Genomic DNA, 72,089 nt, shown 5'->3' with positions numbered 1-72,089 from the left:
CATTTAGAGCAGCGGCAATTACTCCCTCGGCTATCCACATTGCTTCCCACTTTTTGCGAAATTTATGTAACTCTGTCCAACGTCCTCGAACTGCACACCACAAAGATAATGACATTTCGTTTATTGATACGTAAGGGAACGAAGAGTCATCTGGGCAAAAGTAACACCGAAAATGACAGCTGCGCATAAAGTCGTGCTATGAACAACTGCTGCATAGCTATCATGGGCGAGCGTATTTTATAACGGCGCAGTATCGCACCAGCTTTAACAAGGTATGCACGCATGTCGAACACCATAATGTATTCTAAAACAATTTTGATGATGATGGTTTTTTAACAATCATCAGTCTTCACGATGCGTGCTACGTCCTCATCGGCGTACAGTAATGCCGGCTGTGCCCTCTCACATACATGTAAGGACGTCAACACTCTCAAGTCTACTACATTCACAAAATTTCCGCATAAACTGCAGGAAAACAGCGCTCAGGGATAATTATTTTACTTGGAAAGGAAAGCCAACAACGATTCCCAATGAACGAATATGACAGCATCTGCACAAACTGAGTGCGATTACATCGACTGTGTTCAAATTTTCTCAGGCGTAGGTAAGAGGCTCTCAGCCTTTCCACGACGTCGAATTGATAATTAAATATAATGTAGGATTTTACTTACGCAAATAAGGCATGTCGCAGTGGGAGACTCCAGAATAATTTAGACTGCCTGAAAGTCTCTAACGTCCACCTAAATCTATGTACTGGAGCGTTCCTGCATTTCGCTCTCAACGAAAGGCGAATGGTGTGGCCGCGATAGAACCTGGTACCTAGAGATCAACACCGCAACGCCCTAGCCACTTGGCCACTGAGGCGGGTACATTCTTGATTTCAGAAAAAGGCGCAGACGCAGAAAAAATTAATCTTGCAGGTAGACCTGGGAATATTAATCCCTACAATGGTAGCTTTAAGGCATGGATATAAGAGCGAGCTCATGAATGACACGTGCCACCTTCTTCGAATAGGAAGATCCAAAATATTTAAGGACTGATACATGGAGCTAACGATACGTTTCTGCTGCAGCTCACTGCTTCCGTAATAAATACGCCCCTTGTGTTCTGCATTTATAATGTCATGTAATCCCTTAGGTTTAAGAGGAACTTTGTGCGTGTGTGCGTGTGCGTGTGTGCGTGTGCGTGTGTGTGCGTGCGTGCGTGCGTGCGTGCGTGCGTGCGTGTGTGTGTGTGTGTTTGTGTGCGTGTGTGCGTGTGTGCGTGCGTGCGTGCGTGCGTGCGTGCGTGCGTGTGTGTGTGTGTGTGTGTGTGTGTGTGTGTGTGTGTGTGTGTGTGTGTGTGTGTGTGTGTGTGTGTGTGTGTGTGTGTGTGTGTGTGTGTGTGTGTGTGTGTGTGTGTGTGTGTGTGTGTGTGTGTGTGTGTGTGTGTGTGTGTGTGTGTGTGTGTGTGTGTGTGTGTGTGTGTGTGTGTGTGTGTGTGTGTGTGTGTGTGTGTGTGTGTGTGTGTGTGTGTGTGTGTGTGTGTGTGTGTGTGTGTGTGTGTGTGTGTGTGTGTGTGTGTGTGTGTGTGTGTGTGTGTGTGTGTGTGTGTGTGTGTGTGTGTGTGTGTGTGTGTGTGTGTGTGTGTGTGTGTGTGTGTGTGTGTGTGTGTGTGTGTGTGTGTGTGTGTGTGTGTGTGTGTGTGTGTGTGTGTGTGTGTGTGTGTGTGTGTGTGTGTGTGTGTGTGTGTGTGTGTGTGTGTGTGTGTGTGTGTGTGTGTGTGTGTGTGTGTGTGTGTGTGTGTGTGTGTGTGTGTGTGTGTGTGTGTGTGTGTGTGTGTGTGTGTGTGTGTGTGTGTGTGTGTGTGTGTGTGTGTGTGTGTGTGTGTGTGTGTGTGTGTGTGTGTGTGTGTGTGTGTGTGTGTGTGTGTGTGTGTGTGTGTGTGTGTGTGTGTGTGTGTGTGTGTGTGTGTGTGTGTGTGTGTGTGTGTGTGTGTGTGTGTGTGTGTGTGTGTGTGTGTGTGTGTGTGTGTGTGTGTGTGTGTGTGTGTGTGTGTGTGTGTGTGTGTGTGTGTGTGTGTGTGTGTGTGTGTGTGTGTGTGTGTGTGTGTGTGTGTGTGTGTGTGTGTGTGTGTGTGTGTGTGTGTGTGTGTGTGTGTGTGTGTGTGTGTGTGTGTGTGTGTGTGTGTGTGTGTGTGTGTGTGTGTGTGTGTGTGTGTGTGACTGCGTATGATCATGTGAAATTGTGGATGCCTGTCCATGCCATTTGGTAAATAGTGTAGCTCCGTCAGACCTCGGTGAAAGTGTCGTAATCATGGGTGGACTAAATATGCAGGTAATATTCACTACATCACTTTCAAATAATTACATTCGGTCACGTGCTCCAACTAGGAAATCGAAACGAGCCAGTGCTCGAAGCGTGTTCACTTAGTAAGTGTCCTCAACTTTTGCCATATTGTGCACTGGTGTTACGCTTACTCCTTTCCTGCTTTGCGTTACGGACGCTTATTGCAAAAGCATTACTTGGAGCGCCATCGCTATTCTGCCAACATTTGGGGAGTAATGCCGCATGACTGGTGGTATTCTCGAAATGTTTAAGTGTACATGCCTTACGCGTACAGACCACTTCAAATGTGCATTTGCAACAACTCCGTAAACTAAACAATTGAAAACTTAGTAGACAGCTTTGTTAATTCTCTAGTTAATCTCTGATTATTACACATTTGGATCTCTACCCGGGTGCTAGTCAATTGATGGTATATAAAAGAGAACATATTCTCCACTGCACCGTTTTCAAAAGGTATCGCTCTTCCAATTTCAAGTACGCCTCATGTCCGTGACGTTCTCAGTAGTTCTAAAGTTTCTGATAAGTGAATAACAACTTTATTGGAGACGTGTTAACTGACTTTTCGGCTTTGGGTGCCCGTCGAAAAAGTCAGAGGATAGCATTCTGCTGACTTCAAGCACCGGTCAGCTGCTCAGCCAGAGTGAAAACCATCTTGTGCTGCTCGCTTAAATAGACAAGAAAAAGGTGTCCTATGTTGGTTGAACCATTTACAAAATCAACGTTGCAGATGCGCTTTGACATCTCTAAAATACTTCACAATCGGCCATTGAAAGGTGATTAGTATACGTGTCGGTGGACTGACACTGCGTACGCCGCGCATTTGGTACTGTGCCAAACTAAAGATTTGAAATGTAGAGGTCTTTCAAAAAACCGCCTCTTAATAACGTTGTCTTTTTTTATTCTTTTAGTTGCTCTCTCAGCAGGTGAATATAAATGCTGAAGAACTGGTCAGATACCTTCAACTTTAAGAGAATCATCTTTTTAATGGTCTCCAAACAGTGGTATTAGTTCCTCCACATGCTTCCCCAAAAACGTCAGTGATCCTACGTCACACATGGCTGCCACATGACGCACCGTGCCCGCAGGACACTATTCTGTTGCTGCGACACATGCTGCTCACATAATCTCTCCTCCTCCGCTAGCGCCAAAACATGAATTATGTACTGCTTACCACGTCTGAATAAATGGTGAAAGTTTTGTGAAGTGTTTTTCAACACCCACATTGCCTAAAATGTACTTAATCAATACCAAGCTTAAGTCTTCATTTCCTTGTTCAGACTGATAGCTCATAAATTGATTCACCCCTATGTAGCAGAAAGTTGGAGAAATAACATTTGTTAGTATTATAGGAACTAATGCCCCAGTCTAGGCCTCTTTGATAGAATCATGCATTCTGGCCCAGTAAATTCTTGGTCTGCGGCACTAAAAGCAGCCAATATATGTTTTTTTTTTTTCTTGGTTCGTGTTGGAGTGGTACACCTTTCCCAGTTTGCAGTGCGCTTGTTTGCAGCTGACTCTCATAACGTAATATTATGTTTTTGAAAGTGGAGGTGGCAGTGCAATCCCACTAGGCAATTTAATTCTAGGGAAAGTTCTATGCAGTTTTACATGTTGAGTAGATTGGACCCGCGTTAAAGTAATGGGTATAATGCGGTACCAGAAATGTTTGTATTCGTTTTTCTTTCCTATCGGTGAGACATGCTCTATTGAGTGCCTGTGAGGTCGTACATATAGAAGTATGGAAGCTGCCCTTAGCGACTTTAATACCCGCTGACTGGCTTTGCGTGTATCTTGCTCTCTTTTCTGGCGTTGTAACAGTCTTGGACAGGCCAAAGGATAGGAGGTCAGCAACTCTGTGCACGTGGGAGTTCGTGCACTCTTTGATTTTCTCACAATCATTTGTAGCCTGGAATCCGTTGCATGCGTAGTGTCGATTATTAATTAGCACGCATGTACGCAGACTTCGTGCGCATGGCGGGCCGTTATTTTGAATGCCTCAGCAGGAGCCTTGGCTTGCTGTTCAAATGATAATCGCGTCACGTGCATATATTCTTTCTTTTAAATACAAGCATTATGGTGGCAGCACTCTGGCGTCTTGAGGCATTGTGACTCTGAAGAAGCCTTTCACAAGTGTTGAATACCGCCCCACTACTGCTGCTTTGCTGATTTAGGAGCGATCGCTGCCAGTTTCATAGCGTGTAGGTTCTGCTGTTTGTTGCAACATATTATTAATCATGGGGTGGAGCAGTATTTCATGAAACCCTTGTGCATTCGTAATTGATTGTGTATAAGCAGCAACGAGCACCAAGCGCGAAAAAAAACGACCGAAAGTCTGCTTTCTGTCAAAAACGAGCGCGAAGAAACACATGTCTGTGGTTCACCTGCTGTTCAAAGTGAGTCACGTTGGCCATGCGTCTAAATCAAAATGTTTTCCATAAGTATGGAGGATACGCGACCCAGGGTGACTTCGTGTAAGTCCAAATGACGTCTGATCCCTCGTGCTTCTTGAATGCACGAGACTACAAGCGAGGCACAGCTTGCGCGATCGAGAGTGCCAGAGTGAGGACACATAGGTAAAATACTTACGGGTATCAAATTGTGCCTACATATCTGAAACGCAAGCCTGTACAGCGAGTCTGCCAGCACAGTTTTTTTTTTCTAGAATCTGGACTTTACAGAACGTGTATCCGGCTTTTAGACTGTTCGGCGTTCAATGCGTTCTCCTCACCTAATAGAGTGTAATGGTTTCTCGGTGGCGTCGTTACCAGCCACGCACACTTACGCGCATTCATGTGCATGGCGTTTATGGCAGGAATTAGTCAACTCTTTAAAGCGCGCAACGCGCTTTTGGCTGAAAATCACAAAGAAATATTAGCTTCATTGCAGGATCGTTGGGCTTCCGCCATATTTGACATGCGTGCACTGCACGGAAAAGTTTTTAAAATATATTTCGCCCGTTCGAACACGCAGTGCACTGTGACCTTCATCATGGCATAAGTAGCTGTACCATCCAGAGGGCGTGGCCATCAGAGCTTCAGACACTATCAAAAATACGCGAGTCATTTTGCAAAATTTAGAGGAACCATCGCACTGCGATTGCGAGTTTATAAATGTAGCAGTATATTATGCCAGCAATGTCCTCGACAACTGCGGGTACATACGACCTTAAAATGTGCTTTGTACGCTCGTACAGGATAAGGGGAAAAATTCACCGAATACAATTTCAATTACATCTTTCGAAATTATACCTGATTTAAGTCATCAGCTGCAGCCTCAAGAAAAAAATATTCATGAGAAGTAATTGATTACATTCCCGTTATTTTCATTTCTTTGTTAGAAAAGTAGAACTGCAATGTTTAAGTGGTCATTCCAAGCCACGTGTGCCAGGTATGTCGCTCAACCGTCCCGGATAATGCTTTAAAAATTATGACTATTTACTAGATTGTCCAGAGAGATATTCGAAAACATTATTGCTGAAAAAAAACTTTCCTATAACGTTACGAGCATTCAACGTTGGCTCAAGTGCGCGAAACATGATATTCCAAGAAAATAGGTGTAACAGTTGTTGACTGCCTTACGCTTCGCGGCTTCGCTCATGGAGCCCATACTTATATGCATTTATTACCTAAATGTGCTCATTGACAACTGCGGATGGAAAATATATTTTAGAAGATGCGAATAATTCTTTCGATTTGACTATTTTTTCCGACAGAGGTACTACCGATTTCTTTACATTAAATATTTACTTAATCTTTTTGCAGCTTTAAATTTCACTAAAATTATGTAAGCGCCAATACACAGCAGGAATTTTCTGTAATGACACACAAAACCTGCAAAACATTTTCGTTTTACAGTTCCCGCGGTCAGCTGCTACTCCTCGACATATAATGCATTAGACAGGCCTGCTTATTCACGTTTTATTTCCGCCATTATCTTATTGTGAATTTTGTTTTAGGTGAGTCGTGATTTTTTCTCTCTTTTTTTTTATTTGGCGCCTATGATGCGCTCCGCAAGGTTCCATGCCACCACTTCGCCGCGTAGCGCAGTGGCTGTCTTGCTTGAGACAGTCGTCGCACCCACTTTTCCCGTGCAGCACGACCTTCATCAGCCCGTGAGAGCCCGACTGTGTGGCCTAGTTTATTACTTATCGTAAAATTTCTCTTTGTGCCGCCTTTTCGTAGCACTTCCCAGAGTGCACAAGTAGCTCAGAGGCCGGGCAAGACATCCCAGGGTTCACATCTTTTGTCCCACCCTGTCCTCCATTCCCCTCCACATTCCTGTCTCAAGTACTTCGAAACACAGCACCGTGCGCATGCGTGTGAGGCCCGTGCACATGAGTTATTCGTCCTGTATATACCAATAGAAAGAAGCGCCAGCTTTTGCACGCCGCTGTAATCAAAAGCTGATTAGAAGACGTGCTAATAACTAGGAAAGTACCTGACCTCTTTGTCGTGAGCCGCGTTGAAGTGCGGCTAACGAGCAATGAAACAGTGGAGTATATGAAGGAAGAACAAGTATGCATGAATACGTACATATGCTCGTGAACATGCGGCACGATCTACACAAACTTTTCCCTTTACGTTCTCTTCAACCAAAAATGGTGTAACCATATGGCCAGCCTCAAAGTTGCAGCTTGTATCGCTTAAAGATCTGGCAGTTGCAGATGTTTACCAATGAGCACACCAATAAATGTCAAAAGACAAAGAACGTTTTGCTAGTCGCAGCTTTCCTAAAGCTTGCTTGCTGAAAACATGGTATGGGACTTTGCTGCTGCAAATAGCACGGTGGCAGTCTTTTTTTCTTGGCAACTATGGCAACGGCCGCATGGCCCTAGCTGTAGCGAGCGCTGAAACTAGATTGATAGCCAGTGGCACAGTTCCAACGGATTGCTCTCAGATTGGAGAAGAATCTGCCATAGCACTTGCAATTGCAAGTACTTCAGCCAAAATTATAGTCAGCGACTCTAAGGTTGCGGTGATGAACTTTGCCAGAGGCAGAATTTCTCCCGAGGCGAACAGAATCCTGCAGACCTGCAGAGATAGCAGGAAAATTGAAATAATCTGGGCACCTGCGCACGCCTCCCTCGCTGGGAACGAGGCGGCCCACGAATTAGCTCGAGGACTTACATTCCGAGCTGATGGGCTAGCCGAAGGCTTCACGGGGCGAGACCGCTTAGTGTGCTACAGAGAGATCACACAACACTACAGACTAGGGCGGGCTAAATATCCTCCGGCTCATGCATCCTTAAACAAGAGCCAGGCCATCACTTGGCATCGCCTGCAAACCAACTCGTTTCCAAGCCCGGTGTCGTGCAGCCTCTACTACCCGGGTCAGTACTCCAGCCAGTGTAAGCTATGTAAAGCCAGGGCTAATCTTAATCACATTCTGTGGGAATGCCTACAGGCTCCCTCTTAGGGAAGAATAAAGTCTTTAGAACAATGGGGGACCTTATTACTCAGCTCCGGTCCGGAGATTCAACTGAAGACCGTCCAACTGGCCGAAACCGCCGCTAGAGTCCAAGGACTCCTGGCCGTCGTCTAGGTGGGAAGGCTTAAAGCCTTCCCTACATCTGTTGGACAAATAAAGTTTTAAAATCCAAAAAAAATCTTAACCGCAACAGAGAGATGTCTCTAAATCACATGGGAATAGTAATCTGTGTAATAGGAGAATCGACGAAGCTTCACCATTAGAAACAGCCGTTGCCTATCTCGTGGTCTTTACAGAACAACGATAAAAATTTTGTGAAACGCTCAGAAGCGTTGGAACATTTATTCATTGCATTTCACTTACATATGCTAAACTCGCCAAACAAAATTGCGTAAGGCTTTACAAAAGCAATTCAAACTACTTTTGTGACACAAACAACAAAACTCAAAATTAGATCATGTTATTTTACGTCTTAACAGGCACAGAATTTTTTTCTGAGAACTGTTTCAAAGGACCTTCAAGAACATCTAAACTTCGGGGAGCAACGAGACGGGGAAATGTCCGAAGTGTTCAGAACAGATAACAATTACAACGGCACTTAATTAACATCAGATGATTATATGTCCGACTGTGCCGCAAGCGAAAACACAAGAGCTTTCACTGTGATGCCGTAAAAAACAGCAGCCTTCAGTTATTCCTTCCACTGTGAACTCATTTACTGCAACTGCAGCATTCTCTCACATTGAAGACCAGCATATTATTTTCGGTTGGCTATCCTTTCTTCAAATAACTGTTTTACCTGCTACGGCAAAGTGGACAAGAAGCCAACTGTTTTAGGGTGGTTGTCTTGGGGGAAGGCTACGGTCGTATGGAAATATTTAAATTTAAATTTAAAGCAAAACACAAAAGAAATTCTAATATTAGTTAAAAGGTAATATTCATTGTTGCAGTACAGAAATAAAAGTGTGGACTAAATAAATAAGTTGACCTTTTTGGTTATGTACGCAGCTTTCTTTCTGTATGACATAGTAAGCATGTTGTGGAACTCTAACTATGTAAATGGGCAGGTTTTATCATTCTCAGGCTCCCCTCCAAGTAAGCTAGATTTATTTACTTAAAATATATAGTCTTTGAAACATTTTATTCGCAGCTGTTCGGCCAATGCTTCTGGTAATTCATTTCTTTTTCGAGCCGGTTCAACATTTTACAATTTGAACATATTTCACATGATCTCGGGGCATTAGGTTTACGTTTGTTTCTTTTCCGCGCAAACAAGGTGAGGTGGCGTTCTGGTCAGTGTGACAAGTTTCTAAAACTTGTGCAAAACTACCCGTTTTTTTTTTTTTGTTACATCACTCAGCAGGACCACTTTCAAGAACCTACCTGAGCGACGTGACTGCATTGTGGCATTTGAGTTGAGCTTCTAATTTGAAGCTTCTTTACATTCAATTTCTGTGTAAATCAGCACTGAGATGACCGGTGAGGAGGCAATTGTTGTGTTAAGGGAACACTGACACGAAAATTTAGTGTACCCCTTTTCTGCCCGTTTAAGGTAGCTGGCGACTCCATAGTTATCGTATGAAGTCTTAATTCCTCGAAACCACCGCTAATGAATAATTACAGGACCTTTTGGACGGCCTGCCCATAACGCACCCCAAACGCAGCGGCACCTCTGACGTAAGAAAGTACTTCACGCGTCACTGAAAGCGGAGGTGGCGGGGTGTGGCTGTGGAAGGGCATATAAAGACTGTGTTGCAGAAAGCTGCTAAAGTGGCCCCTCCGATTGTTTCGCTTCTCTTGAAAACCCAGAGGGGCGCTCTCTCCCCTATTGTCCCGTCGAGTACTGCGTGGGCTCAGCTTTTTAACTATAACAGTGTGTGCGTACGCGTCAGTGGTATCTGGTACCACGAGAGCGTCGCAACAGGGTTCTGTGACGAAATAGGCAACACTTTCACGTTCGAAGCCGCGCTGCTCTTGGTGCGCGTTTTGAAGTAAGTGGTCGTATTAAAAAACTGCCGCAATTGAATATTTGCTGTGCTCTCGGGTAACGGAGACTCCACAACGTAAATGCTGGGTCCAGGGCTATCCAATAAAGCACTAAAAACAGGGAAAAAAGTGCTGCCAGTCCTCCTTTTAAGGCATCTTCAGTTTCCGGCTCAATGACACTTTCCGAAGGGTCTCGCCTGGGAATTCATCATCTCTGGAGCCAAAACATCTACTGCACTGGTCACGAGCGAAAGGACACAGTGCCACCAACGAGGTTTGAGCGATTTCATTGTTCCCGTACATTTGCAGTGCAGCCTATACCGGGCACTTGGCGGCTGTGAATCTTGTGAGCTACTGTGCAAGTTGTGAGCCACTCTCGCTTCCACCTCGTTGTTCGCATGGACGTTGTCAACGCTTTCGGCATTGTTATTTACCAAGCACCTGGTTTTCGGCGCGTCCTCTATTTTGGGTACGTCTCATCTTTGAGGCTTGTCATCACTGATGTCATAGACGCTGTTTGATGCCATCGACACAGTTTTCACTAAAATGACAACGAACATATAACTTCGAGCGAACTCACAACCATCTTTTCAATAAACATGTTTATGCGATGTGCACAATGTAATTCTCGTCCACTACCGTATTGCTCGTTCTGGCTTACGAAATGCATGCCCGGACGCCACTGTTTTCAAAATCTGTGTTAAGTGCAAAGCCTTGCACTAATTGCTAAGGACTGTCGTTGCGCGATAGCTTAGTAATTAGCGAGCTCGACCCCCAAATGCACCGTGCTTCGTTGACATACGCTTAAATCCTGGTAAGGGCGGTTGTGGAGAATATTTGGTTTCTTCGCGCCGTAAAGTGGCAAGCTGGGGATGACGAGGTGGTTTAACGACGACAAAGACTTGTCGTTGTAGATCTTCCATATCGACACCTGTCGTCCTCAGCGGCAGGCCCAATTTTGACTGTACTGATCTCGAAGCAAAAGTGCGTTCGCCTTCGAATGAAAATTACTTTCATGGTAGCAAAACTTTATTAAGTGACTTTTTAACGCCGTTTTCACCCTCTAAATGGGGCATTGTTAACCATGAATGGTAGCAATAATGAAAATTGGATTTTTAAATATTTTTATTAGCCAGGCTAGGTTCCAGGCATTAGGAAAGAAACGTCAAGTTCTTGTCCATTTGTTCTCACTTTTCAGACGTCTGTTTTGCTTCTTCAGTGACAGCAACACACACCAGAATGCGTTTTAGCGTAGCTGTAAAATTCAGGACATAGCTTAAGGCATTACAGGGCTACACAATCTAATAATTTTCTAAAAATAAATATCTAAGCAGAAAACCGAAATGCACCAGCATCTGTCTAGATATTTCGGCCACCTTAATATTAAATTTAGCAATTCGCACTTTCTTTGAATTTTTTTCTTGAAAGTTCCTAAATGCATAAGATATCCTTAGATATCATTATTTGCTCTTCTTTAAGACACGATATTAAGCGTAAATTCGATTATCTCCGGGAAAGATATGAACTCTTCATGACGCGTAGCGAGCACGACGCGTAAAGATAAATAATAATAAATAACTTATTTGCTGCTGAAAGGAAACACCATGTTTTACTTAGCAAAGCCACTTGCTAGCATTTCGGACAATAATTCGAATCTGTGGATGGACGACGTTTTATTAAAGAGAACACAGGAACGGTCGACCTTAGGAGCGTGGCTCTCACCGGCTACTCCGTACCCAGATAAGCATTTTCGGAATTATATAATTTTTGCGAATGACATTTTGGTTCTTTCTGACAAAATAGAATGGCTGGATAAATAACTTGGTCGTCAGAAATGCTCAGGCGAACTCTTTTGATCTTAAATGCTCATCTCTAAATTCTATCAATTACATCTTAACGACAGAGGAAATAATTGGTCGTTAGAACCGAAGTAGCCCGAATTTCAAAAAATCCGCTATGTGACCTCATTATAGTAAACACGCAAATAAATCTCTATTTTGCACGATACAAAGACTAAGCCAGGAAGCATGACAACCGCGATTGAAACAGAAACAGTTGTGTGGTAAAGAAGGTTGGCTATCGACGGTTGAAATGCGCATTATTCGAAGGCTTAAAAAATACATTACCTCTATGTCTTCTGGCAGCACACAAAGTCAGGAACAACGGTATAATTGACACTTACAGCGTTAATGTCAAACAGTACTGGTTTTATGATGCGTTTCTAAAAGGAAGACTGGGAGCGTTGGCGAAGACCTACATGCTTTGCACATTAGCATGAAAATGGAGATAAAACTGCAGAAATCACGAAATGAGCACATAACATCATTACGATAACTCTATTTTAAAATTGAGGTGTCACATAGGCGTTGAGTGCCAAACCGGTTTATACGTGGGATGCACCGAATTCGATAAAAGACAAGGCTGCCTTTCTAGGGTGTGGACAAATATGAAGCTCAATGAAAATTAGTTTAGAATCATACGTAAAGACGCATTCTACTTGTGTGTCATTTAGAACGCTCCGGTTGAGACTCATTCAGATTGTGTGTGTGTATATATATATATATATATATATATATATATATATATATATAAAGCGAGAGTCTGCCGGGATACGGTAGTGGAGTTGATTATTCAAAACTGAAGGCAACTAGAAAGAATAACAAAATCTAGTGCAGTGGCCCCAATGTGACAATTACTTCCGCCTAATTATTTCTATTATCCGTTTCCCATGTCCTTCCCAGTATGCAATTCAAGTGGAAAAGCCTCCTGTATTTGTAAAAACTGCTCATTCAAGTGTGGAGAATATGTCGGAGCCCTGGAACCACTGACACAGTACCTAATACTATAGCTTCTTCGAAATCCTCTCACATGAGCATGTAAGTGTCGCATGACTGTGTGCAGTGACACATACATGCAGTGCAAAACGTTGGTATATATAACCACCACACTCGCAAGGTTAGCATCCCGCGATTTTCTTTCATTCGAAAGTGGAGTGGTAAAACGGTATTGATATCAGGCATTCATATGACGTTATCAACCTTATGAAGCGATCGCAATGGAAGCATTTTTCTTGAGCCATATGATGATGCCAACTTTATGTGGTTTTTCCAGCCGAAGCATTGCCCGTCACGACTTCACCTCCGGATCACGCGCGCCTGGCGAAGCACTCGGCCCAATTTTAATACAACTTTCCAAACTCAATACGACAACGACTGTATACTGTGTCGAACAGTAAGAATATGGCAATGCGAAAAACACTGACCTTGACGTGGTAGGTCACTGAATAAACACAAAAGGTCGCCTCGTAGACCTTAAGAAAGAGCTTCGCATTTGATGTGTCCATGTTTGTTCTTCCAATTTTTCTATCCTGCAGCAAGTAAAAGCACACGACTTTGCCTGCGCTATCTACACGATAGCTGGAAACATCGTCTCTCCGCACAGCGGGCTCACCGATACAGGCTGGAGGATGGCTGTTATACGCCCATGGCTGGGGCTGCTCGTTGTCGCGGTCTGTATAAGGTAAACTTATATTTTTGTTTGATTTATGTTTATTATCCGTAATGTTAACGTTACAAACCTGATTTATGGTATAGCCCTAACGACAGTTATCTCTTCGTTTTCGGGGAAATTTGTTGCAGCTCTCGTAAAACTTTGACTCTCAGCTATTTACAGTGACGATAGTTAGTTAGACATCTGAACAAATGTTATCCAAAGCTATCTAATGAACATTACATTTAGCCAACAGTATAAGCCACAATTCTCATTCTTACGCGAACTTCTAAGCTACCGAAATGAAGCTCAGCGCAGCGATTTGGACAGTTTTGACCGCAAGTATGCCATATGAGAAAAGTAAACGATTGGCTGCAATTGGAAGAGTTGTATTAATTCTTAGTTGCACGATGATTCAAGATTGCCAGCAACAAACTGGTGCAGCTCATAATACAGTGAAATCTTGACAGTTCTCAGAGCAAGGACCCGAATGTACATATTGCAGTACACGTGAGGAGCCTGTCGACGTTTGACCATCTTGACGTACATCTCTGTGTTCCTTGATGTATTTTTTATAAGTTTAAGAATATTAGTTAGCTGCACTTTATGCGATGTCACATGGACAACTCAACTATAGCGCAACATCACTTAAGGTTCATACATGTGTGACAATCTAAATGCGTTTCGGAGAAACAGGGGCGAAAATCTGAGCCAGAAAGCGGTCGAAATCGTAATCACGCCCGAAATTTCGTACACTTATAGCGTGGAAATATATTTGTTGCAAAGCAGCGCGCAATTAACGAGGCCAGTAAATATATTAGGAAGGACGAAGCTGCAAAATACCTTGTGAGTCGATTGATGTAGATTTTCTAGAGCTCACTCATGCTCAGAGCCACTCGTGATACACAGTGAGGTTCTGAGTCACTCTTGAGTGAGCCCAGGTGAGCCCCGGAGGACGGAACTGCTCACCGAGTAAACCGGCGTCCGAGTGGAGTATGCTGAGGCGAACCTAAGTGGGCGTGAGACAGAGCTATAGCGAGTCCTATTGAATGCGACGTTGTGTGAGTTTGAATAATACCTGAATATCATGTGATGTCACGTGTCTCTGAGTCAATCAAAGCTAAGTGCGGTGCTGAGCTCACATGATCCCAAATTAATCGCACTCTGCGCGTTCACAAGCAGGGTCCGCCAGAACTAGTAAGCCAACGTGCAGCCATATGGAAAGTGGCCAATGAATTTAACTTTATTAGTTTAGTATTTGTTTATTAGTATATTTGTTTACTATTATTTATTAGTTATTGGTGTAATTCGTTATAAGCTGATGTACAGAACGAGGTTTCAAAGTTAAGCTGAACTAAGCATCATAAATGCAAGGTACCAAGCTATATTGCAATTATGGCCGACCTACTCTTGTGAAAGGTACATTTTAGCAAAAATCTCTAGCTTTTACAGTGGTTGGGATTAAGCGCTCGCCCTGCCCTCTGCCCTACACCTTAGAGTAGAGGTTTTTCTTTTCTTTAGTTCTCAGGTACTTATGCGTTCTGTCATTGATATAACGCTCGCGTCATTGACTAATTGCTCATGAAAATCAAGCAGAGGCTTTTTTTTTTTAATTCGATAACACTAGAATTGGGTTCAGTGCGGGACCACTGGTCCAAAATCCAATCTCGCACAGCACAGAATGGGCGACGAATCCCAATCAGTGCAACGATTTTTTCATGGGTGACGTGCCTGTAATGCATTAAACCTTTTGTACAGCTAAAGAACCTTTTATAAATAAAAATACGTTCCGCAACAGGCCTATAGTATTACCGTTTTGCTATATTCGATGCACGGGTAAGTTCCTTTAGGCGGGTCACACACAATATGATAATACAACGAAACGTGATGTAACTTTCTTGCCAACATCACTTTAAAGTGATGCGCCGTCAACATGTAAACGGGCATGACACATGCCACTAATATTTCCCGCTAAAGGTTTGTTAACACACGAGTTCATTAAGGCTGCGTTGCGTCGATGATGATGACACACGCTACAGTATACCGTGCCTGCATAACCAACGTCCGCGGCCGCAGTGGATGCGTCCGCGTGACGGTCGAGTGCAGATGAATGTACTCTAGCTTGATGTCAACCATCGGCATATATTTGGCAAAATGCATCAAGCGCTTTTGTCGGCGGTGCCACAAGGAGTGGGCAGGCGTCAACGGATCGCAAGCTACGAAAATTTTGCGTGCTATAATAGAAAACAAAAATTTAATTATGCGGTTTTAAGTGCCTAAACCACTTTCTGATTATGAGGCACGCCGTAGTGGAGGACTCCCGAAATTTAGACACCCTGGGGTTCTTTAACGTGCACCTAAATCTAAGTACACGGGTGTTCTCGCATTTCGCCTCCATCGAAATGCGGCCGCCGTGGCCGGGATTCGATCCCGCGACCTCGTGCTCTGCAGCCCAACACCATAGCCACTGAGCAACCACGGTGGGTGTGCCATAATACGAAAGCGGTTGTATGAATGGGGCAATTTTCGGATCGCTGACTCGCACTGGCACACTTTCGCGAGCCGGGAACGTGTGAGTGTACCAGAGCAGCGACGTGCAAAACGTGCTTATAGTTCTGCCGTTAGTAAAGCGCTTGAATCCGTGCCATCTGGACTCCATTAGGCAACATACCTTTAAAAATTATGGGATTTCACGCGCCAAAACCACGCTCTCAATAAGAGGCACGCCGTAGTAACGGACTCAGGAATAATTTGCACCACCTGGTGTTCTTCAACGTGCACTTCAGTATAAGTACACGGATGTTTTCGCATTTTGCCCCCCCCCCCCCCCCCTCGAAATGCAGCCGCCGTGGCCGGGATTCAATTCCGCGACCTCGTGCTTAGCAGCCCAACAGGATAGCCCTGGCGGGTAGGCAGCACACTTCAAATCAGGCTCTTGGTTTTTGTTTCCCGAGTACGCATTTCCCGTGTTTGCAGGATAGTTCCTCCTGCAGGAGGAACTCAGCATAGCAAGCCACAATTTAATTGGGGAGCCAGTCTGCAAGAAGATGCGCCCTACCCCCTGCCAACAGACCCTATTCCTGCGCGTACTGCACCTTGTCCGCCACTACCAGTTAAGTCGGTGAAATGTTGTCCCTGACCGTTTAGGAAAGCCAACCATCGCCCCCTGTTGCAGACAATGACATTCGACAGCACCAAAAGTTCAGTTCGAGCAGTCTTAAGGTCTCCTGCTGGCTTTCAGTTGACCTCTGGGGGTGAGAAATGTCGTCCGGGGCAAGTGTAAAAAACAGCGCTGGTGAAAGCGAGTTTGCCGCAATAACGAAAGAGCACGAAATTTCCGTTGCCTATTCGTCATACCAGCGCCGTCTTATTTTACCGATAGGGCAAGTAGTTCATGTACGTATTTGCAGATAAAATTCATGATGAAAAATGTCAGCGGATATGCCTGAAGGTTACTTCATTTGTTTGCCCGTATTTGTGAGCGATCGACGTCGCGACATTATTCTCAGACGATGAATCTCCGTTTTCGTTCAAGGTTTAGTCGACGTAGGTCTAGGTTATCGATATCAAGAGCTGCCGCACGGTCGATTTCGAGTATTATCAGCTTCTGTCCTTTTCTGTCGAATCAAAGCTCTTCACTTTCGATCAAAGCTCTAGCACAAACTCTAAGGTTGACCGGAAACCAGCAAAAAACCTGGACACAAGATAAACTCGCACGTATAGCCACTGCAACGGATATTTAACACAAGGAACTGGAGCATTTTCGGTCGTCGCACTCAACGAACACCAAATCACGCACTGACGATGTCACAGAAAATCAAGAGAATAAAAGAAGTCATATTTACGTGTCCTGATCAAGCCTCCACTCACAGCTGTAAAATCAATTTTCTAAAGCCAACAGCTTTTTTTTTTTTCTTTTTTTACTACCGTGCCAATTTCTGGAATATGACCGAATTACGTCAGCGCTCGGGGAGAAATGGGCATTCCTCTTCTGCCTGTGTGCACGTGACTTGGTGCACCGCGGAGACTTTAGATACCCCTTTCTCCACCGCATGCTCTCTCTCCAATTCGTGTGCTTCCAAGTCGAAAACCGTACCAACTACGATGCTGCCTGAAGACAGTCACTAACCTAAAGCTGGGCAGGTGGGGCTTGTAATCTTAAAGTGAACAGGGCACATTCTAAGTGTGTTGTTATATGACAACACCGGCCGTGTCCGACATCTTGCTGACGGCGTAATCGCAAAACGGCTGCATGTTGCGAGACTCGACCATCGTCGCCGCGCTGCTATTCAAGACACTGAAATGATAGAATCCTCTTCGTTATCCAGCGGTTAGTGAACAGCGAACTTCACTGTGCTGCCACGAGTTGACGAAGCCGCACCCGTGGGTTTTCGCACCCCTCAATATCCGTCCGGACAGCATTTCGAAGATGCGCACTGCATTGAAACCAAAATCTACGCCAAGCCTCCTTCTTGCCACGGCGTGCCCTTCGAACCTGAACTAAGTTTCCTGAAAGATTAGTAGTTCGCTCTCGCATTGTCGCGTCAAGCCTCTGAGACAACCTTTTATTGTATACAATGCCCCAGATTTGTTGCGTCTGTAAGAAAACATGTCGCATGTGAAAAATCGAAGATCAGATAATAATGGCTGCTCGTAGGAGCTGATAGTAAATATCAGTGTGCGAAGACCAGTTAAAAGACAATGCTAAAAACTTTCCTTTGAACTTGCACTTCCTAAACATATACCAGGAACATAGTTGTACAATGCACCCTGTAGTTTCTGTTTATATCATGTTAACGCATTATCATTGTCATAGTGTGGCATGCACTTATGTTCTCCAAAATACTGTTCCAATAATTATTTCGTACGTGTCTCCACTAACTTTTACGATATTTTTTTACTGTCATGTGCAAATTCGCTGTACCCACTTTGCAACAGCCAAGACAGCCAACAGTACCCAGAAACTAATAAATTATTTAAAGAAATAATACACCATACACAGTCCCTTGCACAAACAATTAACATAGCAACATATTTGACAGCACTTGCCGCAATATAGTAACAGCTTCAATTCATCTATGACAACTTGTCGCCTGCAAGTGAGATGCCAGCTGCGTTTACGATAGGACATGTATCGACACTGGCAACTGTCACACACATCTTCCTAATCTCGCTTACTGAGCAACTGAAAGATGCCGAAATTGCCCCAAAACCTGAAATTTGCGACCAAGGAACATAAAACGTAACAATCAGCACTTAGGCGTGACTATCGAGACGCCTTTCTCTGAAGTAAAGGAAGGACGAGTACACGTTATATCTTTGACGTGCCATATCTGAATAGAGCCGTTGTCAACAATGTCCACGCTCACAAATATTTCTTCGGACACAAAGCTGTGTATTCCTCACCGTGACATTAAACATTTTTAAAATGCACGCACAAATCACTAAGTGGCACATTCTCCACGAGCATTTCTCGAACACGGAGGTTAGCAGAGCGATACAGATTCACACTGTCTCCGTTAGTTCAACAATCACCGCTCTAGTGTATGTAACGAAGCTTCGCACAGCAGCTATTGCGAAACAGCACGTTATTTGTGACCGTATGGATAAGCTTTTTAAGTTGCTGAACCCCTGCCCGCACTAAGAACTTCCCAGAAATGTCGATATGCAATTAAAAAATCTGAATGTGAATTAGTTCAGCTTCTTTGGATTCAATCACAGAACTTTGATGATAAGCGTCAGCCACAAATAGTCATTGTGAGGTAAATAATTCAGGCTTTCGTTTGGGAGGATATGTCTGCAAATTACAACTTTTTCAATCTGTTTACTCGTCGGCTGCAGCGGTATCCACGAAGAGATCATATTTTCCCATATTAGAAAGATTCCAGTCTGGAACAAAACGCCTAACGGTGCTCAAACTGCTTCAGGGTTGAATCATGCATATTTGCATTCAAAAAGTGTTCAAGAAGGCAGTTGGTGTCCGGTCTTGAACGAATTATTGTATGAATGAAATGTATTTGGGAATAGTGGCTCCGTGGCTCATGCTCGGGGGCAGGAACATGGGAGGGGTATAAAGAAGAGGTGCGGTGCCGCTGAAGACAAGATTCCCGGAAGCACTTTGCCACTCCAGGCGCCGACAGTAAGACCCACCTCTTCCTTGAAGGCTTACATCCGGTTGACCGCGGCGGTCATGAAGACTAAGTTCGAGGAGAACTGTAGGGCAGCCCTGGCGAACACCGCGGACAAAAATATCCACCTTTCCATAGCGCTTCCGGAGACATGATAGAGATTACTGGCATCTTAGTGCCAAAGGCAGTTTCAGAGCATGTAAGTGTAGGGTCCATCTTGTCAAGCCGAGCACTCAACCTGGCATGGTTATGATTGTGTCGGATTGTATTGTACTTCTAGTTATCTGTGCTTTGCCACAGGCACGAGAGCCAGCGACTCTTCCAGCCATCTTCGTAGTGGGTTCAAGTACTGGAGATCACTGTTTCGGCATCGGCAAGTTCGTTACCATGCAGAACATAGCGCCCGGGTATCCGCGTATGTAGCACAGCGGAACCTCGTTCATACATTTTCGGAGAAAGCGCGAGAAAAACGTACTGTCCGGAGAAACACACAATCACAAGTGACTAAAAAATTTGACAGACCTAACATCATTTGAGACGTACGTGATGCAATTCGTCGAGGCATAAGGCGAGAGGTGACGACGCGCGTCGAGCTGGTGGGGTTTCGGCGGCCCGAGGCGCGTTTTAACGCGACAGCGTTAAGGAGCTCGTGTCGCAGAAAAGCCGGTGTCGTCGGCGTCGGTGTCGGCGTCAGCGGCGTTGGCAGTGAGCGATAAATCCCAGAAGGCACTTCATAAATAAAAAACATCGTGCAAGATGGGCTGGTGGGAATCGAACTAGGGTCTCCGGAGTGTGAGACGGAGACGCTATATACCACTCAGCCACGAGTTCGTTCCTTCATAACGGGACAAAATCGCCTCTAGTGATCGCGGTGTTGCCTAAGAAATGTGCCGTAGAAAGTTATACTGCGGTGTATATCGGTAATTATGACCATGTAACTTACAGAAGTCGCAGTTTCACGAGTAGCGAAGTACGTTTCCGCTACATTTCATCTGCGGTCTGCGCACACGCATAGCCATCTTGCGGCAAACACAGAAGACCCCCTCCTCGCAATGTACGGCGCTGCCCCGACACGTGGCGCGCCACTCGCCCCATGATCGCGTCCGCCTTCATGGCGCGTCGGGGCCCGGCTATCTGTGCCGATCGCGACGTTTGGCTGGCGTAGCGTGTTCGAGTAGGCGGTGCGAACGGGGTGCGATAACGCTATCGCGTTCCACTCGAAGGCGAAGCTTAAGCGTCCTCCAATTTTTGCTGTTTTCCTGTGCGTAGTGTTTTACGACAGCGATGGGAAGCCCAAACGAAATAGAGATGCTGGGCGACGCCAGATGTCGCCAAAGCGAAACGGGACGCTCGCATCGCCTGCAGCAGGGAACGGCAGCGCGTTTGGCTTATCGCCGTGTAAATGAGTGCAGTACGCTTCCAACGGCACTAAGCAACGCGCACTGTAAAACAGATAGGTGAAGGTGCTTATCGCAATAGGGTTGGCGGTGACAGCTAGGAATGCGTCGTGCGTTGGCCTGGCGAGAGATTTGCATGTACCGGAATAAGAAACTGAGTGCGAGCCGGCGTTGTCCCATGGGACGGCGGGCTGCTACTGTTCTCGGTCGCGCGCGCCCCGCGCTTTTTCTTCTTTGCATGGGATCTAGTGGCCCGCAAACTTATCATACGATCACAGTTTAGCGATGTATCGAACGTTGGTGCCAAAAGAGCGTGTATTTGTGGAACATATGAACCAGTAAAAATTATTCGCAACTCTATTGGGTCATTTTTACAGCGAAGCTGTTAGTGTCTAGGTGGTCGGCATTTTTCGTGTCCGTCCGGAAACAAAAAATTATCATCGCCAGCAATGGCTAATACCCCTCTAAGTAAGCAAAAATGCAATAGCTCAACCCCCTCGTAATGCACAGGCTACGGGCATTTAGCAAAGTGAAACGAACAGTGCATACATTCATTGAAATCACGCAAACAGCACACAGAACAGCGTGTGTTTCAAAAAGAACAAGCTCAAAACAAGCATCCGAACCATCAGTAAAGCAGTGCATACCGCCATCAGCAGTTCGAGTGATGGTTTTGCAAAGGCTTCACTGGACATCCACTTTCGCTAGGCCCGGAGCTGAGTCACATTTAATGCGTAAGCGATCTTTGGCGAGTGCCTTGTACCTGCACAAAAATGCTCAATTTGCGAAGACATTTATACATTATAATAGTCTGAATGTAGATGATTGGTAGCTTTATAAGCGTTGAGAAACATTCTAAACCGAAATAAAAAAAAAAGAAAATGCCCGTAAGGATATATAGGGACGCAGAAAATGCAAGGAAAAGCTTATAGTAGGGGCAGACCAACTGAAATTTAGGGATGGAACAACTTGAAACCCGTGAGTGGGCTATCTTAAACTATGGATCCGTCAAATTGAAATTTGTGAGAGGGCCAAGATAAATTTGTAAGTCGGCCAACTGGACATGTCGGGAGGACCAAGTGAAATTTGTGGTGGATCAACTTCCAATTTGGGGGTGAGCTGACTTCAAGTTTGTATGTGGGCCAACTCAAATTTAGGGGTGGGTGAACTTTGTGGGTGGGCCAGGGTAAATTTGGGGGTACGCTTACGCACACTTAGACAAATCCCGTGGAGTTTCTGCATTCTTTTTTATGTTCTCGATCGAGAACATAAGCGCCGGGTAAGCGTACGTAACGGGATCGTGTCAACGAGGTTTTACTACAATATAACCGTTTCTTCTCGATAGAGAATAGAACTCATCGGTACGAAGAGCTATCAATCTGTACACGACTAGGGACCATAGAGCACTAGTATAATTCGCCTAAGATGTACCACTCGTTACGTTTGGTTAAGTTTGGTTCAATTTATGTGAAACGCTCAGTACATTAGCAGTGGTGTATATACGTCATAGTGAGTTTGCAAATGAGATAGAAACCTGAAAAAGGACACACGAAAGACAAGAAGGGTTTATTGTTCTTGTGTCTGTGTTTTCTAAGCCCGCGCTCTTCGAGCCATGAAACCTTACACTTTGCTCAGTTTTCCCTCGTTCTACCTTGCATGTCACCTTAATTGACCAGAACAATTATGTTATAAATTTCTTAAGCAAGCATTACTGAGGAATTAGGAGTTGGCGAATTTTTACTCAAGAAATTACTTCTGTGTGCACATTATAATGCTAAATTTTCTATTCTTTCTTTAGCCTTACTTGCGCAGCACCATATCGGTCCATACCAAAAGACCATGATGTGGCAGAGAAAGGGCACGAACAGAAGCAAGCGAAGTTGACTGAAAGACGTGATAATGGCAGTCCAAGAGGTGAGAATGACTCTAGCAGTGCAAGCAATATCAGTGACAGATACGATGTAGAATATGCTAGTGGGGTAGATAGCAACGATGACGAAAACTCGACCGATGCTGTTGACGCAGGTGCCTCCGATGATAAAAGCGACTTGACCATCGGCAGGGCATTAGAAGAGGAAGAGTCGGATGAGGAAGAGGACACAGGTTCAAACGAGTCAGCCGGCAGCAGTGAATCAGAAGAGGACGATGAATCCGATGATGATGATGATGGTGATGATGATGATAGTGATGAAGAAAGTGATAGTGATGGTGATGATGACGATGATGATGATGATGATGATGATGCAGGTAGTGATAGTGATGAAGGTAGTGATGATGATGATGATGATGATGATGATGATGATGATGATGATGATGATGATGATGATGAAGGTAGTGATAGTGATGAAGGTAGTGATGGTGATGATGATGGTGATGGTGATGAAGGTAGTGATAGTGATGAAGGTGATGATGACGATGATAATGATGATGATGATAGTGTTGACGGAAGTGATAGTGATGCTGATGATGACGACGACGACGACGACGATGATGATGATGATGATGATGAAGGTAGTGATAGTGATGATGATGATGGTGATGAAGGAAGTGATAGTGATGAAGGTAGTGATAGTGATGAAGATAGTGATAGTGCTAGTGATGAAGATAGTGCTAGTACTAGTGCTAGTGTTGAAGGTAGTGCTAGTACTAGTGCTAGTGTTGAAGATAGTGCTAGTACTAGTGCTAGTGATAATGATAATGGTAATGGTAATGATAAAGGTAATGATGATAATGATAAAGCTAATGATGGTAATAATAGTGACGATGATGATGATAGCGATGATAGTGATGCCGATGATGATAGCGATAGTAGTGACGATGATGATGATAGTGATGATGATGATGATGATGATTATGATGATGATGATGATGATGATGATGATGATGATGATGATGATGATGATGATGATGATGATGATGATAGCGATGGTAGTGACGATAATAGTGAGGATGATAGTGATGATGATGATGATGATGATGATGATGATGATGATGATGATGATGATGATGACGACGACGATGATGACGACGATGATGACGACGACGACGACGACGAGGAAGGTGACGGAAGTTCCTCCAGTGGTAGTAGTGGCTCTTACGAGTCTAGTGAGTGATAAGACAATAAACACTTGGTAAGGATTATGAATGAGCATACTTCAATGATGAGGTCGGCACCTAGTTACTCTGGACTGAAAAAAAGGAAATATTTGGCAAACCTGTAGGACAAGAATAATCCATTAAATATTTACACAAAAAATTACTGTTACCTTCCCCCTAGATATACAGGAACATTGAATTTCGCCGTGAACGTGTCACACAAGAAATACGCTTTATAATAACAGATGTCTTTTTCGTCTAAAGCCCTCTTGAATAACCTATTGACCTTCAATAAACGTTGCGCTCCCATTGCCACGAATCGTATTCTTTGAAGCTGACATTCTTGGATTTTCCAAGCCAAATGTCCCAGACGTGTGGCTCGACAACGTCACATTTTGCTTTAACTATCGTGGCTCTTAAGATCCTTACTCAAAGTGATCTCCCAATATACTTTTGCTTAGAAAAAGTTTTTCTCTGACGTGACGCATTTTCAATATTTGGTCAAGCACACGAAATAAGGTACTGCAAAAGATTTCACATTTCCGCCCGAAAGGCGAAGCGCCAATTGCAATAGCAAATTAGTAGATAGCTGTACGAAGTAAGGGCAGTAGCTTTATCGGCCGTATAAACTTATAAAATTTCGCTTACAAACTAAATTAACAATGATGCTATGTGTAAGCGTGACTTAGCGAGGAAGTAGAAAGAAACAGACACACGGAGACAGCGCTGTCCTTGTGTGTCTGCTTCTACGTCCTTGTTCAGTCGCGCCCACACATTCTATCATGGATTCAAACCAACTAGCCTGCCAACGTGTTCTAAATAAATTAACCAGCACGGTGTCACGCGCACGCATGTAAACATGAACACACCTCTCTCGATGAGCGCGGAAACTCGCTGCAAAAATGCTGGAGTGAGTAATCGCGGCAGCAGCAAGCAGCATTGACCTTCATGCAGGCACGTACCCAAGGGGGGGCCCGGGGGGGCCCGCCCCCCCCCCCCCCGCTTCCCGCCCACGCCACCATTTCTCACACACACTCCTAAAGCGCCGCCAAATCAATGTTGAGACTTGGCAGCTATTCAGCGGTCAACATTTTCTGCCTTTTTCACTCCTTTTGGATGGCGGTAGTTATCGGCGTCTCCTGGGATGTGATGGCCAGTTTCCTCATCAATTCGGTGCCCGCGCGATTAACTCGAGATGCATTCAGTTACTACCGTCTATTCAACGGTCACGCCCATCGTTGTTGCTTCGTAAGTTCAACCTTCTTCGTTTAGACTGATCCAGGGACCAGGAAAGGGATTCAGTTCGTGATCAGCTGGTCTGTATGCACGTGTAACGAGTTGCGGCCAGAGAAAATGCCAGTTGCGTTTAACTTTTGTTTTTGTTTGATTATTTCCTCGAGTGACGGCTCGCCGCGACGCTGACAGAGCCTCGGAACCATACACCCGTGATATGGGTTAGATAAGGTGGAAAATAAAATAATGCGAGATAGCATTCATCATCAATCCCTGCAATAACCTTGAAAGTCATAGGCAATATGACTGTCACCTGTTAACTCATCTGGTTTTTCCCTAATTGTACAGCTCTTAAATTTTCGTGCAAGATTGCCAACTGGAAACAAGAGTCGCAATGATTTGAGAAATTAAGCGATCTACTAAGGGAGAGAGCCAAGGCAACAGCCAAACAGGAAGGAAAAGCAAAAATTAACAAATGTAACCGTTGTTTATTAAAATATTCATCGATAAACATCTTTTTATTTAAAAAGGAAGTAGAGAAAATGCCGCCGGAAGTGGAAGACAATTCCGTGTGTTCTGAACGACGCTTCTACAGTTATCATTCGAGCCGCTTAACGTTGCCACTTCTCTGCTGTGCTTATGTAGATGTTGTTCTAACCTTGCGCGGTGGGCACAGTACGTGTGGAGTCGCAGCTTCCTGCGCCATACGCGGTTGTACGCGACTGGCGGCCACGCATCGTTACGTAACTTTCCAAATAACAATACGAGTCGGTTGTGGCACTTAACTAGTTAGAGCAGTAAATGAGGGATCCAAAAGAACTGTGATTCTTCTGCAAGTATATATTTCTGTATATTTCTTCCAGAGAAAATTCAAAAACGCCACTATAGCCGGATACAATTTAAGAGGAAGATTTAGCTCGGGCCCAACTCCGAGGTGGCCTATTCAAATACACGTAAAGCGCAAAAACGTTTTTCTGAGATAACCCCTGGACCGATTTTAATGAAATTTGCTGTGTTTGAGAGATACAGTTAAAACTAGCGACTGTTTGAATCGGAATTTCGATTTAGTGCTTGAATTTTGTTAAAAAGATTTTCAAATATTCGACAGTTGGAAAAAAATAGAAGCACGAAGTTTACAAATTCATATCTCTGCATTAAGAACAGATGTCGCGGTTCTGTAAACGGCATCCATTAGACCATGCAAAGTGGACAGATTCGATATATTATTTTACATATTATGTGAATTTGTTACCTTGTTTACAAGGGTTCTGCAAAAGGTGTATTTCCATATTAGTAAATTTTTTCAGATTCATATGTAACAAATCACTTTTGTCCGCTTTAAATGTACTATTAGATGCAATTCGCAGAATTGCGACATCATTTTTCGTTGCCGGAAGACAGAGTTGTAAACTTGATAGTCTCGTTTTCTGAAAATTTACAGTTTTTGATAACTTTAATAAAAAATTGACAATATAAAGGAAGAATTCGTAACGGACAGTCACTAGAGTTTAAGTTTTTCTTTTAAATGCAACAAACCTCGTCAAATTTGGTGCACTTGTTGCTGAGAAAAACGAATTCTCCCTTTACATGTATTTATATAGGAGCACCCGAGCTAAAGCTTCCTCTTTAGTCTGCAATGAAGCCCCGCCCATGCTCTCGTAACCGCCAGCCACTGTTCCTCCTCGAGGCTGCAAATAATTCGTACTTCAAACCTCTTCTGTTACGCAAATAAGGCGGCAACTACAAAAATAAAATTATTAGCGCGTAATTTTTCACCTTTCCCCTCGCCTACTATAGTCGAATGGTGAATGCCTAATTCATTATTGAACTGAAATAGCATGCTTGCTTCCCTACCATTATTTGTTGTGAAGTTTCACTTTAGTTGGCAGTGCAGTTTCATGAGTAAAGCGGGTTCAGCAGTGAAATGAACTGCACAGCAGACGTTTGAAGAGTGGAATGCTCAGACTCGATACATTTTGTCCATGTCTGTTGCACACCTCATTGTTTCCGCCGATGAAAAGAGTTTTGAAGAACAGCAGGCGCTCCGGAGGTATCAAGTACGACGCCATTTTGAAAAGGCCGCATGACGACGACTTTGTTTGCTTCTGTCATTGGCTAGCGGAGTAACACAACTCCGCACGGTCCGTGTGCCTTTGATGCTAACTACTGTTATTAAAGTTATATTCTACTAAAGTAATCTTTATTTTACACTTTCGCTTCTTTACTTGTTCTTGGCAGTATTCTTCCTGCGCAAGTCCATTTGGCGTGGTTCTTTGTTTGCCAAGTAAAGGAGAGGCGTATCGCACAGGCGTACCTGTAAAATACACCTTATTTCATTTGCCTTTTGTGGGTTTGCGCGTTTTTATGGCGAATGGTGGGTGTTATTCACATTTGTACTAGTAAACGTACCCGCCGTGGTTGCTCAGTGGCTATGGTGTTAGGCTGCTGAGCACGAGGTCGCGGGATCGAATCCCGGCCACGGCGGCCGCATATCGATGGGGGCGAAATGCGAAAACACCCGTGTGCTTAGATTTAGGTGCACGTTAAAGAACCCCTGGTGGTCGAAATTTCCGGAGTCCCCCACTACGGCATGCCTCATAATCAGAAAGTGTTTTGGCACGTAAAACCCCACAATTTCATTTTTTTTAGTAAACGTACCCCCCCTCCCCTCATTTGCCTAGAAAAGTTACTTTGGGTTGCCCCCCCTCCCCGAAAAAGAATCCTGGGTACGTGCCTGCCTTCATGCATCTCTCGCTTCAACGCGAACGAAACGTCGAAAGCACAGCGCATACGATGCTACCGGCACTACGCTTACTCTGCAAATATCGCAGATCCCTTTGAAGATGAGGCCCGCGCGGGCGCGCACTTTGGCCACGTCGCATATCGTTTTCTATAGATGTCAAAACACGAGCGCCGGCAACGCGTCCCTACGCGATCCGCGTGGCCAACGCCGTAGTAGACTCCGCGGTGTCTACGCTCTGTACGGAGCGGCGAGCGAGGAGGACATCTGCCGTGTCCGCTGCCGGAGCGATGATGCGAGCGAAACACTGACGCCACTCCGATCTAGCCACGTACCCAAAAAGCCCCGTGTTTATTAGACAGCCGCTTTTTATCGCTTTTCCGCAATGACGTCACAGAGCCTATGCACACGAATGCTTGGTCAGATCAGAGACAACCGATAACAGTACATCTTCCTTTCTTTTAACACATAGAAAACAAATGAACCACAAGATCACCAAAGAGTAGGAAACATACAAGTAGGATCAGTATGCATCGCGAATCGCAACAGCAGTGAACTGCAGTATGCAGCTCTCAAGTGTAGCCATATCGCTGTGGCGGCCCTATTTCTCGACCGTAGCGTGTCATATAACCACCTGTTCTCCCGTCCTCATATGAGGCTGCAGCCGGCGTTGAATTAAGCGCAGAAGGCTCTGTCGAGACCTTGTGTTCCTCGGATTGGCCTGCAGCGTCCGGAGTCGCAGGAAAGTCATAGGGCGGGTCATGCGCGCCGGTTTGCTCGCTGTACCAGACCAACGCGCGTCTGTTTCTCTGTAGTTCAACCCCGTCGTCTGTCTGCACCCGATAAGACCGAGGCCGCATAGCTGGCCTCAACACATTTGCTGGAATTTTGCTGTCTTGTATCCATACCCGGTTTCCTGGGGCGAGCAGCGGTAGCTGCGTTACCGCATGGCGACGGTCGTAGTCGAGTTTTTGCTCATTCCGCACTGTCTTGTCTTTGTATCGGAGGCTCCTGAGACCACTCGTCATTGGCGGTACTAGCGTTTTCGGGTGCACGGGAAGCGTAGAGCGCAACCGTAGAGCCCACCAATAGCTGGACTGGGCTTGCACCCAGCGGACCTGGGGAGTCCCTATAAGCTAGGAGGCCCAGGTAAGGGTCAACCGATTTTTCCAGCATACGTTTTACCGCCTGCACTGTTCGTTCGGCCGCTCCATTTGACTGCGGGTACCTGAGTGTGGACGTGACGTGATGGATGCCATAACTTGTCGCAAACAATGCAAATTCTGCAGAAGCGAATTCAGGACCGCTGTCTGTTACGACAAGTTCTGGAATCCCATGCCTAGCAAATATACACTTGATTGGCACAATAACCGCCACCGAGCTCGTGGAAGATAAAAGGGCAAGCTCTGTATAGCGCGAAAAATTGTCTACGACCACAAGGTACGATCTCCCGTGCAAATGGAAAAGGTCAACTCCTACCTTCAGCCAAGGCAAGCTGGGGGACTCTGACGGCATCATGGACTCGGCTTTTTGAACGCGCAATCTCGCGCACTGTCGACAGCTGTTTACCAGAGCTCCTAGCTCGGCGCTGAGACCGGGCCACCACACAGATTCGCGGGCCCTTGCGCGACATTTCACAATGCCCTGGCGACCAACATGCAATGAACCAAGTATTTCACTTCTTAGATTCTGAGGCACCACGAGACGAGACCCATGCAGAAGCACACCATCACATATTGTAAGGTTTGCTCTCTACAACCAGTAAGAGCTTAGCCAACTGCTCACTTAAGCGCGACGTGGCCAGCCCTGCTTACAATACAACCCAAGTTGTTGGCAGGTTATGTATTTTTCTTGCGCGAACTTTATTTTGTTCCAATGGGCTGAAAATTTCAGTTCGCTGGTACAGCCTTGTGCATATGTCTCGATACTTCACTGCAATCTAGCTCCCACATCTCTACATCCGCTTCCGTGCAAGGTGCCCGAGAAAGGGCGTCGGCGGTGCCACTCTGCTTTCCTGGGACATAGGAGACTGAAAAGCGATATCGCATGAGCCTCAATCGGAATCTTTGTATTCTAGGGGAAGCACATCAAGGGGTGACTGACAGAGTAGCGATACGAGCGGTTTGTGATCGGTCTCAAATTGACACAAGGTAAATATACCTGGTAGCGAAGCTTCCATAGGAGCCCATACGTTCAAAACATGGCGGTCCATCGGCGGTTCATGGCATGGGGCTTAGCGCCATCTGTATGTGATGGGAACACTTCCGGCGGAAGAAAAAATAATGTGACGTCATGTTCGTTAAAAGCAGAAGTGACGTCATTTTGTTTTCGAAGGCGCGAAATTTGTTTTGTTGGCCTGCTTTTGGAGCTATATATTCAAATGTCCCGCCATTCGACTTGATGGGCGTTTCGAACTTTCAGCGCGGCAAGCGATGCAGGAAAAGCCAGCCGTACGGTTGTCGAAATCGCACCCCTGCACAGAACATACTTTCTTTGCAGGCCGACGAAAGCTTTAGGTGTAGAGTGCTGATCCTGTCGTCGGAAGCCCAGCCCGTCGGCCGGCGCAGTCGCACGAGAACAACTAACTACACAATTACCTGGTTGTCGTAACTCACTACTTTTGACTGAACAGATTAAGAAGCGATGAAGCTACCCGCGTCACCAAATTCAGAAAAACTTCGACAAGCAAGAAAGCACGAACTGTGAGGGGGGCGTATTTTAACAGGTGAACTTTACGAGTGCGCCTTTCTGCCCATTTCAAGACCTGCATTGCATTGCGAGTGATAGTGACGTCAACGCCCCCTCTAACGATGGGCGCTGAAAATAAATGCATTTATTAACAATAAAATGGAATAAACTTGTATATTCTTAACTCGTCACGAATACATAAAATTGAAAATTATGGGGTTTTATGTGCTAAGACCACTTACTGATTATGAGGCACGCCGTAGTGGAGGGCTCCAGAAATTTCGACCACTTGGGTTCTTTAACGTGCACCTAAATCTAAGTACACGGGTGTTTTCGCATTTCGCCCCCATCGAAATGCGGCTGCCGTGGCCGGGATTCGATCCCGCGACCTTCCTTCAAGTTCCTTCAACCTTTCCTTTAAGTTAAGGAAATTTATCATTGTGCCAATAGTGCCGTGGCTGTAAAAACGCGTGTGCAAAGTACCGTACGAAGTACGGTACTTTGACGAAGTACCGAAGTACCGACCGGGTCAATTTTTATGGCTCTTACCCCTCAATGACACCACTCCTGTTTAGGCCTCGGCCATGTCTGATACTAAAAACTTACTCATTCATTTATACAAGCTCGCGGCATGAGGAACCGACACTGGAGTCCGCCATATGTGAGAGGCGGTCGATGAAGACTATAATAATCGCTCGAGGGATCCCGCCCCCTTTCCCTCCCAGTGACTCTATTCCCCTGTAGACAAGAACGGCATCGGATAGATGTTGAGGGGGCGACCAAGAAACCATCTTAGCTGGTGAGTGGGCAGCGCAACAATTTCCTCTGGACTGTTGCAATCATGCTTCAGCCCCCGGCAAAAGCACTGCAGAAGCTTCCCGACATTTTTGTGTACTTACTGCTCGAACGGACGCTTCTCCGACACCCGACGCCACACCGAGAGACATACTTGATGCACAATTACTCGACAGAAGAACCAAAGCTTCAGCTCACCGCAAGCTCAACAGGTGACAGGCGAGGGACTGGCGCCCAATACAGACAAACACTTACACACTTACATAGACTCAACAGTTTCTCTCCCGACAAACACAGTGATAGATGCCCGTGGGGCGACTCCACCCCGAAACTCTTACATTTAAAGGGACACTAAAGCGAAACAATAGATCAGTTTAGACTAATGAAGCATTGTTTGAGAACCCTGCAGGCAGTCATTTAAAAAAAATAGTTTGATTATTAGATGAGAAGATGAAGGTCCAAGTATCAGTATTTGAATTTCGCGCCGAAACCCCAACGCCGGTACGTCAGCGTGACGTCAGGGATTCCAAAGTATGTTTTCGCATTTGGGCCGCGTTGGCTGAATAAAGATTCCCAAAACTTGCCATGTTTAATATTTGGTTCCCTTAGAACACAATGTAGTGAATCTACCGCTATATATAGTAAGTAGGCCCTAAAAACTGCCATCAAAATTCAAGACGTCACAGCCCCCAGGTGCGGGAACTCGCCACCCGTATTTCGTTCTTGCCCTTTTTCTAGCTTACCAAACGTCTTATCTGTGTAAGAGTGGTGTTTTTGGTGTTGTAGAACGGTAATTTACTGATGCAGAAGAAAGCATTTTTCACTTTATAGTCCCTTTAACTTACTAATGCACGCAGCGTCCGGCACACGCCGTCTCGCCACTGCATAACGACACACTCAACAATTGGTCGTGGGAGGCGCGACCCTCCGAACGGGACTCACGAGACCAAATGGCTACCCTGCACCAACACGGCGAGCCGGAATGGTCAGTGGGGCCCTGGAAGAGGGCCTCCCCTACAGTAACCAAGCCAATGTTTATTTTAATAAAGTTCGCTTCTCGCTCTGGGTGTACCAAGATGGCGCCTGCAAGCTTGTGTCACAGCGGCGTAAGTAGGCACTCTCATTCACGAGTACGTCGACTCATACTCACTCCACTTGATGTGAGCTGTTTAACGCAAATAAGACTAGACACACTCAGGTCACTCCACTTATTTACCAGGCTCGAGTGGACGCCAATTACAACAGGAGTGAGCGCCTGTGAGTTTGAGTGGGAATTAATGTCAACAGGAGCCCTATAACGTAAAACTATTTCAATCTGTTTTTATTCCAGTCTCCTGACGTCAAACTTACGTAACCGCCGACTCATGCAGCGGGCGGTGACCCTCAGCGTTGTTTGAACGAACTAATGAAACGCCCTTTTCGTTTATATAAGGTCACCTTTGTTTACTTTCAGAATGAATCGCATTGCCTACCTTGATAGGTTTGTTTTGTTTAAATGGCTGACAAGAGGGGATGAGCTCACCGAAGTGGAAGGGTTTTGGTGGCGCCGGGCTAGCGCAGTGAAAGTAGATGACAGGGTGAGGAGAGTGGTACCAGTGCAATGCCTCCTAGATAGCACAAGGTCTGTGCGTTTCGATCCATGACGTCATGCTTGTCCGACTGCCCTAGAATCTAATGGGGATTCTCCCGAGCAAGCCGCAGTGATTTTGGCGTCACCGCTTTCGTCACGCCGGGGCTTGACAGTTGGACGTAATAAAGCAGAGAGCACAGGTCTGATATCTAGGAGGCGTTGCCGGCGTCGGCGATTGGCCCGCTTCTCATGGCTTCCCTTCCGTGGCAGGTAGAAGATCGTGGTGACGTACAACAGAAGGTCAAATATGCCGTTGAAACGAATTCTCGGCCAATAAAAGTTGGCAAAGCGATGTTTTGGACGTGCCGAAAGGACTCGACAACGTTATGCTGCCACGCATAAATATTTATTATACGCAAATAAATTCATTCTCGCCGCCAGCTCCGAGTAGTCAGTGCTAGAACGATCGGCTGGCTGCCATCTTCTATTCGTTTCGGAACGGGCCAGTGTCCGGTGATTGCGAAAGAAAATTCAGTTTTGTTCGGCATATTAATGCATCTTTGGTGCGCATACGTTACTTCTACGTGGTGAGTTTTCGCAGTTTTGTGACGGCGCGTGATAGACAGGCCAAGTGGGCGCAGCCCGAGTGCTTTTGACCAATGGCGAAAGGGTGGTGACGAAAAAGTTGTAGAACCAGAAAGAACTATTTTTTTTTTCTTCGGCCTAATCATGCATAATCGGTGTACACACATGATATCAGATGAGGAGTTTTCGCGGCTTTCCTGACGCCGCGGGACATACAAGTGAACATGGGGTGACCCGAAAAATATTTTACCAATTTTGGATAGCCGATCGCAGAATGGAATAGAAGAGCTTGAAATAGCTTTACGCTATAGCGCCTCAGGATTGAGTGTCGCTTAGCGTGAGTATGAACGAAATTCAGTGATAGGGAGTTTGAGCGGACGTATGAAGATGAGTGACTGCGCGCGAGCGCGAATGTACTTGAGTAGTTATGTGACAGAGTGCCGGTGACTTGGAGTGGGCGCGAGTGAGCGTGAGTTGATGCTTGTAATGCGAATAGAAGCGACTGTGAACGCGAGTGAGCGTTGGTATGACGATGCTCGCGAGAACGTAAGTCAGAGCCGACGAATGTGTTTACATAACGTTAGGGAGCACAGAGCCTGCCAAAAATATTGATGACTTAGGTAAAGTGAATGACCACTTGCTCGGTCGGTGTCTACAATCTTTTTGCTTTATACCCAACTCCTAGTGCATAAGTTCATTCTCCCATATCATTACTTAAAACAACCGGGGCGGGTTTCGATTCCATTTGCCCTTCCAGAATAAATCTAATTAACGATACAGTTTCACTTGTTCTTGCTGACGTCATCAATAAAACGTTTAGGAACGGTATGTTTCCAACCTCCCTAAAAAAACAGAACGATAACTCCCGTTTTCAAGAAAGGTGATCGCGAATGTATTATTAATTACCGTCCAATTTGAATTCTTCCATTCTTTAGTAAAGTAATCGAAAAGCTTTTGTACCGACGCCTAATGTCATATTTAAAAAATTAGACTTACTATCTTCCCATCAGTTTGGCTTCAATCCAGGGTTGTCAACCGAACGGGCACTCATTAGTTTCACCAACAAAAATAAACTTGCTATAGATGGTGAATCACTATTTGGTGCAGTTTTTTTTTTTTACCTTACTAAAGCTTTTGGCGCTATTAATCGCACCATTCTCTTTCATAAAGTCGAGTCTTACGGAATTACTGGCCCAGCTTTGAATCTTATAGAAGCTTATTTAAAAACAGGTCGCAAGTGGTCGCAGTCTACGGTAGCATCTCCAGTGCCAAGATTACTAACCAAGGAGTACCTCGGGGATCTTTTGTAGGCCCTTTGCTTTTTCTATTATTTATCAATGACTTGCCCCTAACACTTCGCCACACTGACTGCTTACTACTATATGCTGATGATACAACTATATATTACTCTCACATAAACATCACTGTATTGCAAGAAAAGCTCAATGTTGATTTAAATAATGCCAGTGTTTGGTGCAAGAATAGCTTTCTGTGCACTAACCCGTCAGAAACTACATTTGTAATATTTCATTCCCAATTATTAAATGTGGCTCCCGTGGTGCTCACGTAAGAAGAAATGCCGTCTACTAAGTGCACCAAGTATTTAGGTGTGACCTTGGACGAACACTTAAGATATAATCTTCTCGTTCATTCATTAATACAGAAAGTTTCTTTTGGCATCCATGTAATCATTAAATCCCGTAACTATATCCAGAGGCACAATTTTCTGTCGTTATGTTACTCCAACATTCACAGCCATCTTTCTTGTTGTATATCGTCTTGAGGTAACACTTATTACTGTCACCTAGACGCCTTTCAACGCCTTCAAAACAAGCGCTCCGACTAATGATTTTTCATAATATTTTCACGAACTCGAAACCACAGTACCAAAGCCTCAATATTGTACCGCTAACTGAACTGTTGAAACAAAGGCTATCACTATTTAGCTTCAAGCTTAAACGTTATGACACCTTAATCTCGGTTTTTCTAAATTATTTCCTCAAGAATACTAACATCGCCAGGTTTTCTGCAAACGGTAATTTACTACTTCCCGGCGTTCGAAAAAAATACGGAAATTTAACTGCCGTCTTCTCTGCGACATCATTTATACCATACAAAATTAAATCATCATCATCCGTACATATGTTTCTATACCTCCACAAGTAACATCTGCTACAGTAGGATACAACTTGAAAAAAAAAAAAACAGCAGTTGGCAACCGAAGCACACAGACCGCGCGGCGTTGTGCTATTCCGCTAGCCAATCACCAAACCAAAGTCGTCGTCACTCGTCGCACTTGATACCTCCGGAGCGTCTGCTGTTCTTAAAGAGTCTTTTCATCGGTGGAACCGATGAGGTGTGCAACAGACATGGTGAAAGTGTATAGAGTCTGAGCATCACTCTTTAAAAGTCCTCGGTACAGTTCATTGCATTGCTGAGCCCGTTTTACTCGTGAAACTTCACTGCCAACTGAAGTGAGACTTGACAGTAAATAGTTGCGGCGAAGCAAGCGTTTTATTTCTCTTCAATAAGGAATTAGGCTTTCGCCGTTTCACTATCATAGACGAGTAAAAACGTATAAAATTGCGCGCTTATAACTTTACTTTTGTGGTTGCCGCCTTATTTAGCTGACAGGCAAAGTTTGAAGTACGAACTATTGCAGCCTCGCGGAGGAACAGTGGCTGGCGGTTATGAGGGCGTGAATGGGACTTCACTGCAGGCTTAAGTTGTATCCGACTACAGACAAGTTATATTAAGAATTGCAGTAATTATTAATTGTGACACTCTTGTGTTAGTTCATGACCTGTTGCTCTGGTTTTTTTTTTTCGTTTTTTCCCGTTTCCTTTGTTACTGTGCATGTGTAAATCATGCAAAATATAATCTTACGTATGTGTTTTTATTGCTCCCGGAAGTATCAATTTTGTTTTCGCTTGTTGCGGGACCGCTTTATGCACTGGTGTCATGCTGGAAGTTCATTTCAAGTGGATACGTCTTGCAAGCTCACCGGCTACAATTCGCAAATTGCAATGTGTGCCGTAAGGTAATTCAGAAGATAATTAGTGAGTTTATGTTAATTACCTGATTATGTGTTTCAATTTCTCGTGATAGTAATGTCCACCTCTTCGAATAATCCAGCTCAAGGACGAGAATTGTGTTATCTGCAACCGGCAATTATTAAAAGTTGCGTAAAACTTAAGAATGATCACCCTATAAATGCGTCATTTTGCGTCTATCTCACTACATTTTGCTGCTCCATCAGTACAACGGTATACAATGGTGGTCAGTTATAGGCTATCTGTACTATGCTTCGCCCTTTCGAGTTTTATTTCGCGCCCTGCGAGGAATGGCTCCACAGAAGGGAGTGCAGCTGTGAATGATCGAACAAGAGAACCACTGCTGTAATAGAGACGTCCTTTTGTTCCCACGGCGTGATGATGACCAACAATATAGGCTACACCACACGTTGGGACGAGCGCTGACTCGGCCATGGGGAGGGACAGAAGCTCGACTTTCACTTGCGAAAGGTATTCCATCTCTTCATTCATTCATTCTTTCCATTACAGTGAACTAGCGATAATGGATGATTTCTCCTTGGCCCACATATATATATATATATATATATATATATATATATATATATATATATATATATATTCTTATTCTTGACCTCAAGCCCCGGGCTGTAGAAGGGAGGGGGGGGGGGGGGGCTTCATAATGTTCACCGGAAAGGAAACTGCACGCGCAAAGACGATTTTCAGCGCCGGGTGACTAAAACACAAGCATGCAGTAAATATATCTAGAGCGGCGTTCTTTACATGTACTTATATCCGGACGTTTTGTGTTATCGCGGGCTAAAGTATGCGACACATTGACTACGGAAGGAGTCCCCTACCTTTTGGCCCTCAGAAAAGGCAATCGCTATGACAGAAAGCGCTCAGGAAGGCCTGGCGGCATTTCCTGCTTATCTTGCGAATATAGATGCAATAGTGTACCTGTAGTGAACTGTCGCAGCACGCTGTCTCCACACGGATGCCGCCTTGTGTATTACGTATATGGGATTCGAAAAATTGTGCGCATGTGATACACAGTACAACCTCCGGCTGAGGTCTAAGTTCTAGCTTTTTTCGAATACCGGCTACACATTTCTATCACGGGGATTTTCTCATTGATTAATCTCGATGCTGAGACAAACCCGCCAAGGTCGCTTAGTGGCTTCCGCGCTTCGCTCGTAAGCAGGATGTCGTGATCAAATCACGGCCACAGAGGCCGAATTTCTATATAGAGGTGAAATGCAAAACCGACCCGGGGGGGCATCGTGTTTTGGGTGCACGTTAAAGAATTCTTTAGCGCGCACCCAATGCTCGGAACACCTGGGGCTAATCCCAGGTGGTCTAAATTAACCCAGTGTCATCACTACAGCGTGCCTCATAATCAGATTGTGGTTTTCGCAATGTAAAAGCCAAGAAATTAAGAATGAATGTTGGGATCAGACACCAGTCAAAAAGTACAGCATCCATATCATTTCCTTTGTCTTTCTTTTTTCCTTTTTGTAAAAACTAGAACTTGTAGGATTTTGCAATTACTCATCATGTAACACCATCTGTTTTTGATATATTTATTGCTTTAGCAATGTGTCACACGGTGGCGCCGAACTAGGTATGACTTTATAATAAAGAGACTGCCCGCTCAAGACTGCGAGAGACAAGAGGCTGCGCACCAAGCTGCCGCATTCGGAGTGGTTGCAGCGGCTGCGACGGTTTGTCGAAGGAAAGCAGACCCAACGAAAGAAATAAAGTCAATCAATCAATTGTAAGTGCCACAGTGGTGTGTTACGGCTTTCCGTGTTGTTAAACTCTATTTAGAGTACTAGCCTACTTGTTATTATCATTTCCCTCAATAGATGCTTTATTTCGAGTTACCCCATCTCAATCCCCCAGTCAGCAGCGAGACTGACTGGACAGCCTGGCTCAGGTCCGGGGACGTCGACCGACAGCTTGAACTGGTGGAGCGGGCGGAGAAGGCCAAGCAGGCCCAGGGCCTTACTTGAGCCCGATCCCTCAGCCACCTCCCCCTTTCCCCTTCCGCCTATCAATAAAGTTTACCACCACCATCACCGCTGATGAAAAGACTCTTCGCGAACAGCAGACGCTTCGGAGGTATCAAGTACGAGGCCATTTTGAAAACGTCGCATGACGACTTGGTTTGCTTCTGTGATTGGCTACCGGAGTAACACAACCCCGCTGTCCGTGTGCCTTGGTTGCCAACTGCTGCTTCTGTTTTAAGTTGTAACAATTATAGACTTTTAGAATTCCAGGTGGTGTGGTCTGACTGCACTGTTGTGCTAACAGTAGTGAGGCCGATAAAAGCACTCCGAGTTCCGTCTGCGGACACGGCTGCCATGGAGTTTGTTGTCGCTAGTTTCTGCACTTGTGCCTCGCCTTTTTTGTATTCCTTTGCACATTCTTTAGACATTTTGCAAATTCAAGAAGTCTTCGAGCGCAGCCTTCCGAGTCGGACGTACCAAAGCGGTTCTCTTTTCTATACCGACACCTGACATCTACAGCCACAGGTCGTTGTTAGCGTCAAATATTCGGGGAAAGGTGCATCGCCGATTTGAAATAACGTCAAAACGTAGCAGAACCTGCATATCACTGCTTATGAGCCGCGTTTTTGCATCCTGAGACGAGTCAATATATGAGCGGCTGAGCCGCTTAAGCAACGGCAGCTGTGATCCAGATACATGTATTACTGGATGTTAATTTATTACCGATTCTCGCTTTTCTTTTAACTTCATACTTGCAGCTTGCGTGTGCCATAATGCATTACAAGAGAAAACTTTGCTCGCATAAGCGCGCATTTATAGGCCGTGTTGTTCTCTCGCAAGAACGTGGATACCAACTCTGACACCGTCGGTAACTGATCGAGGGCGTTGTTTGTGGTGCTCTACCGAATGCACAGTGTCTCTTTTCCCATCGGACGCAGGGGTAAACGGTGCATCTCTTGAATTACAACAGTTAAAAGCGCACACCGATGACGAAAGTTTATAAGCGAGAAAGACGTTTCGGCTCCCGCACGGGAGTCTTGTGAACGATGAGGTTGAAGGCTGTTACGTTTCGCCTACAACGCGCGGTAATGCCGGCGCGGATGCAACGGACGCCGGGGCTTTGTTCAAAGCGGCGGACATTTTGGCCCGTCCGACGCCGCCGCAACGCCTACCCGCCAAGCGTGTCCAGGCGTGTTTCAGTGCCACGTGTCTTCGTGTGTGCGTGTGTGTGTGTGTGCCCTCGCTTGTCAAAGCGCGGCAGCCGGGGAGCGGAGTTCCCCGAATGAGGAGCCTGGACGTCTCTCGGCTCAACTGTTCGCGCCGTCGTGTGGGTGAGGGTTGGCGATGCGTCACTACACTCGGTTCAGCAGGTCTCTCGGCTCGACCGTGCGCGCCGTCGTGGGCTCCTGCTGCGCCATCCCGTGACCTTCATCCCGTGACCTTCCCTTTTGGACCGCGGCGCCGAGAGTATAAGAGCAGCTGCCCCCGGACGCCAGGAGAGAGGCTCCGATTTGTACTGTAGAGTTACGTGCTCTCCCGTCTCTCCACTTCGGTCGACCTGACCGGCCGCTCTTTTGCTATGTTAGAATAAACAAGTTGTTCTGTTACCAGTCTTCTCTTGCTTTGCCGGGACCTTCGGATGCTTCCAGTGCCCCAGGCCGCCAGGCCAACGCTACCCTGGGGGCTTGCGACCCATTGGCAATAACGGGCGTCAGCACCGAGACCCCAACAACTCGTGCCAGCGGTGCGATTCTATCATCTGGTTGCCAGCGGTGAGATCGCGACAACGGAGGCCAGCAGCGAAGAGATGCGGTTGACGGTATGCTGAGCAGCACAACGACCATCCGGGAGCAGTGCAACGAGCCCTGTGTGATGACTGGTTGCCTGCAGCGGAACGACTGCGCTGAAGTCTTGGCTGCGAGGTTTGGTGAGTGCGGGACTTTCTTCTTCTGAGTTTTGCCAGGCTTTTGTTAGTGTCAGAAACAGAGCTGGTAATTGTGGTTGTCGTTGCTGCCGGGTTAGTTTGCGGCAAGACAATAGTAGGCAGTAGAGAAAGCAGCATTCAGAGCAGCCATGGATTTGAAGTCGTTGCGCAAACCGAAATTGCTGGAGCTTGCAAGAGAGTTGGGTCTGGATGTCTCAGACAAACTCAGAAAACCAGAACTGCTAAGGGCTATTCTTGAGTTAGAAGCTGAGGATGACGAGCTGTCGGAATGCCTTGAGACCATTGAGGAGAGGGAGACGGCAAAAAGACAGGAGCGTGAACGAAAAGAACAGATAGAACGAGAGCAACAAGAGAAAGAAAGAGAGCGCGACCGTCAACACGCTTTGGAAATGAAGCGTCTCGAGTTAGAGATGGAACGCGCTCGTAATGGAAGTCAGGCACACGGTGCAGGAGAACGAGTATTGTTCAAAATGACTGACCTGATGCGGCCGTTTAAGCTTGGAGAGGACATTGGTTTGTTCCTGGTTAACTTTGAGCGAACGTGCGAGAAGCAGGGGTTCTCTCGGGAAACGTGGCCACAGCGCTTGCTCACTTTGCTTCCCGGCGAGGCGGCCGACGTAGTCGCTCGCTTGGAGAGAGAGGAGGCAGAGGATTTCGACAAAGTGAAATCGAGTCTGCTAAAAAAGTACCGGCTGTCAGCGGAGGCGTTCCATCGGAAGTTTCGGGAAAATGAGAAAGGCAAAAGTGAGTCATATACAGAGTTTGCCTACAGGCTTATGTCAAACATGCAGGAGTGGCTCAAAGAAGAGAAAGCGTTTGGTGACCACGAGAAAGTTCTGCAGTGTTTCGGGCTAGAACAGTTTTATAGTCGGTTACCTGAGAACGTGCGGTACTGGGTCTTGGATAGGCCAGACGTTAGTACGGTGGCTAGAGCCGCTGAGCTAGCCGAGGAGTTTGTGACGCGTCGGGCTCGTGGAGCTAAGGACGGTCAAAAGGGTGAATTTGGCTCCAAGTTTGAGAGGCCAAAGTTCACGCCCATGAGAGCAAAGGGGGACACACGTAGTTCGGATGCGAGTGAAAGCAGTCCGACCGAACGTAAGGAGACGGCGGCAACCGAAGCCGAACGCAGAAAGCGGTTCGAGATGAGGCAAGCGCGCGTTTGTTATACGTGCCAGAAGCCGGGTCACTTTTCGGCGCAGTGTCCGACCGAACGTAAGGAGACGGCGGCAGCCGAAGCCGAACGCAGAAAGCGGTTCGAGGCGAGGCAAGCGCGCCTGTGTTATACGTGCCAGAAGCCGGGTCACTTTTCGGCGCAGTGCCCAGAAACAAAACCAAAAGTCGTGTTTTTTTCATTAGGCAGCACTGACGAGAACATCAAGCTTCTCGAGCCTTACATGCGAGACCTCCTCGTGAACGGGAAAGAGTGCCGAGTGCTTCGCGATTCCGCAGCTACAATGGATGTAGTTCACCCCTCTTACGTAGAACCCGATATGTTCACGGGCGAGTGCGCATGGATCAAGCAAGCAGTGGAAGCTCATAGCGTGTGTCTGCCGGTAGCAAAAGTGCTTATTGAAGGACCTTTCGGAGCTCTTGAGACGGAGGCCGCAGTGTCATCTATGCTGCCCCCCCAGTACCCGTACTTATTTTCAAACAGGTCCGATCACCTCCTGCGCGAAAAGGGGCTTTTGTTTGGTGAGGCTAGCGTTCAGGCCTTAACCAGATCGAAGGTTCGGGAGCTCGCTGCAAAGACGGTAGTTGCGGGGCCGACGTTGTTGAACGATGAAAAAGGGTCAGAGGCGCAGCAAGCTGGTATTCAGAGCACGCCCGAACGGGATAAAATTGAGCCTGTAGCGTTAAAGGCACCAGATACTGGAGAGGAAATTCCCGATGCGGGAAAGTTAGAAGAGCTTCCGGTCGAGCTTCCGGGACTAGGCTCAGTGACGAACAGGAAAGACACCGATCAAGTCATTAGTGACTTAATAAGTAAAGCATCGCTGTCGCCTGAGCAGAAAACAGAACTACACCAGCTCTTACAAGAGTTTCAAGGTCTGTTCTCTGAGAGGCCTGGTAGGACTTCTGTCCTTACTCATGACATAGAACTTACCTCCCCAGAGCCAGTACGATCCAAGGCGTACCGGGTGTCACCCCGCCAGAACGATATTATGGAGGCTGAGGTAAAGAAAATGCTACAGCTCGGTGTTATTGAAGCGGGTGAGAGTGATTATACCTCCCCTTTGATTTTAGTTGAGGTACCGGGCAAGGAACCTCGTCCTTGCGTCGACTACCGCAGGCTTAATTCCATCACTAAGGATCAAATTTATCCGATCCCTAACATCGAGGAGCGCCTTGAGAGAGTGAGTAGCGCTCAGTTTATTTCCACCCTAGATCTTGTCAGGGGTTATTGGCAGGTTCCACTTACAGAAGAGGCTAGTAGGTATGCGGCGTTCATTTCACCAATGGGGACATTCCGTCCTAAAGTTTTGAGTTTTGGTTTGAAGAACGCGCCATACTGCTTTTCAAGCCTCATGGATAAAGTGTTGCGGGGACAGCAAGAATTCGCTTTACCGTATCTAGACGACGTAGCGATATTCTCCGCATCCTGGCCTGAACATATGGCGCACTTGCGGGCAGTGCTAACCCGCCTGCGCGATGCGGGCTTGACAGTCAAGGCTCCCAAGTGCCAGTTAGCACAGGCCGAGGTTGTCTACCTCGGACACGTGATTGGTCGGGGTCGTCGCCGCCCCTCTGAAATAAAGGTGGCCGCTGTGCGAGACTTCCCGCAACCGCGCACGAAGACCGATATTCGGTCGTTCTTAGGTGTCGCCGGCTACTATCAGAGGTACATCCCCAGGTACTCTGATATCGCGGCTCCCTTGACGGATGCTCTAAGAAAGACAGAGCCGCAAACAGTCGTCTGGGATGAGACGAAGGAAAGAGCTTTTAGCGCCCTAAAGAGCGCCCTAACAAGCCAGCCTGTGCTACGATCGCCCGACTACACAAAAGGGTTCGTTGTTCAGTGTGATGCTAGTGAGCGAGGCATGGGCGTTGTACTGTGCCAACGGGAAAATGGAGAAGTAGAACACCCCGTCCTGTATGCTAGTCGTAAGCTGACGAGTCGTGAGCAGGCGTATAGCGCCACCGAGAAAGAGTGTGCGTGTATCGTGTGGGCCGTTCAGAAATTGTCATGTTACCTAGCCGGCTCGAGGTTTATCATTGAAACGGATCACTGCCCTCTCCAATGGCTGCCGACCATCTCTCCCAAAAATGGCCGCCTCCTGCGCTGGAGCCTCGCTTTGCAACAATATTCCTTTGAGGTGCGTTACAAAAAGGGGAGTCTCAACGGTAACGCCGATGGCTTAAGTCGAAGCCCCTAACGTGGGAATCAGCCTCAAAATTGCTTGTTACTGATGTTTTTCTTCCTGAGGCAGGATTTTTAACCTATTGCTTTTGTGTAGTGTTTCAAAGTGATGATGTGCTTTTTAGTGCAATTTTTTTCGATTTGTGGACGCGTTCTGAGTGCTGCTAAACTACTGTAAGGAACTAGGCAGCAGTATAAAAGGGGAAAGAGCCTGGCAGGGCTTAGTGAGGGTTGTGCCGTGCTTGCTGACTGAGCGGTTGACTTTCAGGCGTGGTTCTAACGCTTGCCGGAAACGAGAACAAAAATGTCAACTCTCCCGAAGCCACTTTGCAGTGTCCTGTGGGCACCTGAACGTGAGAACGAGGGCTTCTCTGTGCGCTGCGCTCAAGAAACGCCAAAGGACGCCCGACTTCGGTTATGAGCATCATCGAGCGACATCCCTCCGGACAGCGGATGCCGTCCCCTGACCATCGGGATCTCCTTCCCCCGGCGGGGCGGTCTGTTACGTTTCGCCTACAACGCGCGGTAATGCCGGCGCGGATGCAACGGACGCCGGGGCTTTGTTCAAAGCGGCGGACATTTTGGCCCGTCCGACGCCGCCGCAACGCCTACCCGCCAAGCGTGTCCAGGCGTGTTTCAGTGCCACGTGTCTTCGTGTGTGCGTGTGTGTGTGTGTGCCCTCGCTTGTCAAAGCGCGGCAGCCGGGGAGCGGAGTTCCCCGAATGAGGAGCCTGGACGTCTCTCGGCTCAACTGTTCGCGCCGTCGTGTGGGTGAGGGTTGGCGATGCGTCACTACACTCGGTTCAGCAGGTCTCTCGGCTCGACCGTGCGCGCCGTCGTGGGCTCCTGCTGCGCCATCCCGTGACCTTCATCCCGTCACCTTCCCTTTTGGACCGCGACGCCGAGAGTATAAGAGCAGCTGCCCCCGGACGCCAGGAGAGAGGCTCCGATTTGTACTGTAGAGTTACGTGCTCTCCCGTCTCTCCACTTCGGTCGACCTGACCGGCCGCTCTTTTGCTATGTTAGAATAAACAAGTTGTTCTGTTACCAGTCTTCTCTTGCTTTGCCGGGACCTTCGGATGCTTCCAGTGCCCCAGGCCGCCAGGCCAACGCTACCCTTGGGGCTTGCGACCCATTGGCAATAACGGGCGTCAGCACCGAGACCCCAACAACTCGTGCCAGCGGTGCGATTCCAACAAGGCGGAGAGGCAACTTGTGTATACACGCGGTGAAAGTTGCCGTCATTGCGATTAAGTGTGCGCTCGGTGGTCTGAATTGTCAGGGATTCAAACAAAGAAAGCCGGGAAATCGAGTTCCTTTCTTTTTCCATTATCTTTGCGTTGTCCCAGTCTATTTCGTGGCGACTCGCTTCTGCGTGTTCGCAGAACACGCAGATTGCCGCGCGACTGGTCGCTCGAGGCACTTTGCGTGCATTGGCGGGCTTTTCTCACAATCGGAAAAACACTTTTATGTAGCACGTGCTAAGCAGCATAAAACTGTATCGGGAGCTTTTAATGTAACTGCAATTTTCTCATCGACACTTTTCATGAAATTACAACATTTGAGAAGTTGATTAATTATTTAAAGCAAATGTAATTAGGTGAAATGCAAAAATAATCTGAGTACCTCCAAGCGACGGCAAACAACATTACCTTTGTTCTGTCCAGCTACGTGAGCTACGTGGCATTTGAATATCTTTAAATCGTGGTGCATGATATAGTTGGAACACCCTGCATGACATCCCGCGTGCATTGCTATATATTTGCCTGGAGAGTAAGTCTGCAAAAATAACTTGAACTATTGAATCGTTAATGTGATGAATGTTAGACTACAAACGCAGATAAATTATTTTGACCACATGTGTAACGTTGATGGTTCAAAACAATAAATCCTAACGCATTGTAGTGTTCGAAGGACGGCGACCTCCTTAAAGAAAGGTCAAAAAGAGCAGAGATAAAATGGCATTACTTATAGCACATTACATGCATTTTGCCGCCTCTTTCTTTTGAGTGACAAAGCGTAGGACAAGACATGAGCAGGCATGTTTCCCACCGGACATGCATGGACTTCACTGTCAGCGTCTACGAACAGCACGACTACCAGAGCGTACATTTTATTGCAAAAGCAATTACACGGACACTCCAGGCGAATTTTTGTCGTAGTAGCCGGCGTAGCCGTGATGTTCTGTATAAAATACAAGTCCGATTACACCGCGACAACACGCCCATGCTGCGTGTGCGAGTGAGAGCGTGCGAACGTGAGCCGAGAAGGATGGTGCCTCTATCTCGCGCTCGCAAGGGCAGCAGGGGGGTTGCTGGGAGGGTAGCATTCTACTCCGGCGGTGGCTGTGTATGACGCGGCTGAGCGGGCTCTGTATTGAAGGCGATCTACGGTGGGTGCAGAATCTAAGCGCGCAGAGGGCTGGTAAGTTCGTGTGCGTTGTGTTCTCGCCGCTTAGTTCGCGTTCAAGCGAGAGGCAGCGCGAAGACCAATTCGCCCGATCTTTCTCACGACAGCGTTCTGACAGCGAGTGTCCGCGGTCATCGGGTGAGCTGTGCTAATGTTTGCCTGTTCGCGCGGCACCAAGCTTGTTAGTTTGCAAGCGAACGGTCGCAAGTTTACACGGCCGATAAATCTATCCTTACATCGTATAGCTGTTCAATAATTTGCTATAGTAATCGATGCTTCGCCGCGAAACAGAGGCACTTTTCACATGTGATGCGTTTCTTTGCGGACGAACGAGTACGCGGAATCGTATTGCAATGCAACATTGTTTTAGAGGCTTGGCGCGAAAATGTGAATGAGGATGTTTTAAGGGTAATCAGGTTAGAAGCACACGTCGTCACCAAGAGAAGCTTAACATGGCTATCGGTTAAACAGCAGTGGGATTCTTGAGAATGGGATCCGTATATGGATATCAACGGGTGCAAAAACACGCTGGCATGGTTTCGTTGATTCGCGACAGCACAGTGAAGGGCACCGCTTATCATTGCCTGGACTTTACAGCCGCCTTGCAACAACGCCTTAACATACACAGCAACGTAGCCAATGCCGCCAGATGAGGCATTTACAACATTCTCTATTGCTTAGCGATCGTTGACAAATTGTGCAAAATATGGGCACACCATGAACTGAGCAAGACCTCCCTCATTACGTAACATATGACCAAGCCCAGAATGCCGTCCTCTTATGTGCCGTCAGTACCAGAGTATTGCCACAAAGACATTTGTTGTCCCTTCGGTCTTTCTACGGCAGCTTTTTTTTTCGTGTCCTTCCTGACGGCAGGGAATAATATAGTGCTACAAGCACAAACTCCAAGTAAATGTAGGAAATGTTTCCTATAGTGCTAGCCTTCATTGAGGTAAAAATTGGAATAAGGTTACAAAAATACACTGAAGATTAGGATACTCCCAATGCGAAATTTGAGCGTTAAAATTTTGCAAAATAGTGTCTGGCGCGGACAATCTTACTCGGGCGGCACGTTGATAATGGAGCTAAGTGCGGGGCGACTGCCTCGCTAAACTCGAGATCGCGAGAGCCAGCGCGCGTGACGCATGAACGGGATTCACAGCAGCCACCGCCGACAGACCTCCCAGAGGACGCGCGCGGTACTCTGGCGCCATCTCGCGTCTATTGTCGCCGCACTACGCTTTTCTTCTCACGCTTTCCCCATGCACTCCTCCGCTTTCCGCCTCGTCGTTCCGCTGCACCCTCCTCTCCGCCTTCCTCCTCGCGTCTCTTATCTCCCCCACTGCGCTCCGCGTTTGCTTTCATCCTTCGCTGCGTTCGCTCGCTCGGGTAGGCCGAGGCACGCCCGCGCTCGCCGCAGGGACGGGCGCCTAACAGCTGCGCTCTTCGGAGAACGCGTAAGCTGCGCCTTGAAGAATGGAGCGCGATAGCATTCTAAGGTCTCCGACTGCTTCTCACACCTCCCGGCAACTGCAGCTGATGTAACAGAAATGTTTTCCTGGAAACGCTGGCGGCAAACGCCATGCACGAAGGCAAGCTTTCCGAGCCGCGCCTACCAAGACAATCCTCAAACGGCAGCTGGAAAAGGGACTTGTGTTCGAGTTTCCGCACAACAGAATTGTTTTCTCGTATATTCGAATTACAATCCGACGCTGTCATGTATGTAGGTTGTCGTACTTTACGATTTTTCAGACGCAATTTACTGAGAAATTCAATTACTCAGTAATGTCTCTGCACTATACGGTGGGCCTGCGTGGTTGGGTATGCGTGGTTCGGAATCATACCCAAAACGATGGCCGACGCCGGATTCTCTGCGACATGGGGCCCGTTACGCCATCGCGTAAATCTGTACCGTTCATTACGCAAGATGGGTCCAAATAGGCCACGGAGCTTCATGCAAAAAAGCGGTTCGGAACCAAATGTCACCGACATCAGCAAGGGTGGTTATTGCCCGGGAGCAGTGATTGAACCGTAACTATGCAAGAAGGGAACAAACAATGAGAAAAAAATTATAACGCCAGTTTGGCTCATTCAACGAAAACAAAATTCCCTATCAATGTTACGTGCCTATGGCAAGGAAAGACAGCTCTATTTTACTATGAATATCAATAAAAACCTTTTTTTCAGCACCGACTATTAGAGGGGTCGTTGACACCGCTATCACTTGCAATGCAATGCAGCTCGTGAAGTGTGCAAAAAGGTGCACTCGTAAAGTTCATCCGTTACAATACGCCTCCCTCACACTTTGTGTTGTTCTGCTTGTCAACATATGTCTGAATTTGGTGGCGCTGGTGGTTTCATCGTTCCATCATTTCACCTGTTCAGTCGAAAGTAGTGAGTTACAACTGCCAGATAAGTGTTTATTTCCGTGCGGCTGCGATCGCCGATGGGCTTTGGAGCCGATGATGCAACCGGTACCGTTCACCCAAAGCTTTCATTGGCTTCCGAAGCACATGTGTTTTCGACACTTGTTCAGCTGACCTTCAGCTGCAGCGCTTTCCGCACTGAAGGCCGAAAACGCCTATCAAGTCGAAATTCGGGGCATTTGGAAATACAGCTCCAATGACAGGACACCAAAAACAATTTTGCGCCTTGAGAATCAAATGACAATACTTTTTTTTTTAAATTACCGAATATGGCATCTCATTTTTTTCTTCTGCCAGAAGTGTTCATGTTTGAAAGTTGAAGTGCACGTAAGACGGGGACACAAATAGGGAGGTAGACAGGATGGCACCGTCTTGTCTACTTCCCTATTGGTGTCACTGTCTTATGTGTGCTTCAATCAAATTTCAATTATGAATGTCAACCAACTAGCCCAGCTTGCCATCTTATTGCAGAAGTGTTCCCTCGTCCACAGATGGTGCTAAGCCCCGTGAATCACCAAGAAACTGCCATGTACTAAGATTAATTGAATTTAGTTGAACTAAAATTTGGAACGTGATCCCCTTGAAACAAAAAGTGCACGTAACTTTGCCCTAGCACGAGTCATTTTCTTTGTCTATGAAAGACCAGTCAACTTGAGTGTCTGTTCAGAGACATGGTTGAGATTATGCTCACTATATGTACGTAATATAGGTGTACTTATATACACATACATATATGAATGTACTTTTTTTCCGTTTTATTTTTTATTGCTCTTTTCACTCTAGCTGAACTGTGCAGATTTGTTGTATATTGCATTGGACCAGCCACTAGCCACATTAGGCTACGGGTCCAAATAATCTGTGCATATTTTCTGGTGTTTTTGAAAAATAAAGTTCCATTGATTGATTGACTGCACTGATTGATCGATTCATTGAAGTTTTGAACATATGGTGCTTCTATGGAGGCTCCGCTACCTGGTGTACTCTGCTTGCATTAACTACAGCCCTTTTTCCTCATGCATAAGAACTGCAGACGCTCGCGAGCAGCAGGCTAAGACGAGCAAGCGTCTCGCCAACTGCATCTAGTGTAGCTAAACCTACGGGTCATGCCAGCCAACTAGAACAGTAAAGAGACGCAGAAGAAAGGCTCCTCTCCACCTCTATTCGGCCCCTGCACCCACGAAATGGGCGGCCCATCGCAGAACACACAATGCTGCAGTAAATAGAAATGGCGACACAGAGCATAGGTTACACATTGCAGTGAATAGGAACCAGAGTTGTGTCAGTCTCTGAAAAGCCGAGGAGGGCACTGTCTTGCCAGCAATTCTCCCGCGGCTGTTCCATTAAACCTGTGATGTGAAGCAGCGGTGGTGAAAAAGCGCAGTGTAGAGGGAGTGGCAGTGCAAGCGCCTTGGTGGCTTTTAGGGAATAAATTTCTCGAACCACAAACGAACGCAAGCACCTAGCAGTTGAACTACGACATTGTTCAATGTGGCTAATGTGTGACCATCGCCTCAAAATAAAAATTTCTGTAGTGTTCCCTTGAAACACTTTAGCAAGAGAAGCATACAGCTGCGACAGAGAAATACTTGGCGATACAATGGGCTTACTTCTATCCTTGCCTTTCATCAAGTTTATTTATTATTCACAGCAAACTGACCTGTGTTCAATCTGAGATTCCCTTACAAACAGAGCAGACAAAGGTGAGAAAAGAACACAAGCCTCCAGTGCACTTGCCAAAATTTCATATTCTTTAATCACTTTCACCTAGCAACATTCTACAGTGACACTGCTCACTCATTCATTGCAGGGGCACCGTTCGCGGAACAAAATCTCTCTGCACGTGCCGCTTGTTAGCAAAGGTTTGTTCACAGCACAGACACTTCCGTTCTTTGCACTTTTGTACTGCATTACACAGCTTCCAACAGGCTTCTTAAGGCCTCAATGCACTCTGAAGGGCTGCTGTTTACTTTTCAGAACCAAGGAAAAGTTACATATTATGTTTCTGGCAAACACTGGTTAGAGTCATTAAAAACCAGGGCCTATTTCTGCCCATCATTAGTGCAATTGTAAGGCACACGAAAGAAAATGCTACTGCATTCAAGTACTCCACAGAGAAGTAATGCAAACTCTGCAGCAACAGATTAAACGAAACAAAATGTCTCTGCAGCGCAATCTGAGCAAGTGTTAGACAGACCTTTCTGAATGAGAGAAAACAGTAGCAGCCGGTATTAGAGTATCACTCCCATTTCTTGCATTTTAAAAATGGAAGGAAAGAATTCATTCACAGGGTGTCCGCAAGAAACAAGACTTTAGCTGCAAAGAAAGGTTTAGAAACAATGCCAGCTTTGCTTACTGGACAGTTTAACATTTCATCTCAACTACAGAACAAAGACCTGTCAGAAAAGAAAAAAAAGTTCCTCGAGGACTAAAACAATGTACGAGGGAGAAACGAACAAAGAAAACAATAGAAGTCCAATTCAACACAACAGTCTAAAACATAGCTAACTCAGTCTCGTACAGATGCCGATCCCAACGCACAAAAATGCCGCAGCATAACACAGAACAACTGAGACAGGGCCCTGAGCTGCAAGGGCAAAAGAGCACAGTGGAGCCGATGCCGTCACAATCGCACATTGTGTCTTCTACTCCCACTCCGTCGTTCCTGGAGGCTTGGGCGTAAGGTCGTACATGACACGAGAGACGCCGGGGACGGCCTGGATTTCGCTCACCATCTTCTTGATGACCTGCACAAATGTGAAACCGAAGCCAAGAACATGAGTTTGGCCACAGGCTACTTCAAGCAAGATCACCTTGGTATACCATATTTCTGCACATACAACACGCTCCGAAAATGTGGGTAAAAAAAGTGGGCAAGTGCAGCTGCGGATTATAGGACTTTGCCATTGTTACTGAAAACAGATACCAAAAATTCTGGTGCATTATAAACCCACTAATAAGGCTGATTTAAGCTCAACCGAATGATCAGGAAATGCTGTTTCAATGTTTTCATACCGAACTTCTCTGAAATTTCCAACGTTTCCCTGCCTGCCACACAATCTTACAACAATCCTTTAATGTTTCCTATAGTAATTATAATTAGGCCAACTAGTGCCGAGAGTGTCATTAAGAAAATGAAATCTTCCCCCTGGCCAGGCTGCAATTCCACTACACCCAAATTCTTAAAAAGCACTGCTGTCACATCTGCTGTGCTACTAAAATTTTTGAAGTCTCTGGACACAGGTTATCTGCTGGCACAGTGGAACGTTGGTAAGGATATTGCACACTACAAATGCAGTAACAAGCATTCCCAACTTAACTACCGCCAGATTTCATGCACTAGTATCCCCTGCAAAATTTCTGAGCACATCTTATTATGTAATCTCGCTAACTTTCTTAAATAGAACTCCTTTTTCACTAACATGTAGCGTGGCTTCCGGAAGACTTACTCAAGCGAAACACATATCTTTCGTGCATAAACTAAGCATCATCTTCGATCATTCCTCTTAAGCAGACAGCGTATTTTTAGACTTTTATAAGGTATTTGATAAAGTAAATCACCAGCTACCAATACATAAACTTCACTGTTTAGACATTGACACTAAGTTCACAGCATGGCATGAGTGTTTCTTTATTAGCCATTCCCAGAACATTTCAACTACCAGCTTAGACTTGGAGGCAGGCCATGTTCTTTCTGGTCTACCGGAAGGCTCCGGTAGACCACCTAACCTAACCTACATTAGCAACTTACCATCCCGGATTTTCTCACATATTCAATTGTTTGCTGAAGATAATACAATCGTCAGCAATTTGTGAAATAACATCTGTAAATCACATAACTAACCTACAGAATGATCTTCATTTGTTCTACAGAATAATCTTGATGCTGTTTCCAAATGATGTGAGACACCATCATTTAAGCATAGACTTAAACATTAACAAGTGTCAATTTATGTGTCTGTCACAACGTAATCACGCACTGCCCACTTACTGTCCTAGTATCCCGTTAGACCTCATGACATGGTACGACTACCTTAGTGTACATATTAGCAGTAACCTAACCTGGAAGACTCACTGTGCCTATGTTATAAACAATGCCAAGAGATTAGCTTTTCTTTGGCACAATTTTTCACTTATTATCCCCTTCTTTGTTGAAACCGATGCTCTATGAAACATTAATACATCCTCAACTGGAATATGCCAAATCTGTAAGGGATCCTGGTGAAGAAAACCTAGTACATTCCCTTGAAATGATCCAGTATGACTCAGTCCATTCCATCCTTTCTAATTTATAACATAATTGCAAGCATAACCAATCTTAATCTACCTCCTCCCACAGTGTGTCGCAAACAACTTTGTCTATGCCTCTCATAAAATCTTTTGTCATCCTCAGCTACATCGCTAATTGCTTTTGTCACCGCAATTGATAACTTGAAGATTAGATCAAGCTAACAAGGTTGGCACACTACCGTATATACTCTCATAATGGACACACTCGCATAACAAACGTACCCCCAACTTTGCTCTCGAAAATTTGGATTTTTGTTTTCCCCCACATAATAATCGCACCCCAACTATGCAACCGTGCAGTCCCACAATGGGACAGCCATGTTGTAGTTTTCTGGAGAGACTACAATCCTGTACTCTTGCACGTGTGTCTAAAGAAGGCACACTTAACATCAATGCCCGTCATTGTGTCGGAAATATCTAATAATGATGCCCACGCGAGAAACGCCGTATCATGTAAACAAAAGTCTGCAGCAAACATGCTGTGTCAGCACACCGGCAGAAGCAGTGGCTTTGACAATTGAGAAGCTGACGGCAAAGCCATGACGAGAGTACAAGTGCAGTAAGCACGCAGCAGGAACAGGCTGCATGATATCTCGGTGGCTTGGGACCTCACGCTCAGCGTGTTCTTATCGCAACCTTGCCACCTGTACCGGCACGAAGGCATTTCGCAGACTCTAGGGAGAAAGAATATGCAACTGGCTCTCTGGAACGGTTTCTACAATTTACAGACTTGACGTAATAGCAGAGAGCACGTACGCAATGCGCAGGCGAGTCAAAATGAACAAGGGGCGGCCGGCACTTGGTCGGCATAGCGAGCCTTGTAGGGCATAGCGTCAAATTTGTGCACCTGTTGCTCACTTTTCTGCCCGTCTGGTTTTGCTGTGGGTGATGGGCCCCAAATTAAGTTATACACCTGCTGCAAGAGAGAGTTTATCTGCTCACAAAATGGAAACGCTGATCGAACACTAATAAACTTTGACATGTCGCTGAACAGGACGGTCGAGAAAAAGAGATGCACACAGCACGGTTGTCAAAACAATAGGTGCCGAAAAGCAGCAGTTCAACATGACGCTCGCAATAACGGCAGACAGCCTTAAGCAGCTGCGAGAACAAGCTGTTGTGGATTCGTGATGTGGGTGAAGCAGCCAGCGACCTGGACGACAGATCTGCTGGTTTGCAACAAGTATACATGTATCTTTTACTGCAAAGATAAGTTATCTAATACACTTTTCAAATCATTACCATCTCACTTCTCAATTTTTGCTGTTTTGAAAAAGTTCCTGTAAAATTTATCCCGCACAGGTGCACCCCCCAACTTTGCGTCAGTTCTTTTCCGAAAGAAAGTGCGTTCGTTAAGCGAGTACATTTGGTATCTTTCAGAGCGAGCTCCTTTTCACTTTTTCAACGCACATCTATTGATGGAAGCGAAAAAGGTGCCCAAGTAGAAATAGTGCCAACTCCACCTTCGATGTTGGCCCTGACATGGTAATGAGGAAAAATCTGGACAATGGCAGCCCTGAAGGTATCTGCATTCACTTGGCTAGTGGAACGCAGTCGACCTTTATTCAAGTTGCTACAAGATAGAGATTTGGCGTGTACATTAATCTATCAATAATACTATCAGTTATTTGTAGTTACAGCATGTCAATGGTCAAAATACAGACTTGCCAGGTCACTTGCAATTGTATGTGCAAGCAGTGACACTTATAGAATAGAGACTTCTTTTCTGGCAACCCATTCTTTTGTTCTTTTTCTCTTTTTTTTTGCATTCCCATTATTTTAGACCTTTAGCCGGTCCCCCATTGAGTCTGAATTATCACTTGGTGACTGCATATGATGCATGCAAAAATATAACTACAATAAACTTTGACAAAGTAAAGAAACCCGTCTCCATAAACCGTCCATCAGCATTGCACTAAAGGCGAATTGCAATGAAATTTCACTTGGGCTAAATTGCCTATATATGCTTAGGATACACAGTAGAACCTTACTGATACGTTTCCGTTATGCAAGTTTTCCTGACGCCAACATTCGCAATAGAGAACACACAAAATGACCCAATAAAGTTAAGCACAAGATACATTGTGCGATTTTGCGTGCTATCCATCGTGCAACCATTCGCACCCGCACTCAACAAGTTCTCAACAGGATCCGCCGCATGCAGCATCGAATTGCACGCCGCACATGCAACCAACTTGCTAGATGTTGTCGCACAACCGCCGCGTCGGTCGGACGACCGCAGCCAATGACATCGCCTGTAGCGTGAACATCATGGCCATGCAGTAGACCCGGCAGGGTGGGGCCGTCAAGGGAGCGCCTAGCTGCTCCAATAGCGTCTGTGTTTCTCTTTTCTTTCTCTCTCCCTGGCCAAAACACTGGCCTATTTCGCTGCTAACGGCGGCACATACATCGGCTACAATTTGTTTTTGATATGAAATAACTTATAGAATAAAGTGATCTCGAAAGAGTGCATATTATACAATGTTGTGCGAAATAGTAAATCGTTGGCGTGATTTCTACTCAGAAGCGGGTTGTGCAACGAGACGCCGCAGCAATCGTCTATGCGAAGCAGCTCGCCTGTCTGGCTTGTTTACTCATCGCTACCAACGGTGTCAGGAAAACTACTCGTATTTTCACTTAAAAGCAACAGATATTCTAACATTAATTGTGCTGGCAAATTCAGGCACTTTATTTGGAGCTGCAAGCTGGTCTGGCATGCTCATTCGCTTCCGTCTGCGCCGATGAAATCAAATGTGCTGCAATTTAAGCATGACAATTGTGTACACGTGCCGACTAACATAGGAGTTTCGTTACACAAACAGTAAGCGATCATGTCACAGATGCCATCATTGTCGGATTTAACGGCTGAGTGAGCTATGCCTGCTGGCTCCTAGCCATCGGCAGCTGTCAACGGAGCTGACACTGCGAACGTGGCCTTGTGGAAACACGTCTACGGCGTTCACATAGACATGTTTATCGTTTGTTTAAAACGAGAGAGCTGTGGGAACACGCTTGCTTTCACTTCCTTCGCAAAGTTACGCAGCTTTCCGAGTGTCCATGCAGGCGCCGGATCTGGGCGGAGCTACGCACCACATGCTCATTCGTACCATGTGTCCTGAATCATCGCATGCGGCAAGTCGGATGCTTCGTGCCGTACGATGGATCGCACGCAAAATCGCACCATGGTGACTCACGCTTTACGGTCATTTTTTACTGGTTCATATGTTCCCAGAAAACACAATTTCTTGGCACCAATGTTCAGTATGCCGGCAAACTGCGATCATATGATACGTTTTCTGGCTGCTAAATCCCATTAAACAAGAAAATGCACGAGGCACACATGATTGAGAACAGTGTATAGCTGCCCGCAGCGGCAGCTTCACCGCAATACTCGCCTGCCCGTCTCTCGTTACAGCAGCGGCACGCACTCAGTTTCTCATTTCGGTACCAGCAAATCTTCTCCGGGGTCGTCGCATGCCACATTCACAGCTATCACCGCCAATCCCATTGCAATAAGCATCTTCGCTGTTTGTTTTTTCTATGTGTTTCACAGCACGTTTTGCCGTCGAAAGAGTAGCCTGCTTTTAACAGGCGATACCAAAATGCCCCGCCGTGCCCCGCTGCAGACTGTGATCATATGTGTTTTCCGGCCGCTAGATCCCATGTGAACAAGAAAAGCTGCGAGGTGCTTGCATTCGAGAACAATAGCCCATCTCACGTGAAAACAACGGCGCGCACAGTTTCTTGTTCCAGTATCAGCAAGCCTCCGCCCAGGTCGTCGCACGCCGCATTCACAACCAAACCTATTGTGATAAGCATCTTCACCTATCTCTTTTACAACGTGTGGTGCGTAGTGCCATTGGTAGCGTGCTGCAGCTTTCAGTAGGCAATAATCCAAATGCACTGCCGCTCCCTAGTGCAGGCGGCGCTATGTGGGCATCACACTTCGCTTCAGCGGCATCCGGCGTGGCCCACCAGCTGGATTTCGTTTCGGTTTCCCGTCGCCCTCTTAAAATTCCACGCAGCAGGAAAACAACAAAATGCATCTTGGGCCACCAGAGCACCACCAGCTCGACGTGCGACGGCATCTCGTGCCGCAAAAATCCACGCGACCTTTCGCATTATGTAGATGTCAATAGTCAAGTCGGTCAAATTTTTTTTTACTTCGGGTCATACACTTTTCCAGTCAATACGTGTTTCTCACGGTTACTTCCAGAATGTACGAAAGAGGTTCTACTGTACTATCAATGTAATCTTGGAATGGCCGCAGGGTTGGTAATTGCCCAGTTTTCTTATTAACAACCCTTAAATGGCGCTGTGGGGATGCGCGACTCTCACGCGTCCCTTGATACGTTGTTTTCCCGCATAGCTCCCATCTCCTGTAACCTGGCTTTGCCGCGTGGCCTGGGGCCCGCGGCAGTTGGTGTGGCTGAAGCACAGTACGAGAGATGGTGCGAGTGTTGTGCTGCTAACGCCGCCTCACGGCGGGGTTACTTGGGCGCGGAAAGGAGAAGGCGCTTCCTCTTTGGTTCGGGGACGGCAAGCAAGGCGGACGTGCCGCGCGTGCGCCAATCCATGCTTCTGCGAGACCGTCTCACGTGGCCTCCTTCGAACGCGCCACCGTTCGCGTGACCGTACGTGCGAATGACCAGGCGTTGGGATCCAGCATACGGAGCGAACATATTTGCTCGTTATCCGATCGCGGTGAGTCGGACTTCTAGATTTGCGCGCGCCCATCGGTATGTTTTGTGGATAGCAACTCGGCTAGCAGGCATTGATCTATGAAAGGTGCAATAAATGCCCGTGTGATTGTTTGCACTACTGTGTTGTCGTTCCTTTGTCCTAAGAGCACGGGTGAGAGACCCCACAGCACCTAAGCAGATGGCGTGCACTTGGCGGTGAGCGGTAGTGATGCGGATATGGTGGAAGTTACAGAACAGTACGCAACTGCTGATCCCTCAGTTGTGCCTAGGCACCCACGTGTGTTGCACGCTCAACATTTGCAAGTTGATGGGTGTCCCTCTCAGCGTGCTTTCTCATTGCACACGTGATTTGAGCTGTTGCAAGAATGCCTACTCGCTGCATGGCTATCAGTTGCGCGAACGCATGCTCGAACACAAAGGATGGCTGTGCAGGCACACAACGCTGCATAAAGAAATCACAATAGCCCTTACTATCAAAGCGACGGAACGAAACCAACAACAAATAACCATCCTATCAGACTTTCAAGCGGCATGCAGAAGCTACCTCAGGGGATGAGTGTGTACCGCAGCCTATAGGATTATACGAGATATAAAACCTCGAGCCAGGTTTCACCTTTTATGGGTACCCAGCCACGAGGGAATCAGGGGAAACGCAGAGGCTGACAGAGTAGCTCGTGCGCATGCTACACACCACGGGTGCTCATAGGACGCCTCTGACGACCCGATCCCGATTGACCAGACCTACTCTGCAATGTTAAACTATCAATAGAATGAAGCTACCACCCCCAGATAAAAATCTCATAAGGAAGAACAGGTGATATGGAGAAAGCTGCAAACCTACACACATAACAACCTGCACATTCTCCATAAAGTTCATCCCGAAAGATATACGGACACATGCCCATGGTGCGGAGCCACACCAACATTAGACCACATCTCATGGGCATGCACGGCATACACACAAAAGACAAACAGAAATTACGGAGCATACACAATGGGAGGCAGTGCTGTTCAGTTCCCAGGAAGAGGTCCAAAAGGCCATCATCTGACAAGCAAGACGGCGTGCAGAAGCCAGGGGGCCCTTGTCCAGGGGCTCCACCCATTGAGCGTTTTATTCTTCAATAAAGTTGTTCTTTTTCTACCTGTGCAAGATCTGCTTAACAAACGCTTTCTCAGGATGACTACAAGTACTATTAGTCGCGATGACTCATGAAAAGCAAAGGTAAGTTGTATTCAGGGGTGATACTCTCAAGCAATCATTTCCAGTGGTGCATCATCTTTGAGACATTTCGCCCGTCCCTACATCGGACGCATTGAAGTAGACGGACGAAAGCCTTTCTGATATAGCACCAGAAACGCTGTCAACAGAAATCGCATTCTGCATTTCACACGAAGATAGGGAAGCAATGGCCATGGTGCAGATGTGGCAACTAGCCACCCAGGAAAGCGCTGCCGCCAGGGCAAAATGGCAGAAACTTTACCATGGCCAGAGTCCAGCCTGTCTGGCCGTGACTTTATGTGCTCTTTGTGCCGAGTCCACAGCCAGGCAGAGGGAACCCACGGCCGAGACAGAAGGTATACGGACCCTTCTAGTCCGGCCATGCCGACCATGCAGAGCCTCGGCTACTTCTCATACTTTACTACAGATGGTGATAGTTGTCTGATCAGTCAACGAGTTCAGCGTTTCCAGCGTGCCAGACAGCGGCTGGTGAAGTCTAATACGTGATGTCGGAGACAAGATCGCCAAAATGTTACCCAGCGCATTAAATGTGATCCGCAGCAGCACACCGACCAGTTGTTGCCACAGAGGAAGAGCACAAGCGTGCGGCAAGCAAGCGCTTTGTTGTTTGTCGAAGGCGCAAACTCAAGACGCTCGCTTCAATAAACCCAAACAGTATATTATGGACCAGCACGAGGCTGGTCAGCCAAGCTAACGTGCGATGCACTGCTCCAGCAGCTCCAGTGTGAGATAGGACATGCTCTACTCCCACACCGGCCACGCTACACTGTAGAGCCCATACAGCGTGCAACTTTCGCCGCTTTAGCATATAACTGCGGTGTGCACGGATTGCATCCGTGTGACGCCGGACTACATCCACGGCTTTAGCTTGGTCCCCCCAATGCGCTGTTCTCCGTGCAGAGACAGAACACATCGAGCCTCTGCTCGGAGAATACTTTGCATTAAAGGAACATCGCAGGCACACAACAGCGTGAACAAAGCGCAGGAAGCAGCTGGCAGTGTATACTAACTCTGTGGCTAGCAGATGTGCGGGGCCTGTTCACTGATAGAGGGCAACGGTACACAAGGAAGGGAAGCAGACTCAGGTGCTGGTTTTTTAGTCTAAAAAGTATGTCACTTCTGGCAAGTGGCAATGGGGGCGTTTTTTTTCTTCTTTTTAGTTTTGCTATGAAAAACATCAATTTTTGCAAGCGTTTTCTTATAGGGCAACTCCGGCGTTTTTTTAACCATATCAGGATATTGTCATGTTCAAATGGCATTAGTAGAGTGGTTCAGCTTGCTTAGAAATTCATCAATAATTTTAAACAACCGATAAACAAGATATCGAAACCAAAATGGGTAGCTGCTTCGTGTGACGTCACGATGAGTCGACGATGTCAGGTCCTACACCACCATAATGTAAACCCGCAAAAAGCGTGCTAAACACGCAGTACACATGGCGCTAATGCCAAACAAGTGAAGCTGATGTCTCCTGATGACACAGGGAGCTTTTACAGATTTTCTGAACCAGACAGCGGCGATTTCAGCGACGGTGGCGACGTAGTCTCCGACGTCACAAACACAGGGTGGCCAGTAAAAAAGTCACGAGTCGGGAACGCAACCAATCTTTAAAATTCATTTGCAAGAAAATTAAATGACTTGCAGCCACATTGCTGGGCAAAGATAACCAGAGCGCAAAAGAGAACATACATTCAAAATTTTATTAAGATCAATGGACATCGAAAAATTGCCGGAGTTGCCCTTTAAACACTCACTCGCATTTCAAGCGTAAAAGTTTCCGCAGAGGTTACTTTATGCCTAGTTTATCTAAAACGGCATTTTACACAGTCCAGAATTTCATTGCAGTTGGCCTTTAAGTTGGGATCCTGGCGAACATTTCACAACGGATGCACAGGGGCATGTGTTTGGTCATTTCTTTATGGCACCAAAGGTAGCAAAAGAAAGGCTGACGAGTTAAAAAAGCTAGGAAACGAGTCAGTAAATATCTTCAATTACCACTGTTCCCCCACTGCGACAGCACACTTTCAAGCCACTCATAAAGCAATTAATTAAAGCAGGAAGCTGGCAAAAAAAAGCATATGCAAAAACAAAAGCACACTCACGTCCAGGGGTAGGTGTCTGTTTGGTGTGGCGGGGATACCGGTCATGAAGTCCTGAGTGATGAACGTCCTGATGACAATCGAGTGCTGGCACGACGGCTGTCGGCTCACGACATCCCGGTCAAGGTGCAGAGGCAACAAAATCACTGGCATCTGCGAGAGTGTCGACTGGTAGCCAGAGGCCCGCAGTGCCCGTTGTGCCACAAAGTCGCATTGCCGTAGCGTGCTCAGCACCAGAGGCGTCAAGAACGTTGGTGTCACGTCTTGCACCGGAAATGCCACGGGGCCACCAAAGATGTACACCACCCTGCACAATTGCACACCAGGAACAGTGCTGGTTATACTGTCAACTCCAACACCTTGGCTCAAGAAAAGACCAGTCTAATCAACCCACTAATACAGTAGAACTTCATTCACAGGTATTGGACAAAAATGCTAAAAGAAAAAATACTAACCAGGAAAATGTGCGAACTGAAGTCCCTAAAAAATTTGGCAGACTCAACTGTAGTTGACATCTAAGTAACGTGAAGCATTGCGCAAATCACTGCAGCACAAGATGATGCGCACTGCTGCCGTGCATATGGGGCAGGAGTCAGCCGACATGAGGCAGGAGTGACCCGAAACTCACATTTTCATTTTTGTGGTTTGTGCATGTTAGAGACACATGTTCGTGCTCCTCTATTTCGGCCTGTGTCAGCACCTTAAGTGGAGCGTTTTGACAGGAAGTTTTGAGGTGCCCACACAGTGGGAATCGTTGCAACACAAGACACGATGCACGTCGAGCTCGTGGAGCTCAAGCGGCCCGAGACACGCATTGTCGCAGATGGGAAAACCTAAACGAAATCGTGCTCGTGGACAACTCCAGAAAACGATGCCGGAATGCCGCCAGAGCGAAACATGATGCTCACTTTTTGCCGTCTGCAGCAGGGAACAACTGCACATTTGGGTTATCGCCTATTAAAAGAGCACAGTAAGCTTGCCATGCCTGACGCGCTGTGAAATAGAAGAAAATGCTTATTGCAAAAGGGTTGGCGGCAATAGCTGTGCGTGGTGATGTGTGACGACCCAAAAGGATCTGCCGGTACCAAAACAGGAAACCAAGTGCACGGTGGCATTTTCACGTGACATGTGTGGATGAACACTGATGGGAAGCTGCCATTGCGAGCGCCTGCTGCTCTCAATTGTGCTGCCTCACGCCTTTTCTTGTTCACATGGGACCTAGCAGCCAGAAAATGTATCATAATGTTGTAGATCGGCAATATATTAAAAGTTGGTGCAAAAAGATAATGTTTTCAAGGAAAGTATGAACCAATATAAAAGAAGTGTAACCGTATTGGGTCACTTTTGGTGTTCTCCATCTTAAAGGCTGGTGCCTGGAAGTCGTACATAACAGGATCGTATCAACGAGGTTCTACTGTATCTGATGCTTCACTAAGCTGCAGCCTTGCAAGTGGACTTCTCCTAACGACCCCCCATCGCTTCTCACTTAATCGAAAATATTCATGGAAATACTGTCACACTGAATCTGAAGGGCACTAGCAAAAATGAGAAAGGTGCATCTCTCAATGCATGGATGGCTCATGCAGCAAAGGTTTTATTTGAGCTCCATAATAAAGCATTTGCTTTAATAGCTTCACCGAAACAAAGCCCTGTAAAGCGGTGAAGCATACTACCTGCTGCCGCTTCTCCATCACAAAAGGCCTCCCGGTCCGATATGTGTATCGTTTGTCTTGTATATGTGCCAGGTTTGTCTCGTGAACAGCATCTTTGGGTTCCTCAAGCAACCAAAACAAATCTGATCTGAACTTCCACTTGGGCAGATGTTTAAATTACAGCTTGCACTAAACAAAACTACCGCTCACCACACCCGCCCTTCGCAAAAAGACTATTGCAGAGCATGGCTCTCCACGATTCACGGGCCCAGAGAACACGCTGTATGCATTCCACAGGCACACGTCAGTGAGAATGGACTCTGGTGTTACGCAGGCTAAAAGCCCCTTTAGAATCAAACAGGGTCTGCTTGGTTGACTTGCTGCCAACGTATGACTATCACCCGTTCAAACGGCATATCGTAATGGATGCGCACAGTTCGCAGTACAAGTGTGCCGATGGCAGCATAGTGCATACGGACTTATTTGCTACAATTCCCAATTGAATGAAAAATCTCGGCCACATGCACATTTACGCTGGTGTAAGAAGACTGCAATGGGAGAAATGGATGCCACAGTGACAAACTAGGCCGACTAGACGTGCAGACACCATTCACTAATGTGGAAGACGAAGTCGTCAATGCAGTAGGTGATGGCAGAGACGCTCGGGCTCGCTCCTGCGCCCACTCTACCGATAGTTATCTAGTCCCTGAACGTCGTCTGCAGTTTTGTTGAGTGTAGCAGTGGTGACTGATGCTGCACACGATTCACAGGCTGGTAAAGGTCATGACCCTTGGTGCAGTGAGCTACAATACCAAGCAATCCTGTATCAATGATTACTTCAAGTAGTCCTACCATACACACAATAAACGTGACATGCACTTGTCAGGCAGCTCTGCCCTTATTTTTCCGTTTCTTTTTCTTTTCGGGTAATCTGAAAATTTCCTTAATTTGAAGACTTCTTGTAGTTCGGCGGACTAGGCCAAGTACATCAAGCGCACTGGTCGCTGCCAACCCAGTAGCATGTTATCGTTTATCCCATCACGCTGTCCCAGCATTCAATTTTGCGACCTTCGGGCTGCTTTGGGTTTGGAGGTCCTGGCCCCTGTGAAGATGACGTTTCCCATCACGGCCTGAACAAGCTAGCTGCCATATGGCTGCCAGAACTCAGATAATTGAAGAGGCCCAGTACCTGTTGATGTTATGACATATCTTGGGGATGAGCTTGGCTAGGCGCATCAAGTCCTCCCAGTCGCTGGGCTCTTCGGCCGACGAGAGGCCTACTACGTAGCTGTACGTTCGCCGGTCACCCTGTAACAATGATAAGGCAACAGCAGAAACACTTCCATAAAAATGTCGCAATGCGTGAAACTAACTAAATACAACATCCTATTTTGTGTTGCCACTGGTAAAACGAGTTACAGTGACCAATGGACAAGTTTAACCCGTTGTCCTTTCCATTTCCTGTTCTAGCCTTTAAATTGAATGCACGTTACATATGCTGTCTTCGATTTTCATTAGCCACTAAGAATGTTGCAAGAACATCCCACATTCTTTTTTAGCCATTTTCACATTGTTTCTTTTACTTGTGGTATATTTGACTAATGACTTGAGTGTTCTGGCAGCATGCTTTTAAGGCTTCTTGCTAGTCGAAACCAAGCTTTCTGAACACATTTGTTTGGGCTCTACCTTCCACTATATTCATCCAGCATATGGAGCAGATAACTTGACATTGTTGCCAGCCAAAAAGTACTGTTGGAGCGTTTACATGAGGCATGCAATACCATGAGTATGCATACCACAGCAAGCAAAATACTTGTAGACTATGCAAACGTGGAGGAAGAAAATGAGAGAGAGCCATTCATGCTCACAAGCAACGCAGTCGAAGCATGCCCGATGACCTGCAGCCTGCACAATTTCTCGTTTTGGAGACAATGTCTTTCTTGGTAAGTTACTCCAACCTTTACGTATTGGGTATGTCTGTTTCTATCGTCTTTGATGGGCCAATTCCCGAGATAGTGCAGTCTAAAAATGTGGGCAGACTTCAAAGATCATGCAGTAAAAGAAACTTAAGCAGTTCGGCGGTACTCATACTGCCCTCGCGCAATAGAGTGCCATCCACACTGACTCCATCCCATTCTCACGCTTCACTCACTCAAGAAGATATTGTCGTTCATAAATGTAGACAGGAAGTTGAATCACCTTTCGAACTTTTTTTTTTTTCGGAACGCGGCTATGTGCATGATATCAGTCACACACCTAAAAATTTCGCACCCCCGCTATGACTCGTGCAAGAATGTCACTTGGAGAGACCAGCATCCAACTGCGAAGATCCAAGCTGCAGCTCACCAACATCTTTAGTTTTAATGAGAAAAAAATATTTAATTCTGGGGTTTTACAGTCCAAAACCAAATTATTGGACGCATGCCGTAGTGGGAGCATGAATTTTAACCACCTGGGTTTTTTCAATATCCGCCTAAATCTATGTACAGAAGTGTTTTTGCATTTTACACCCATTGAAATGCGGCTACCAAAACCAGGATTGAACCCACGACCTTGGGGGGTTTTAAAAGCACAATGCTATAGTCACTGGGCTACCACAGGTAGTTTGGCCACAGCTTTCAGAAATGATTAGGTCAGGAACATGCCAAGGCACGATGCAAGAAACAAGGATTTTCTTTATACTAAAACAAAGTTTGCAAACAGCTCTTGCAGCCTGCCTTGTCGGGTGTCGTTCTTAGGGAAGATGGCCACAAGTTATTAACGGTTGAATTAGCCAACAGTGGAATGGCATACTAGGGCTTGTCGCCTTTTCCGTTATTTAAATCTGCCAGACATCTCGGAAAAACTGTCGAGCTTGTGTCAAGGTCGAATTAACTGAAGACAACAGTTCAAGGTTCTAAGTTTAAGTGGCAGCCCCGAACAACCGAAGCGGTGGCAGGCTCACCAATGCAACCTAGGGCAGTCTGTGCTCAGAAGTACCATATTTACTCGAATCTAGGCTGACCCCTAAATGTCCAGAGCCCCAAAAAAATATGTTAAAAACTTACTTCAAATGCAGGCCGAACAAAAAAGGACAGCGTTCACAAAATTAAAATAGCATTTATTTAATATGAACATGCCGAGCTCATGCAATGTCATCGTGGCTGCTAGCCTCATCAATATAGCCGAGACCACACGTATGCTTGTGGTTGCACGCAAGCCCGCGTCCGTGCGCCCATGCATGCGCCGACAGTGCGCCCCGGCTTGTATGTGTCGAAACATGGCGCACGATCTCAGTGAACAGCTCTTCTCCCTCATCACACGCTTATTTTCCTTATCGCTGTCATCTACTCGTTGAGGCACACGCAACAGCATCTCCCGTTGCCCCCCTCACACAATGGACGTTTTCTGATCGATGCTGAAGGCGCGCCCGGCTTGAAAGTTTAACGACGCCTTTGAGGCTAGCACAACTTTTCGTTTGAAAGCGGCACTATAGTAGCATCGCCTGTTTGGTGCCATTACAATAACACACATTATGGGCCATGCCGCATGCCCATACAACACAGGTCAAAATGGCAAAGTCGCTCACATACTTCAATTGGCTACTGGCACGGCTGGCAGCAGCTGCGATACTGACTTATCTAGATGGCGCTAGCTATGCACCGTGTTTATAATTTTCAATTACAAACTGGCACATTTTTTTTAAATCCTCGAATCTAAGCCGACCCTAGAGTTTGATATACGGCTATTTGAAGAAAACTGCCGGCCTAGCTTTGAATATATACAGTAATAAAACTGCCTCAGTGAATCATAGAATGACAGAAAGCTGAGCTAGTTGGTAAGGATTCATTATGCAAAAAAGAAGTGAGGTGTGCAGACAAGACACAAGAGTGTCCTGTCTGCACTGTCCTGTCTGTGTTGTCCACTTCTCTACTCTTGTGTCCTGTCTGCACGTCTCATTTCTTTTTTGCATAATCAGTGAATCAAATGAGCAAAGAATATCTTGAATGAAGAAATGCCATATACTGTACTTACTCGATTCTAACACGCCTTCAATTGTAATGCGCACCCGTTTTCCATGACTAGAAAAAAGGGGGGGGGGAAGCCCTCGATTGTAACGTGCACCCATTTGCCGCTACCTAAAAAAATAAAATTTTACAGTACCGCGCACCTCAATCTTTCATACAGAAATACAACTTTCTCTCATTTGAAAAAAAAAAATGAAGATTTACTCCCAATGCACTAAATAAAAAAAGTTGCAGTTTCGCCCGAACGGCGAAGCATCGATTACGACAGCAAATTAGTAGACAGCTACATGAAAAGTAAGGATAGTAGTTTTATCGGTTGTATAAACTTCTAAGCATTCGCTTACTGACTGTATTAACAAGCAAGAATTAACGTGTGCACAAGCAAACATGAACACGTCTCACTCAATGACTGTGGAAACTCTTTATCAAAGCGCTAGACTGAGGAAGTGCGGTAGCAGGAGCGAGCGAATTGACCTTTGTGCGGCCTCTCGCGTCAACACGAACTAAGCGATGAGTATACAGCGCAGTGCGCCTAGATGCGTAGATTCTTGTCTCCATCGCAGATCGCTTTCCAGATAGGGGCCATGCGGCTGCGCCATACGTAGCAGCTGCCAGTGTAGAAAGCCTCTCCAGTTTGCGCCAGTCCAGCACACAAGTTACGGGGACTCCGAACGCCCATGATGTGGCCAGATTTCCATCGTTTCTACACACGCGATCGCTTCCCTTTAAATTGCAGTATCGTGATAAACTCGCCGTGTCTCTGCAGTCGGCACTTTCATGTTGATCGAGCAAACGCAGAAAACGGAAAGATGGACGGTGCACTAACCTAAGCTACCCAAGCCAAAAGAGGCATTGCTTAAGCACAGGTACACCAGCCCATCGAGGAAGCTACAGCAGCTAGGTTCGAAGCCGCTCGAAGCACGTACAAGGCGGCCATTTTGAAATGCTGATGCGATATGGTAACAGATTTAGGGTCATACTTTATTCTAATGCACACACAGTTTTCGGAGCCATTTTATCGGGAAAAAAGTGAGCGCTAGATTCGAGTAAACACGGTAGCACTGCCAGACGTTTAGAACTGTAAGCATCCACCAACACAAAATTGAAGCACGAATCCTTTACATGACAGAAGTGTCACACACCTGAACACCAACACTCTTTATGGGCAGCAGGGTAGATGCGAGCTTGTACTGTGTCGAGACGCGACTGAGGAACTCGCACTCGTCTTCCGTCGCGCCATTCTGAACTCTGTTAATGAGGGAGTGCTTCTGCAGAAACCAAAGCGTAACACCAGAGCAAAGTTTTCAGTGAAAGGCATCCAAAAGACTTTCATAAACACTACTGAACATTGAATCATCCTGCTGCTGGCAGTCCTAACCTGCCACTGCTAAATAAACATAACAGAAAGGAGATTACACTTTGGCATATTGCACATTCAGTTCACAAAACAAACGCGTAATGCACACACCCAGCAGCAGCAGAAACAATACACATGCTACCTGGCTCATTCCAGCAAATGCACATACGACAAAACGCATTACAGGGAGTACAATCACATAAGGCCCCAATTTCAATTCTTTCAAGAAATTTAACTTAGAGCAAGAACTGCATCAGCTGTGCTGATACACCGACAGCAGATTGGTCACGCAAATGGTTGAAACAACTGCTCGAACAATGCGAACCCACCTTTTTAAGTGAGTTAGAGTAGTCAATGATGATCTTGACCAAGACACTAGTTTCTGAAAAGTCCTTCTCCATGTAAGGTTCGTCACCACACAATACCCTGACAGCAAGGCCAGGACCTGGGAGGGTAGAAAGGGGACACAATCATAAGTCAATGCCGGCGCTATGCCACACACATGCATGCACGATAAAAAAGGAGACGGTGAAAATGTTTATCACAATAGGGCAGGCAGGGATAGCAATGAATGGCATTGTGTAACGACCCTTGAGATCTGCTGGTTAGGGAACCAAAACAACATCGAGCTGGCGAGCGACGCCAGAATGCGATGCTGCCAGAGCAAAACACGATGCTAACTTTGCACCACCTGAAGCAGAGAAGCATTTGGGTCATCACCTATTAAAAGCATGCAGTACACTTCGAAGTTTCAACGGCACTATCCACACACACATGCACTGCGAAGCAGATAGGTAAAGATGCTTATTGCAATAGGGTTGACAGTGACGGCTGTGAATGGTGACGTGCAACATGCTCGAGAGATCTGCTGGTACCAACAGAGGAATCCGTGCACGCTGGCGTTTTCACGTGACATGGGCGAGAGCCCACTTCTTTCAATTCCATGTGCTTTGAGCCTTTTCTAGTTTACATGGGATCTAGCAGCAGGAAAACGTATTGTATCATCGCAACTTGGCGACGCACTGAGCATTGGTGCTGAAAGAATGTGTTTTCAGTGAACATATCAATACAGTCGCCGACCGTTTATTCGGACCTCACGGGGACTGCGGAAATGTCCGAATAAACAGGTGTCCGAAAAAGTAGATTAAGAAAAAAGAAATGAAATCCTTTATTTCCACGCACTTATTCGGGCTCGGCAGTAGGCTTGAAGAAATCGTGAAGAACGAAGAAATCGTTGCACGCTGTTCTGTTTACGCGCAATCAGATAAGCCTGAATCTCTGAGAGGGTCGTACGGTCACTATCTGCACAGTCACTGCTTGTACACGCTCCGCATGCGACGGCAGCGTAGCACATGGTGCGTCATCTTCCGACTCAGAGTCATCGTCCGGCGGTGCAGCAGAAACCTGACGAATGATCTTGCCGTCGTCGAGTTCTGCACATGTCAATACAGCAGTGTCAGCACCTATGAAACTGTCAAATGAGACGGTGTCCGGAATCGCAATGCAACCACTGCACAGGTCTCGGCAGAACATTTTCCGCATCAGTAGGGAGCACATCGGAAGGCGACAAATAGGCCTCCCGGCACCCGCTTGCCGGCATTCCCCAGCACAGTCTGTGCGGGCACTGTCGGCGCCATTAGACCCTTGACGCGATGTTTACGTATGCCGCGTTGGATCACCGAAACCTCGACACAGCACACAAAGCAAACACCACCATGCCGACACCAGTCGCACAAACGAAAAATGCGGCCTGCTCGCAGCGTCTTGCGCGAAGAAACAAATCAGCTGCTGGATTGTCTTGACATGGCTTACTAAGCTGAAACCAGAACTGCTGCAGAGCCACTCTATCGAACCAGGCAGAAACGATGATGATGAGCGGGGATTTCCAGTAGCGCCACTTCGTGGGGCAGCAAGGAAGCTCCGTTCAAAACAAAAATGGCGTTCAGCAAGTCAAACCATGCACCGTCAGAGTCGGTGCATGGTGCTCTCGACCAAGTTGGCTCAAGGAGTGTCCGAAAAATCAGACGAGAGGTTGCAAGGTGTCCAAACTTTCGGCAGTTGTTATACGTTATGGTCTATGGGGAGAATGGCGGTGCCGCGAAGCTGACCGAATAATCGGGCATGTCCGAATTTTTGGAGTCCGGAAAATCGGTCGGTGACTGTACGTAAGAAAGAAGAAAAAATCGCATTTTGTATAATATTTTGTGTCCCCAATTGCCAATGTTGCCGCTAGAGAATCGTACGGAACAGGATCGTATCAACGAGGCTTTATTTTATTCAGACAATGGACCTTGTTGGCTGACATAAGATTGGTTAAGTGGATATCATTCTTGTCATGCTGTGGGTAAAGAGTAGGAGGAACATGATGCTGCTGCAATAACAATGATGCAATAAGAAAACATTCACATCAAGCAGCCATCAAGTGCCTGAAATAAAAAATTCACCGACGATTGCAATACTCCCTCACGTGAAACTTGAGCACAGCTTTATACACATTCTCATTTCACATATCAATATCTCGTATTAGTACATAGGTACACAGTTTATATTATGAAGAGAACACTGTGAGTAGCGCGCTTTATTTCTATGGAGACGACGGGCACTACTCTGGCGCCACATCGTAGCCATCGTCGCCGCTCAGCCCGTCCTGTGTGGCACCGCACTTTTCTTTTCACATTTTCGTTCCACCAGCGGCAAGAGCGGCCCTTCGTCACGGGGTAACCATGCCACCAGCATCAGCGGTAACACCCAAGAGCCTAACTCGTAGCCGCTTGCCACGGCCCCTTGCAGGAGCAGCGATCCCCATCACATACACTGGTACCGCAGACTGACCACAGCAGCTGAAGCTGCGGACGAGTGCAGCTCTCTCCCCACCTCATGCCACCCCGGCCCCCTCCCTTGGAAGCGAAAACCAGATCACCCCCACGGCTGCGGATGCCGTGGACGCTGGCAACTCTGCACATACACAGGCAGTTTCCCCTCCACTCCCCATCTACCTTCCACCTCATGCGCGCTCCTTTAATCTCCCGCTACGCTCTGCGTTCATTTTCATCTTTAGCTGTGGTCGCTCGCTCGGTAACGAGGTACGACACAAAGTCACGTCAACACTTAACGCAGCAAGGGTTGCATTCTAGAATGCTTTGCAGCGTGGCAATGCCACTCACCGGGGAAGGGGTGCCTCTGGACAAGCTCACTGGGCAGGCCAAGGTCACGGCCTAAGGCACGCACTTCGTCCTTGTGGAAGTCCTTGAGGGGCTCCACGACGCGACCACGTGCCCGCAGTTGCCGCACCAAGTCGGTGTCGTTGTGGTGAGTCTTGATGGCGTCTGCCTGGCCACTGGCCAGGTGCGAGGCACTCTCGATAAGGTCGGGCCTCAGCGTACCCTGCCCCAGGAACACCTCTTCCGGGTTCAGCTGAAGCTCGCTAATCACCTCATTGGCCACCTACACACACAGAAGGGGGGCATGGGTGTTAACAATCACATTACTAAGTGTGAACGAAAATTTTTGGAATTGCTTGCGCAACTCATTTAGTGATCCATTTGAGCTACTGACCATTTGTAGTCCCAAGATACAACTGCACGCAAAAGTTTATGGGACACAACATGTGAGAAAGTTGAATGATGGTGATTAACCCTTTCAGTGTCAATGCTGTTCATAAAATGTGACCTCCCAGGGTCGATTTCCTTTATTGCAGATTTGTAATGTTTAGAGTGACCTATTCGGAGGGAAATTTAAAGCGACCATAAATTGACAAAAAAACATTTTCAATAAACATGCATTGCTTATTCAGGAGCACTGATGCTCTTGCATAACTACTTATAAAAACAATGCAGAAGGAATGCCAAAATACACTGCTGCTTCATTTAGCAATATTTTCTTTATTCTAACACACCCTCGAATCAAACATGCTCACATTTTTTATGTAGTAACTAGAAAACTAACATGTAAATCACATTAAAGCTCTTAAACAAAGTAGAAATTTATTCCACACCCTATCTTGTAGCGAGAAAAATGGGAAAAGATAAGTGTTGCGCTACGATAACCCATCTCCTAAAGTCAGATTCGCCGCAACACACCTGTGTTATGCGGTAAAGCATA

The 72,089-nt window shown here is 46.4% G+C and overlaps 2 protein-coding genes across 4 annotated transcripts in view; one reads left to right on the top strand and one right to left on the bottom strand.

Annotated features, from left to right (window-relative positions):
- Positions 1–12,767: 12,767 nt before the first annotated feature.
- Positions 12,768–24,163, top strand: LOC129386336 (uncharacterized). Of its 2 annotated transcripts, XM_072286747.1 has the most exons (4): positions 12,768–13,259; positions 22,553–22,668; positions 22,780–23,388; positions 23,419–24,163. In XM_072286747.1, exons 1-4 carry the CDS (start codon positions 13,207–13,209, stop codon positions 23,865–23,867), a joined length of 1,227 nt encoding a protein of 408 aa, XP_072142848.1. In that variant the 5' UTR covers positions 12,768–13,206; the 3' UTR covers positions 23,868–24,163. The 2 variants fall into 2 exon arrangements, with proteins under 2 accessions (XP_072142848.1, XP_054930168.2); XM_055074193.2 differs by having other exon boundaries at positions 12,773–13,259; positions 22,780–24,163.
- Positions 24,164–50,368: 26,205 nt separating this feature from the next.
- The window catches only part of bur (GMP synthase burgundy), a 40,700-nt gene continuing 18,979 nt past the window's right edge, over positions 50,369–72,089 (bottom strand). For both annotated transcript variants that reach the window (XM_050186245.3, XM_050186248.3), the window contains exons 9-14: positions 71,153–71,432; positions 68,318–68,433; positions 67,774–67,899; positions 63,814–63,932; positions 60,976–61,279; positions 50,369–51,387 (exon numbers count right to left, since the gene is read on the bottom strand). In XM_050186245.3, coding sequence (XP_050042202.1) covers positions 51,286–51,387; positions 60,976–61,279; positions 63,814–63,932; positions 67,774–67,899; positions 68,318–68,433; positions 71,153–71,432 — 1,047 coding nt within the window. In that variant the 3' untranslated portion in view covers positions 50,369–51,285. The remainder of the gene's footprint in view (positions 51,388–60,975; positions 61,280–63,813; positions 63,933–67,773; positions 67,900–68,317; positions 68,434–71,152; positions 71,433–72,089) is intronic.

This window comes from Dermacentor andersoni, chromosome 3 (genome assembly GCF_023375885.2).
Source record: "Dermacentor andersoni chromosome 3, qqDerAnde1_hic_scaffold, whole genome shotgun sequence".
In the NCBI taxonomy this organism is placed as follows: domain Eukaryota; kingdom Metazoa; phylum Arthropoda; class Arachnida; order Ixodida; family Ixodidae; genus Dermacentor; species Dermacentor andersoni.
The sequence above is the reverse complement of the archived record's forward strand: the minus strand, read 5'-3'. Positions and strand labels throughout refer to the sequence as shown.

Excerpts from the sequence above, each read along its gene's own strand:
- LOC129386336 (XM_055074193.2), top strand. The coding sequence starts at position 13,207 with ATGGCTGTTATACGCCCATGGCTGGGGCTGCTCGTTGTCGCGGTCTGT. Across the intron at positions 13,260-22,552 it reads GTTGTCGCGGTCTGTATAAG|CCTTACTTGCGCAGCACCAT; the intron begins GTAAACTTATAT and ends TTCTTTCTTTAG. Across the intron at positions 22,669-22,779 it reads TGATAATGGCAGTCCAAGAG|GTGCCTCCGATGATAAAAGC; the intron begins GTGAGAATGACT and ends CTGTTGACGCAG.